This window comes from Artemia franciscana, chromosome 17, assembly GCF_032884065.1.
Source record: "Artemia franciscana chromosome 17, ASM3288406v1, whole genome shotgun sequence".
Lineage (NCBI taxonomy): Eukaryota > Metazoa > Arthropoda > Branchiopoda > Anostraca > Artemiidae > Artemia > Artemia franciscana.
The window spans coordinates 3,944,550-3,998,951 of NC_088879.1; the positions used below are offsets into that span (position 1 = coordinate 3,944,550).

Consider the following 54,402-nt stretch of genomic DNA (forward strand, 5'->3'; position numbering starts at 1 on the left):
TCTGTAGCTGGGAGTGTTACAAAACACTGATTCTTCATTTGAGTGCAAAAAACATTTGATTCTTCTTAAGTTTTTCCTCTAAATTTCTATAGGTAGGCTAATCATTATAGCTAGGTGTACTATGGCTAAACTTACAGAGTCACACCATTGACCCTTATCCCAACCAAAATAACAGCAACACCAGGCCTTAAACTCCTAAGCTTAAGTTTTCAAGCCTGGAGTAGCCTACAAGAAACTTTGCTAGGAGGGCTCAAATGTATCTATAAATTAACATTAAAAAGTTGTTACAGGCTACCAATAAACTGCAAAGTTTTTTGAAGCACTTCAATGAATTACAGGATTCAATCTAGCCAAGGCTAGCTTAAGTAATTATCATTGAATGTTTTAAATCAGCTTCCAGAGTAACACAGTGTTTCTTTCTGTCAAGTGGGATTGAACTAAGCTTTCTTTGAACTATATACATTTATTTCTGGACAATTAGACCTATTACTCACTCTAGGCTATGCCATCTCTACAAAACAATTTACCACTGACTTTGGATAGGCTAGCAACTGTCCAAGCATTACAGGAATTTAATTAGAAGCTTCCTAAAGCAAGACCTGAAGACTTCATCCCCAACAAACTATTCAACCAAGCTTCTCTAGATATGCCCAGCAGATCACATTAATGCTTGAACTTTACCAATAAATTTTTTATTAAAAATCATTTTAAGGTCAAAATAAGATTGTTTACCATCACTGGTTCTTTGAACAATTGCAGTTCCATTCTCTTCCCTGCATAGAGGCTCATAGTCTTCAAACTTTTGTGTTAGCCATCATAAAAATTTTATATTATTGTAGTGATGATAATGATGTTAAGTTACTTAACTAAAGATACTCGTTAACTATCTTTAGCAAAAGTTACTTAAAAAGTTACTTTGAAGTAACTTTTCTGTCGTTCCAGCTGCTAAATAGCCTCAGCTGGAACGGAAAAAGTTACTTTTAGTAACTTTTCCGTAACTTTTAGTTACTTTTTGTCTCAGCTGGAACACGCTCTCTATAAATTGTATTTATACTTTCTTTTACTTTGTTTTGTTTTTTATTATAAGCATCCACATTTTATTTAGTTTTTTCTGCTAGTGGGATCACCATGGGGTTTGCTCTAAACCAAGAATTCAATTCTCTAGGACATTTTGCAAACTTAACTTTATACCTGAAATGGAGTTTGGAAATGTGTTTGTGTTTCTTTGTGAATGCTCCAGCTTCCCCGTTTAATTCCCTTAATCTGTTTAAAATATATGAAATAAATGTGTAATAGCCTATATTTCAGCCTGAGTTAAGCTTAGTCAACACTGTGGTCTTTGTTCTCTAAATGATCATAGGCCTACCTCTGTTTAATGCAATAGATTTAGCTATGTGTATAGGCTGCATATTTAATTTTAAGGTGTTCCCATTCTTTAGCTAGGTAGAATATGAACCTACCATTCAATGCATCTTTTTATGGCTTTTCCAAATAATAGGCCTAGCCTACATTTAGGTTACAAGGCTATTTGCTTTCTTTTTATAATATTAACTTGGTTTACTCAGAAAAATGCATACATTACAGCAATGCCAAGAGGCTATAGCCTGTAAGTGATTAAATACTAGGCTATACAGTAGTCTATTAGTGAAAACAATTCAAGTAAGATGAGAAAAGAAAGAAGTTTGACTTAGGGTGAAAGACCTCTTTTTGGGAAAGGCCACTTTTCTTTGGCATTCAGGAAAAATAGCAATGGCTTTTTGGAGCACCCCTATTTTACTAGGCATACAGCATGATGCAATGTAAGGGCAGTAACAAGAACCCTGCCTTCTTGGTCAAATTTTCACCAACAATTTGTCAGCATAAATTAAAAATAGGCTATGGTATCTATTTTGACAAGCAATTGAAAAGAGAAATTTTATATTTAATGTTTGTTATTTAAAGAATAAATATCAAGGGTAAAATTCTAGTTAATTGACTTCTTGCTGTCTTGGAAAGGGTTTAGTTTAGGAAAATGAAACTTTCAGGGATGAATCTACAGACTAAAGTATGTCCTGGGAAGGTATTTTGAAACAACTACCTCCACTTCTTCTCCCTCTAGAGGGCCCTGACATTTGATGACCTTTAAAAATATGTGTGTTATAAAAGTGAAACCTTGCAAAATAGATCTTCTGCTTAATTGAAGTACAACAAAATTGTTTTCAGCTTCATAACTTAGCTCAATTCCATTTTATAAGGTTTTAAAGATATGCAAATACATTTCCTAAATTTTGAAAAAAAAATTGATATGGCTCAAAATTCTACTAAATAACAGGAATTGCATTTTCAGAACTAAAGGCAGAGAGAAAGCAACTAGTAACGGAGCAACTAGCAACTAGGCAAATTTCAGGGCCCTCTAGAGGGAGAAGGAGTGAAGGTGGGTACTTTAAAATACCTTCCTGGGACATACTTCAGCCTGTAGACCCATCCCTGAAAGTTTCATTTTCCTAACCTATACCCTTTCCGGGATAGCAAGAAGTAAATTAACTAGAACTTTACCATATCAAGTAATAAAAGTTAAATTTTTAGAATCTGAAGAAAGTCAGCTTTCTGTTAGCCTAATATTTGAATAAACTGAAACACTAAAAGTATATAGGCCTAAGCCTACACATCAAAATAGAATAATTGGTATTTCCAAAAAGATGTTTGGCCAATGTTCCTATTACCTAAACAATTGTTTAGGGTCATGAAACTATTGTTACTAGATGCATTTTGACTTTTTGAACATCTTTTCTCTCTTGCAAAATTACTACAAACTCACTGTTATGGAGTTATTATATATTTGCACATTAGGGGGGGGGGTAAAGCATAGCATATATTAAATACAGCAATGGTTAGTTTACATATTTAATATGTGCTATGCTTTACTCCCACCCCCCTGATGTGCAAATATATAGCCAAATTTGTTTCTAAACTATTACAGATTTGTGATTTCAAATATCCAATCAACAAAACTGGAAATGATTACAATTCTATATGTGTAAATACAGGATATCTGGGCCAGAATAACTCCATAACAGTGAGTTTGCAGTAGTTTTGCAAGAGAAAAAAGATGTTCCAAAAGTCAAAATGCATCTATTAACAATAGTTTCATGACCCTAAATGATTGTTCAGGTAATAGGAACATTGACCAGATTTTTTTTGTAGGTAAGTCAATAAACTAATAATTTCAGGGGTTTGATCTTAAATTTTTTTAATAATAACCATATTGATGTATTGCTTGGATTTTTAGCTTTTCTCTGGTATATATAATTTTTCCCAATTCCTCTTTGTTAACAATATGCGAGGGTTTTAGTTTTACATAAATTTGCTCAATTAGATACTGGTTTTTACCCTATACAGCCTCAGGAACACAAACTACATCAAAACTTCAATACAAACACACTGCCAGCTGAAAACAACACAACAAATCCATACATATCAAACCAATACATTTTCAACAATTTTGAGAATCCTGGTAAAGTCTTCCCACACAAGAGGCTCAATATGTCTAATGCTAAATCTTAATCCAGTTGTTATAACCATATAGTCCATGATTTCTAGTTGTATAGGCCTAATTATGTAGAGATGGTAAACAAAGCAGAGGCAATAATTTGTGATTATGATTAGCCTACACATAAATAAAACTATAGGATAAACAAATTCCTTCACAAAATAGCATATAAAGTTCATGACAGTGATGCCCTATTGGTGCTATTAGGCTGTCACTAGGGTAAGATACCCATTTTTTTGGCCAGCTAATCTACTCTTTAACATCTAAATATTGTAATATATTTATCTTACCACCTAGAAATTGGACTGTTTCACCATTGGATGTGTCAATAGAAATATATTGCTTTTGCTTCCTTGTTTTTATTGCTTTTGTTTGTTTGCTGGTTTCGCTTATGCTTATGTGCTTCATTTATAGGTAGTGGCTCTCTATTAAGTTATTATATTTAAACCTAAAGTCTGACAAGGGAATACATTACATGGTGTCAGAATAGACAGCACAACCTGCCCCACAATTGACCAGTCATCAAATAGTCTTAAAACCTATGGAATTGGTTTTGCCATCATGCTGAACTGATGTTTACAGGACCTTTATATAGAAAAAGTGAATGTTTTAAGTGCTTACACTTGTTGATTTGGGCTGGAGAAAAGGGGCACAGTATATTTAACACATTTCAAATTGCAGGAATGGAAATGAATAAAGTGAATGTATATCTGAAAAAAATTCAGTGAGCAAATTGAACCTATCTCCAACCCCATCTTCTCTCAATTTGATTTTCACAAAAATATCAAAAAGAAAGAGAGACAATTGACTCATATGTGACAGCCTCCAAAGCTATTGGCCCTAGATTGTGATTTTTGAAACAGTTCAGATGAAATGGTGAGAGATAGATCAGTATTTGGGGTGTAGAGCAACAGGATAAAAGAAAGATTGTTAAGTGAAGGTTGAACACTGATACTAATTAAAGCTATTGAAATAATAGTGGAGACCCTTGCACAAATGAAAAACAAACATTATTGCTACAAAACAAGAAGTGGAAGCCATACACAAACAAAAGGTGTTACAAAAGACAATGACATCAAGAGTTACTTCTGTGAAAAATGCATACTCCCATGATCACAAATGCCCTGCAAAAAAGAAAATCTATGCCAAATATCAGAAGCCTAGCCATTTTGCAAAAGCAGTTCAGTCAATGAAATTGAAGACTTTTCATTGCATCACAACTGCAGCCAAAAATAAACACAAAACATGTTGTTGAGAAAGCTAGAGAGAAAACTCAGCTAGACAACAGAGTGCTCACAACAAGAACACCAAGGAGCTGAAAGAATTGTGCCCAGGAGAAAAAAGTGTGAGTGAAATTTGATGAGAGCAGTAGATAGAGCAAAGGTGTAGTAGAAAAGAAGTTGAAGCAGCCAGAACCCTCATATATGGTACATACAGAAGATGGTAGCTTGTTATGTAGAAAAGGTGCCACCTACATCCCAGGTTGGAACCAGTGACAACTAAGTCAGTACTTACACCAACATGTCCAGCAAAGGCCAGCTAATTTAACCAGTACCCAGAACAAGACATACAGTCAAATGGAGCAGCAATAGAGGGCGATGGGGTAGTGCTTGTTCCAGGTTGTTCTAATGCTAGAATGCCTAGCAGTAGCAACAAGGCTGAAATACCAAACATTAGGGAATTCCCCCAAAGATGGAAATATGTTGATCCTTGAAATATGTCATAGGAATATTAAAAGTGACCCTGTTGAAGTCCTAACTCAATGTTCAGATTAATCTAAGAATCTAAATATGACAGTAAATCCCACTAAATTACAGATAATGATGATCAATTTCTTGAAATCTACTCCAGTTTTTTGCAACCCAATCCGACCCGAAATGCTAGTGAAACATGTTAAACTCCTTGGTGTCACAATTTCTAATGATCTTAAGTGGGAAACACATGTTTCCAACATTGTTAAACAAGCAAATGTTTCACTATCCATGTTTAAGCTGCTAAACAAATTTAACTGTCTTAAGATACATTCCCTCCGTGTTTACTTATCCTTTATCAGGCCATTATTGGAATATGCATGTCCAGTTTGGCATTCACAACTTTCAAATGAACTTAGTGACAAAATCAAGTCAGTCCAAAAGCGTTGCTCAGGATCATTTACAAAGAAGGCAAAATTTCATACTCCTTCCTCCTCAAAGCTGCATGCATTACCACCTTAAAAGAAAGGAGGAACAAAATTTGCCAAATCAGTCATTTCCAATCCCTGTACTGAGGACTTACTCCCTAATTTTCACAATCCCATTAGACTCTGACTCCCCTGGTCAGCCTCCTTAGGAATCCCAACTTACTCTCCAATCCATGCTGTTACAGAGAGGTTTTGTAAAAGTTTTATCCCCTTTATTCTGGAACACCTTAATAATAATTTGTGATTATGTACTTGCCAAATTCCCCTTTTCCTCTATTGCCATTTTTATTTTTGATTTATTGTAATGTTTTTGTAATTTAATTGTCAAGCTTACTGATTTGCCCTTTATCTTTGATGATTTTGCCTTTTTAATTTTAAATGTTTGACTTAATGTACTGATTTGAATTTTTTTTTTCTTAACTTTTACTGACATATAAAGCGAATTCAGCTCTATAGAGCTTGTGATAGTCTTTTGAAAATAATGTTATTTTATCTTATCTAAGAGAAAGAAAGGGAAGTATCAAGTCAAAGAGGTGAGCTTCCTCCTTGCACAGGAATACCCCCTGAAACTAGAACACAAGCACCATCACCCAAGGGAACAACCACTCACTCTGGTAGACTTTTCAAACCACCTGAAATATATATATATATATATATATATATATATATATATATATATATATATATATATATGCTATGAAAGCAGTAGTTAGCCCAAGATTCTTTTTTAAATATCAAATTTCCTTATTGTTAAATATAGATTATGACTAGAAGATAACCAAGAGGCCAGAGCAACAAACCTTACAAATAACTTCATCTTATTTGTTAAACATTAAGCTGAAATAGTTTTCAACTAAATAGAATCTAAGATTCTTTTTAAGTAATAGGATGGAAGTAAACCTATCACCAAGCTTCACAAACTAGCACATGCAGAATGAATTTAGATTTCTCACTATTTAACTTGTCAACTTAGATACAGTATGCTTTTTTGCAGAGTGATATAATTATGTAAATCCTGTGATTAGGAAAATAAATTTAAATTAAGGGAAAAAGGCAGTAATTTCTTGATTTCATATTTGAAACGAATTGCTCCAAAAGTAAATAGTTGAGAAACTGGAAGCATATCTAAAAATATATATAAAGATGCTTTAGAAGACTTATTTGGAAGTTCATATGGGGATGGAATAAAAAGTTTCAGGATTCTTAGTGCTTCATATTGTAAAATCTGAATTGGCTTCATATAGGCTTCAAATGTAGATAAATATACCAGAGAGTAATAGTTTATATTAGGATGAATCAGAGCAAAATAAATTCTTTGTATTGCAGAGTTTGGCAAGCAATGCTTCAACCTTTGTATTAAACCAACACACCTTGAAATGTTTAAATGTACATTTTGAATTTGTTTTTTGAAAGATAAGCTTTAGTCAATTTCAAGTCCAAGGTACTTCATTGTTTATACTTGAGATATTGATAATAGATATTTTGGAGAAATAACTCAGATAATGCATTTGCAATTATTTGACTTTCCACTGTAACTTTTAAAATTATTTCATGATAAATTTAAAGCAATTAAATCTGATGAATACCAAATATTAGAAAATGTATTTGCCATTGTATTTCACCAACATTTTATCACTGCTGTCTAACATTGACTGCAAAAATTCCCTCTTCATAGAAGAATCCTAGTTCTTTAAGAAAAAATTATCTGACCATTTAGCTGTTGCATGCCAATTGCCAATTAGTATTGATGTTGACAGGTTCCAACATCAGTCATGTTTGATCCAGTTGGAAGATAAACCTAAAGACCTTCATGGCCAATAAGTTGATAGTTATTGGACCAATCTCCTCACTTGTACAATGATGAGAGTTATCCTAATTTCCCAATGTCATGCATACTAGTTTCATTGTTTCACATAGAAGTGCAGATGTGGAATACGATTTCTCCAAATCAAATTTACACTTAATCAACATCAAATATTGATGTTGGAGAGAAGTTGCATTGTCAAACCGACCATCAAAGTTTCATGGAAGTTGTACAGGGTGAATTGTATCCCATCTCTGAGATTATATCCTATTTAAGGTGTGTTCAATTTATTTACTTCTTGTACTTGTGACAGGAATCAGGCGTTTCCAACTCGCCCAGCATCAATTTACAGTGTGTTCAATTTGCATATTGAAAAATATCTTGAAAGTGTTGCTACTGAGAAACCTCAAGAGATGAAGAAAAAAAGAGAAAGCAGCACAAAGAAATAGAGCATTATGCATTGAACAAAAGCCTTGAAAAAGAAAGAATCAATAATTGCATTGGAAAGTGATTTGGATAGAAAGAGAGAAGATGTGTCAGTAAAGGGAATGGTTTCAGATAATCTTATGGAAAAAGCAACCAACAGACTAGATAACACTCTTGAGTTAAAGAATTTGGTTTAGGTACAGGTAGTAAAGGCTAAGTTTGATGCTCTGAAAGCTCAACATGAAAAGGACAAACGATTTAAGACAGCTGTTCAGAAAGTTATGCCAACTGTAAAAAAAGAAAGTAGGAGTTGATCTGGTATGCTTTGAAAAAGTTCTAAAAAAGAAACAAACTTAATTCTTTGGTTTATCTACTGTTCCTATTTATGTGTCATTTTCTCTTTCTTATATTGTATTCAAAGCAGCTATGTTGAGAAAAATGTAAAAAGGAAGTGAACAGTGCTGGGCATCCTTTTTTTTTTTGCATAAAAAATGGGCCTTGCCCTGTCTGGTCCCTTTTTAAGACTTCCCTACTTAAGAATATAAGACTTAAAATTATCAACTTGAAAGAGCATTTAGAATAGAATGGTAAGTTGTATTTAGGCTAGTAGTAAGAGCTAAAAAAGAAAAAAAAGTGCAATTTTAAGGACTCAATGTGGAATTTGCAAAGGAAGCATTTAGTATATTTGGAAAGAGTATATAGACCCATTGAGTGGTGAGCTCGCCTTTTACCTAACCAAGTAATACACAAAACTGGAAGTTTATCCAACAAATTGACTAAAAAGGGAAAAAAGTGTCATTTTAAGGACTCAGTTTGGAAGTTATAAAGGAAGCAATTAGTATCTTTGGATATACAGACCCGTTGAATGGTGAGCTTGCCTTCAGCCTAACTAAGTAATACACAAAACTGGAAGTTTATCCAACAAATTAACTACAGAATTATATCAAGTTTAAGGATCCATTGAGCATAAATCAGGTGCTTAGCATGAATGTGTTTATTTGACAATGTCAAATGTTAGTGTATTAATTGGGATGCAGGAGGAGCGTGTGTAGCTGTGTTGGCCTCAGGTGGCATTGTTTTATGGTGGGTTGTTAGTAGTAGTAGTAATTGTTGTAAAAAGTAGTAATTGACTCTGATTGTATAGTGGAGATTTTGGTAGGAAGTAAGTTGCATAGTATGGAGGATTACCTCAGTAGGCTGACTTAAAGCAGGCCACCTATTGCATAACTGTTTTCAGATTAGTGCTTGAGAGGTATTTTTGAACACTTACCAACTATATGAGTATGATGTAAGCTAGGAATATTGGTGTTGTTTCGTCAAAATCCAGGGGGGGGGGGACAGGTGAATTTGTAGCCAAATTTTCCAAATCAAGTGAAAATGACAGTGAAAACCAAAAAATGATCCAAATATTACCATAAAGGTAAAAATAGTCTTGAGAAAACTGAACTGTTTATCTGGGTATTTGAATTATACAGGCTTATCTTAGTTTTTACAAGGTATTTTTGCACCCACCTAAATTTTAGCTGGGGGAGGGGGCAAACTGAGGTCTGTAGGGGGCAGTTGCCCTCCCTACCCCATAGCAAAATACGCCCCTTGTTAGGAAGGCTGCATATGGTGATGTTTTCTTTTTCAGATTTCCAATTCAAATACATTTCATTTAAAGTAATTTTTGTTTCCAGGCTCACTTCAGACAGTATACCTTGATTGATTGATTGGTCATGGCAGATAGGTATGTAAACATATACTCTCTAACGTAACAAAAATTTAAATCCTAATTTTGAAGGAAAATTTTGTCAAATATTGCTTAGGCCTAAAAATACACTTCTTTATTTTTGAATCCCTCCTTTCATCCAGAATCGAAAATATGAAAATTTATCTGTTACTAACATGCTATCTTTTTACTCGTTCTACCGTTATCAACATGCTACATACTGCAGGTTTCTTAGAGAAAAAGGCTAGGATTTCTGCAATTATGAAGGGTTTTGGTAGGTGTTTCACTGATGACATAAGTCAGGTATAGATGAGACCTGATGTGAAGGAAGAGGTACTGCCAAAGTTGCTATTTTGGGACCCAGAGCTGATCTGATCTCTTTGTGTACAGGAGGGGATGCATTACTATATTTGGGGCGTCCAACTGAATGGATTTTAGATTCCAACAAAATATGCTTTGAGGTGAGAATAAATGATATGCTATGGTTTTGTAGTCTTTGAAAACGATCCGAACTATGTAGAGGGAGCGGGTTCCTAAATTTTGTCATTAGAATATGTACAACAAGAGGCTGATCATTTATAATCAAACTTGATATTAATTAAATAAAAAAAACTAGTTTTTTAAACCGAAAGTAAGGAGCGATATTAAAACTTAAAACGAACAGAAAGTACTCCGTATATGAAATGGGTTGTCCCCTCTGCAATCCCTCGCTCTTTGCACTAAAGTTTTTAATTGTTCTAAAAAGTTGAATTGTGGCAAAGAATCAAACTTTAGCGTAAAGAGCAAGGGATTGCGGAGGGGACAACACATTTCATATACGGAGTACTTTCTGTTCGATTTAATTTCTGTTCGTTTTAATTTAATTTCTGAACGTTTTTGAATTAATGCATTTTTGATTTTGGCTCTCCGCACATTAATTATTAAAATGAAATTTGCATATCAATTTTTTTTTTTGGCTAAACGGCTTTCTCTTAGTTTTGATCAGACGATTTTGAGAAATAAGGGGTGGGGAAGGAGGCCTAGTTGCCCTCCAATTTTTCGGTTACTTAAAAAGGCAACTAGAACTTTTAATTTTTAACGAACGTTTTTATTAGTAAAAAATATACGTAACTTAAGAATTAACTTACGTAACAAACTTTTATACTCTTATATTTTTATTATGTATATGAGGGGGTTTGTCCCCTCGTTAATACCTCGCCTTTTACACTAAATCTTAAGTTTTGTCCCAATTCTTTAAGAATGACCCCTGAATCAGAAAGGCCGTGGAATAAATAGTTAAAATTACTAAAAATACTTTAGCATAAAGAGCAAGGTATTTATCTCCTCCTAAATACCTCGCTCTTTATGCTAAGTATTTTTAGAACCCCTCATATGCGTAATAATCTCTGTTCGTTTTAAGTTTTAATGCTACTCCTTACTTTCAGTTGAAAAACTTTTTCGTGTTTATTTTTTCATTGTTTTTTTTTTATAGTAATGCTAGAAAATCCTGCGCCCTTTTCATTGAATTTCTCTTCCCCCATGACATATTCCTCCAAGAGAATATCTTCCCACATAGCCCCCTCCCCAAACCAAAAAAATCCCCCTGAAAACGTTTGTACACTTCCCAATAACCATTACTGTATGTAAACACTGGACAAAGTTTGTAACTTGCAGCCCCTCCCCCAGGGACTGTGGGGGAGTGAGTCATTCCAAAGACATAGTTAATATGGTTTTAGACTATGTGGAACAAAATAGCTATTTCAAAATTTGGATCTGTTGACTTTGGGGAAAAACATGAGCGTGGGAGGGGGCCTAGGTGCCCTCCAATTTTTTTGGTCACTTAAAAGGGCACTAGAACTTTTCATTTCCGTTAGAATAAGCCCTCTTGCGAGATTCTAGGACCACTTGGTCGATACGATGACCCCTGGAAAAAAAAAAAAAAAAAAATAAACACGCACCTGTGATTCGTCTTCTGGCAAAAAAATACGAAATTCCACAATTTTGTAGATAGGAGTTTGAAATTTATGCTATAGGGTTCTCTGATACGCTGAATGCGATGGTGTAAAGATTCTTTACTTTTTGGGGGTGTTTCCCCCTATTTTCTAAAATAAGGCAAATTTTCTCAGGCTCGTGACTTTTCATGACAAAGATTAAATTTGATGAAACTTATATATTTAGAATCAGCATGAAAATTCGATTCTTTTGATGTATCTTAGCATCAAAATTCCGTTTTTTAGAGTTTCGTTTACTATTGAGCCGGGTCGCTCCTTACTACAGTTCGTTACCACGAACTGTTTGATCAGCAATTTTATCAGTCTATCTGTCTGGTGCCTAGGACAAATTTGGTGTTTCTGGGGGGGGGGGGGGCTAATTTTAATAAATTTTCTACCTCAAGCACGAGAAGTTCGATCTCAAACAGGCATGGCGAAAGGAACTGTTATTGTTCTAATTAGTCCTTTTCAAAGTCTAGGATCAAGGGAGAGGGTGGACAATTTTTCAGATTTCAACCAAACTTGTTAAGAGTAGGCTCATAGGTGTGACCCAGGGATGCAAAATGTTCCAAACCTGCCAGTAGCATAACTCGACAAAATTCTAAAAACCGCCGACACTTTATCAGCACAATTTGTGTTTTGGCAGCTTTTCTTTGAGCAAAAAGTATTTTTATGTGTAAAAATGGTCTTTTCAGATAACATCTGCCCACAAAGTTGAAAACTGCTAAGTAGCATTGCTACTGCACTTTTTGCACGCCTGGTTCGAACCTGTATGATTTGTTACTAATTCGAATTCTATGGAAGAAGGAGGAGAATGTGACAAAATCTGTTTTATGAGCCTAATTATTAGACATGCCAGCAGAGCTGATGCAAAATATCCTTTTTGGCAGCCAAGGCTGCGATATTGGTTGTCCATGCTTGACTGGAACTATGAGCAAAAACCTACATTCTTGGTAACTGAATATAGAAGAATGGTTTCATCTGGTGTCATCTGAAAGACGCTGTTGCTTGCATTGTTCTGCAATTGCAACTCACAGACCCCAGTTGCTGCAGTAGTTCACGGTGCCTTGGCATCAGACTTCTAATTTTAGTCTTTTTATACATATGTTGAATGATTTTATTGTTTTTACAGCTTGTAAAGGTTACCATCAATTTTAGTAACAAACTGGACTTTATAAAGAATTCTATTTACTTTGATAAAAAAGAAGACAATTTATTTGAGGTTGAATTTTATGGCAGCTATCAAAACATGAACAATGCGTAATTATAAGTAGCTATTTTATTGTTTAAGTTATGGAATTAAAGATGATGATTTTCTCTGTTCATTACTTGAAAATACATGGTTGTCACTGTGCTCAACGTCGGCTGTTGCAATGCGATTTTTGCTAAAAACAAAAACCAAATAAGAGCAATCAACGTTGAAACTTCAACTTTGAAGGCTGCTGCACTGCAATTTTCGCACTGAGCTGCACTGAAAATAAGGCCAAAATTATTGCAGCCAAAGTTGAAACTTCAATTTTGACTGCAATAAATGACAAAACTCTTGTGTTTTCCAAATAGATTCTACACTTAATACAAGATGAAGATCTAAATTTTGAATTGAAAGATTGAATAAAACAAACATGGAAGTTTAGAATTTTGATCCGATTTGGTGAAAATCATAGCGTTAGACTAGTATTAAAAAGATATGGTTGGAGAAAGTCGAAGCAGCATCAGCTAGACATGGGTTGCTGCAACGCAATTTTTGCACTGAACTGCACTGATAATAAGGCCAAATTTTTGGCAGTCAAATTTGAAATCTTGATAGCATTATGAGATATTCTACACTTAATACAAGATGAAGATCCAAATTTTGATTTGAAAGATTGAACAAAATAAAAATATAAGTTAGAATTTCCATCCTATTTTGGTGAAAACCCTAGCGTTAGATCAGTATTAAAAAGGAATAGTTGAGAAAATTAGAAGTAGCGACAGCTAGACATAGACTGCTGTACTGCATTTTTTGCACTGATCTGCACTGACAATAAAGCCAAATCACTGCAGTCAAAGTTGAATCTTTGACTTTGGTTGCAATGAGGCACAAAAGTCTTGTGTTTTCTGAAGAGCCCTAGCGTTAGGTTAGTATTAAAAAGAAATGGTTGAAAAAAGTGGAAGTAGCAACAGCTAGACATCGACTGCTGCAATGCATTTTTTGCACTGAACTGCACTGACAATAAAGCCAAATCACTGCAGTCAAAGTTGAATCTTAGACTTTGGTTGCAGTGAGGCACAAAACTCTTGTGTTTTCTGAAGATATTATACACTTAATACAAGATGAAGATCCAAGGTTGTATTGAAAAATCGAATAAAATAGAAATGGAAATTAGAATATCCATTCGATTTTGTGAAATTCCTAGCGTTAGGTTAGTATTAAAAAGAAATGGTTGAAAAAAGTCGAAGTAGCAACAGCTAGGCATAGACTGCTGATATGCAATTTTTGCACTGAGCTGCACTGAAAATAAGGCCAAATCATTGCAGTCGAAGTTGAAACTTCAATTTCGACTGCAATGAAGCACAAAACACTTATGTTTTCCAAAGAGATTCTACACTTAATGCAAGAAGAAAATCCAAATTTTGGATTGAAAGATTGAATAAAATAAAAATAGAAGTTAGAATTTCCATCCGATTTGGTGAAAACCCTAGTGTTAGACTAGTATTAAAAAGAAATTGTTGAAAAAAGTCGAAGTAGCAACAGCTTGATACATAGGCTGCGGCAATGCAATTTTTGTACTGAGCTGCACTGAAAATAAGGCCAAATCACTGCAGTCAAAGTTGAATCTTTGACTTTGGTTGCAATGAGGCACAAAACTTCTCAGTTTTCTAAAGAAATACTATACTGAACGCAAGATGAAAATTAAAATATTGAAAAAAAATCAAGATAGAAAGTTGCAATTTCAACCACGTTTGGTGACACCCCAGTATTAGTTTAGTTGAAAAATAGAAAGTTGAAAAATAAGCTTAAGCAGTGCTAGTTACTAAAATAACTTTCAACTTTCTAAAAATAGAAAGTTGAAAAATAAGCTTAAGGAGTGCTAATCAACCGAATTTTTCTTTGCAGGTTCATTCCACCCAATATTGTTACTTGTCCTCATCATCCATTGGCAGATTTGATTGAAGATTCTCACGCGGGTGATACTATTTGCGCAGAATGTGGGCTAGTTGTGGGCGATAGGTTTGTTATTTTGTCTATTATCAATAGAGCTGGGTATGCTTTAAACCCTGAATTGCTAGTATTCATGGCAGAACTACGAAGATCAGTTAATGAGTATAGGTAACTTGCAGTACTGGCAAAGTGTCAAAAGCAAAAAACCAAAGCCATCTTGTGTTTTGTATTTCTTGGCTTTTTTAAATTCAATATCTTGGCAATATTAGTTTAGTAACGGGCATTTTATCTCACTTTTTGAAAAAAAGTAATCGCATTAATGACACTTTTTGACAATTAGGGTCCCTGCGTTGGCCCAATAGTGTGCTGCTACAGTCGTGTTCGATCCCTGGGTCTTGTATTGGCAAGCTAAGGTCAAACCCACTGCACCACTACAAACCGCAGTGTTTGAAAAAAAACCCAACAAAACACGACGGTGGAGTTTAAAAAAAAAGTTCCAAGAAGCACCAAATGCTAGGTGGCGTTGTTTTTAGACACTAGTGTTTGATGATTGTGCCTCATAGTGTTTAAGCTCCTTTTTTTTTACTTCTCTGCTAAAACATGAAAATGACAGACAACACTCCTTCGCTTTGCTATTGGCTTCATAAGCATGAAATCTGTGAACGATGTCAATCGCTGTCAGTAAAAACTTGGTAAGATGTGCTACCCTGTGCTAATTAAGGCTTCTTTAGAATATCCTAATTTAAGATGGATTTTTTTTTCAGTTGTTCGACAACCCTAACAATAACTAACACGCAAATTAGTAGAAATATAGGGTTCAACTAGACTCTTAGACCTCCGAAACATAATATTTAAAGATATCAGGCACGGTTTGGAGGGGAACCTCCAATTTAAAGAGGTGTGAATTAACATCCTCTCACATATGAGCTCTTCAAAAGCTGTTGAAATAAATAAAACAGAAATCAGTCTTTCTTCTCCAAATCTTCTGTTCAAATTCGGGATAGTACATGATAGTACAAACTAAATTATTATTTCGTAAATACATAGTATTTTTGGATGCTGAAAATCTTTATTTAACCAAAGTATACCTCCTATGGGTGTCGTGGAATCCAGAAGGGTATCACTACTAGCTATTTATACGCAGTTATGTCTTGTTGAAAATTAGTGAAACTTTTCATGCCCAGAGCCTGATTCAGCAATGATAGTTATTATATTGGTTCAACGAAACATTAAAATTTTATTGCAGAAAAATTTTCATGTGGAACTTTTAAAAAGAGCCATTTGATTTATACATTTGAATATGTTCACTTCAATATTTTCTCTGCTGTTTTTTTTTTCTTTACTTTTATCTTTTGTCTTGTCTCCAAGATGCCTAATGACGTCTATAATTAAAAAAGTAATTTATTGATTTTATTTTTACTCCAAGAAATTGCCTATGGTTTTTTGCGTAGCCGATTGACTGAGTCTAACTCGACAGTAAGCTGTACGCAATATATAGTTCAATCCTGCTTGCTAGGGCTATAATAACAGAAAGGTTGAAATGAATAGGACACGTTCTGCGGATGAAAGATGACAGATTGCCAAAGATCATTCGTGTCGTCCAATCCTCTAGGACTAAACAAAAATCATGTTGCCTCCAATGGGGTAGGAGGATACGAAAGGAAAGGTTAAGGGAAAAAAGATCTTCTTAGGAGGGTGTAAAGAGGGTGGCTTTGAATAGACTGGGATGGAGAAGGAGTGTGCGGAGCCATGTTGGCCTCAACTGGCTTGGTGCGGTAATGGGTTTTTAGTAGTAGTAGTATTCTCATCAAGTGAATATAATCAGCCAGGGTGGACTTTTTTTTAATGTGGGGTAGACTCATGATATCAAGATGTACAGAAACACTTTCTGTAATTGAATAATCATTTATTCAAGAAATTCTGCTCACATTATATTCATACACGGACACGCTGGTAGAGGATTGGGAGGGGAGAATTTTCAATTGAAACTAGTCGTAAGCATCACTCTAACGAAAAGTCGTTCGTTTATGAATTTTAAATGTTTTTCCTCGTCTTTGTGTTCTCTAGAAGGAAACTTGTTAATGAAATAGCTTATACTTCATAAATTTCTAAAAAAATGTAGTCAACGAATTTTCTATGTGCTTCTACTTTCATTCACTGTATTTTCCCTTGTTTCTAAAATTGCATGCCTTTGTATATGACAAATCAATCTAAGCTTTCACCATCAGCTTTTTCTCTACATTTACGTTTTTTTGCTTTATTTTTATATTTACATTTTTTGATGTATCATCATCTGTATTTCAATTCATCATTTTTCGTACCTAAGTTGTTGTTGTTTGGGGTTTTACGCGTTCGACCAATGAGTCATATGCGTTCGTATCACTTGGTTTTTCTGCATCTTTTATAATCAGCAGCTTGCTTGGGTGTCACTTCAGTCAATATTCATCGAATTTGCGTATGTATCACTTATCTTGGTATTGGTTGGGGGCTATTCATTTGTAGCAATTGATTGGGTTGAAAAACGAGATTCAAAAGAATACAATTAAGCTTTATCTTACTTCAGTTGTAATATAAAACACAATTATAATAAATGATACAATTTTAACTTGTAACCTGTCACATAGTTCCAGATATGAAAATATAAACAAATAAAATGACTTTAGAATAAATATATACAGGGAATTAAAAAAGAAGAATCTTATAGGGAATAAATCAAACCAGTAGTCTTAAGAAATCTACTTAATAAGTTTGTGCCTAGTCTTCTAGCCCAAGGTGGGGGTGTGGTGTCCCAGAGCGTCAGTAGTCCATCACCTGTTGTGTAGGCTCTGTCCCAATCGGTATTTTAATATCCTTTAAAATCATGGACAATATTATCCTGTTTTAAAAACGTCTCTTGGAGCAGAAAAATATCACTTTTGTTCCTGATTAAACTATTTTTATGGCACTTGGTATTAACCAAGTGACATATAGCAGTCGCCAATTCTGTCGGTCTGTCTGTCGGTCCCGGTTTTGCTACTTTAGGCACTTCCAGGTAAGCTAGGACGATGAAATTTGGCAAGCGTATCAAAGACCGGATCAGATTAAATTAGAAATAGTTGTTTTCCCAATTTGACCATCTGGGGGGGAGTGGGGGTCCGGTTAATTCGCAAAAAATAGAAAAAATGAAGTATTTTTAACTTATGAGCGGGTGATTGGATCTTAATGAAATTTGATGTTTGGAATGATATTGTGTCTCAGAGCTCTTATTTTAAATCCCGACCGGATCTGGTGACATTGGGGGAAGTTTGGGGTGGGGAAACCTAAAATCATGGAAAACGCTTAGATTGGAGGGATTGGGATGAAACTTGGTTGGAAAAATAAGCAGAAGTCTTGCATACGTGATTTACATAATTGGAACGGATCCGCTCAATTGCGGGGGGGGGGTAATTCTGAAAAATAAGAAAAATGACGTATTTTTAACTTACGAAGGAGTGATCGGATCTTCATGAAACTTCATATTTAGAAGGACCTCGTAACTCCCGATCCCGACCAGATCTTATGACATTGTGGGGAATTGGAGGGGGAAATCTTGGAAACAAATGTCCTTGATACGTGATTGACAGAATTGTACTGGATTCGCTCTCTGTGGGGGAGTTGAGAGGAGGGGCTCAGTGATTTGGTGAGTTCGGTGCTTCTGGACGTGCTAGGGCGATGAAAATTGGTAGGCGTGTCAGGGAGCTGCACAATTTGACTTGATAAAGTCGTTTTCCCAGATTCGACCATCTGGGGGGCAAAAGGGAGAGGAAAAATTAGAAAAAATTAGGTATTTATAACTTACGAGTGGGTGATCGGATCTTAATGAATTTTGATATTTAGAAGGACTTTGTGACTCAGAGCTCTTATTTTAAATCTTAACCGGCATTAAGCCTCTTATTTTCCTTTTTAAATCAATCTATTGATTCATAGAATTTTGTTAGAGCTCATACCATATGATCTCTTGGCTCTTAGCTCTTCTCGCCTTGTCACAAGTGCCATATGAGCTCTTAGCTCTTGTTTAGTTATACAATTATAACTTCGATAGTCTTTACTGGGTTCCTTGTTTTTTATTATCATCCCATATACCGCAGCCAGTGCGACTTCCTATTTTGGATCCATCTTGAAAAAATTTCCTGTAGTCTCGGAAGTTTTCCAGTTCACTCAGTGCGAATTGCCGCAGGGACTGCTCAGACATTCCAGATTTTTGTCCTATTTCATTCTTGGACCATCTTTTCTTTTGGTTTAGTTAAATTCCCGAATGTTATACTGACACACTGAAAGAGAACTAGTCATTTGTCTGTGAAAGGGCTAACCTAGGTCCCTGTAGCTTAGTCATAGTACTTTCTGGGCTAGGTATAGACTTATTTCCCGTACGTTTCCTTTCCACTATAGACATAGACATTTTTTTATTTTCATCCAAAACATATAAATTAAACAAACAATTTACCATTAACGGCGACTCTTAAGACAAAAGAGTCTTGACTGTGGCCGCAATTCTAACCACCATGAACCTGCTAAATCATTTCTTCATTTCTTTCCCCCACCCAAAAAAAGAAAAAAAAAAGGAAAAAAAGAAGAAGAAAAAAAAAATCCTTGGGGGGGCCTATGCCATGGCTATTGGTATCTGCTGACATGATGCTGGTGGAAGAACTTGAAAATTCTTTGTTGAGGTTATCAGTTATGCTATTGAAGTTTGTGCCTATAGTCTTTTAGCCCAAGGTGGGGTAGTGGTGTCCCAGAGGGTCAATATCCATCACCTGTTGTTGTTTAGGCTCTGTCCCAATGGGCATTTTAATATCCTTTAAAATCATGGACAATATTATCCTGCTGTAAAAACGTCTCTTGGAGCAGAACAATATCAGGTTTGTGCCTGACTAAACTATTTTTTAGTTCTTTTCTTTTGGTTTAGTTAAATTCCTGAATGTTTAACTGACACACTGAAAGAGAACTAGTACATTTATCTGTGAAAGGGCTAACCTAGGTCCCTGTAGCTTAGTCATAGTACCTTCTGGGCTAGGTATAGACTTATTTCCCTTACGTTTCCTTTCCACGATGCCATGGCTATTGGTATCTGCTGACATGATACTGGTGAAAGAGCTTGAAAATTCTCTGTTGAGGTTATCAGTTATGCAATTGAAGCATAGAGCTGAATTATAGAGACTAAGTGACACTGATTGTGAAACCAGTTTGCAAAACGACGTTATAACGTGGGTTAGATCATAAATATGCCTTGCAACATCTTCAAACCTGGTCATGTATTTCATATGGAAGTTGATTAGGTGTCACTTGAGTGGAGGAGTCTGTATGTACCAGGGGACATGTTTTGTAGGAGTTAGATGTCCCTCCTTTGAGACCCCAGCAGCATACCTCATGGGGACATTATCGTTGAAAGAGGAAGCAACAATAGATTTTTGTGGGTATTGGACACCCCTTGGAGTTAGCAGCATGCTTTACATTGCAGTTTGAACATTAAGTACCAGTTCTTCCTTTACTGTCTTGGATTGGGGACATTCTTCGAGGGTGTGTTGTCCATTACATAGCAGGCATCTTCTGCCTCTGTGGCAATTTGAAGCCACGTGGCCAAACCCTTGGCAATTGAAGAACTATATTGCTCTGGGGATAAACTACTTTACTGTATACCTTGCACCCCAAACGGAGATTTTCAGTGAGAACTGAACATCCTGATTGCAGGTGCAAACCAAAGGTATAACCAAAGGGCTTGAATTTTTGAAGGCCATTGTTACTCATTTGTTTCTACTATCACCTTGGACCTCCCTAACAAAATCACCCAGATTAGTGACCTCCTCAGACGGTATGAATGCAATACCCTTTCTGTAAAGATTAAAGTGGGGTTGGAGCTAGGACCAAGCACAACCTTTATCTTACAACCGTTTTCTGCAATATCTGATATAGAAAGTATAGCAATAGCTACTGATTGATTCACAGCTGTTATGATAATAGAGGCATCTGGTCCAAGTCTCTCTAATATTGAACCATAATGACCCCTACACTCATGATTTTAGAGGTGTTCAAGCAGTTTTTTTTTTGCAATCACTGTTCTACTCCATAAAGCCAACAACTTATTGGTCTCATTTGGACCTTTATCTCCTAAGGACAAAATCCTTACACTATAATTATTTAGTTCAGGGGGAAATGATTACTAACTGTCCTGTCAGTCATCAGAAATAAATGAAGATACCAATGCGTTAAAAATAAACAGGTAAAACAACAAAGTAAAGTCCCAAAAAACATGAAATAAATAAAACAGATAGAAGGAGGAAGGGGGAGCCTTCAGTCAATAGTAAATTAAACAAGCGAAATAAATTAGAAAACGGGCACTGCAATAAGTGTCAAAATAGGGGTATAGTGGGTTGATAAGCAGTCTGAAGCAGGTTGGAATTTGATAATTGTAATAGGGAAGATTAGAGGAGACTTAGCAGCAAGCACTTTATCAGTCAAAGCAAGCCGAAAGCCAAATAATGCACCGCCAAATAAGTGTACAGGCGTCAAGGACCCCCAAGGAAAGAGCCCCTTGTGATTTAATTCACAAACCGGGTCACACAGCTATCCCAACTAGGGAAATAGCAACTTTAAAGATGTTTGGTTTATTTCAATTCCTCTGCTATTGATAGTGATTCAAAATGATTGAATTACCACCTACTAATTACATGTGGAAATAAAGACAGCGTTGTTATCGCAAGCGTTTCAAATACAAAGACACTCAATTTCAGAAACAGGAAATTTATATAATAAAAAAAGAAAAGTAAAAACGGTAAATGAAAGTGGAAGTGCATAGAAAATCTGTTGACTATAATTTTCTGTGCATATTATGAAGTAAGAATTGCCGCGGCGGTTCTGGCCTCTCTTGTGCTTGGGGCAAAATCTTGATTAGCCCCCTCCTCCCTGCCTCTCAGAAAATTTTCAGGGCAAATTTTAACGAAATTTTCATTTATTAACAAAATTATTTTCAATTTATTAATTAATAATAATTTATTTTTTAATTTATTATTTAAGTTATTTAATTATTTATATATTATTTCAATTTGTTATTTTAATTACTATTATTTAATGATTTTTTAATTCATTTTTATTTTACTAATGAATTTTATCATTTTTATTTTATTTAATTCATTAATGAATTATTAATTAATTAGTAATTCATTAGTTATTTTCATTTATTAACTGCGCCCTCTCGTTCATTTAAAAAAACAAAAAAATTACAAAATATTCATTAGATTAATTGTTTAAAATTTTGCAACCCTAAAATTTCTGCGCCCGGGGCAAGTCCCCCCTCTGTACTTTCCCTAAAACTACCTGTGAAGAATTGTTTTATGAATATGTTTCCTTCTGAAGAATGGAACCATTAAACTGATACCCTTATGTTTCAATGCTTCACATTATTTTCTTTTTTCAGGGTTATTGATGTTGGAACTGAATGGAGAACTTTCAGTAATGAGAAAAGCGGTGCAGATCCATCCCGTGTTGGTGGTCCAGAGAATCCTCTCTTTGGAGATGGCGATCTATCTACAATGATTGGACCCGCTGGTCCTAATTCAGTTGATGAGTCAGGATTCGCAAGATATAACAACAGGCGTCAGGTAACTGGTATGGATTGTTTTACTAGTTGGCCTTTAGTCTCCAATATTTGGAGACTAAAGGCCTAAACTAAAGGCCAATATTAGGAGACTAACGATATAACAACAGGCGTCGGGTAACTAGTATGGATTGTTTTACTAGTTTGCCTTTAGTCTCCAATATTTGGAGACTAAAGGCCAATATTAGGAGACTAAAGATATAACTACAGGCGTCAGGTAACTAGTATGGATTGTTTTACTAGTTGGCCTTTAGTCTCCAATATTCGGAGACTAAAGGCTAATATTAGGAGACTAAAGATATAACAACAGGCGTCAGGTAACTAGTATGGATTTTTTTTACTAGTTGGCCTTTAGTCTCCAATATTTATCATCCAGGCTATTCTTGGAGGAGGTCATATACCATTAGCCTCTCCCGCGTAGCTCAGGATAGACATTTTTGCTAGTGACTTGCAAATAGTTATTTAGAATATAAGAAATTGTTTCAGGATATATTGCTTTTACAAAGCTGTATAGTATAGGCCTATTTAAATGTCTATACGCTCGGCTTTGAACAAAAATAAACCATTGCCAAAAAGGGAGAAGTTTGTGAGTAAAAACTATGGAAAAAACGAAGCAAGAGAAGAAAAATAGTAGAAGGGGAAGTTGTCATATTTCGATTTTTCGCATGTTAGTTTTTCCTGACTAAATGGTCTAATGAATTTCAATTAATTTAGTACGGCTGACTGTCGGGGCCTCGGGAGGTAAAATGTCACGTTGAGCAGGGTTATACAGCAGTATTTTGCCAAACCTCAGGATAAGGTCACCCAAACGGAGTTCTGAACTTTGGAGTTCAAGGGTTGCCTGGGCATCGTGGTAGGAAATGTCTCTATTACTTAGGATGATTCTGGTTGCCCGTTTTTGGACTGACTCCAGTTCCTGCATTATATAGGCGGTTCTCAATGCTGACGAGCCAGAGACGAGACAGGCGTATTCAAGTATCAGGCGTACGTAGCACAGGTATGCCCGAAGAAGACCGCGGGTGTTGCACCCGAAGCGGCGTATTTTTGAAAGGGTTTGCAGAGATGTGTTCATTATGCTTCTATTATGGTCACATTATGGGTCACACAATTAATATGGGTAGTAAAGGTTTAATCATGTGAGAAAATGACACCTAGTATTTTCACCTCATTCACAACAGGGAAAGGAAATTCAGGGGGGGGTGAAGTCTCTCTTTTCGGGTTCAGTCTAGGTTTTATTTACTTTGCAGAGTTAATAGTCCATTTCGTATTGGAGCACTGTTAACTTAGTAGATCAAAAGTGGTTTGGGGGAATTGCTTGGTGGGGACATTGCCATGAAGAAGATAGGTGAGTAAGAGTGACAAATCGTCGATAACTTTGTATTTATTGTTATGTTCTACTAGCAAGTAGTTGATGACTGCAAGAAACTTTTTTCCTGCCAGTTTCGTCCCTTGCGGGGCACAGCAGGTTATTTTCTCCACTTTGAGTTACAGTCCTCTTCGTGTAAAGTAAATACTTTTTGCTGTCTTTCAGACAGAAAATCGAGTACAATAGCTAGTGTTTGGCGTTTAGCACCCATTCGTTTCAGTTATAGACAGGTCACTAGATGTGATAGGAGATCAAAGGCTTTGTGAAAGTCGATGGCTACTAGGTTGATAAAACAGCCTTGCTATTCAAGCCATTTCAGGATCTGATCGTACATTCTGACTAGGTATATAGACGTCCCACATTTTGGGAGTCCGCCATCTTGATATTTGTCGATAGTCTCTCTTACTTGCTCTAGTAGCCGCCGCAATATGAACGATTGGAGATTGGTCTTAAACCATCACACGACTTGGGCGGGTTCACTTTGAGAATTGCACGGATGGGGGCCTTTTTCACGATCTATTGAAGATCCCGGATGTAAAGAACTGGTTTTTAAGAACCGAGAGTGGCAGGGCTAGGGACAAAGCAAATTCACGTATGAGCTTTGCAGGGATTTTACCTGGGAAAGGAGATGCGTTTGTCTTCACTTTCCTGTGAATACACCTCATTTCACCTCAAATTCACTCAAGATCATTCACTCAAATTCATTTCATTTCAAATTCATTCAAATTCACTCAAATTCATTTCACCTCAAATTCACTGAGTGCCTATTTGCTTTCGTTGGGGCAATCATCAAGAAGCGATGCTGTCTCCTGGGGGCTAACGGCTAGAAAAGTCGTACAAATGGAGGTGAGAAATGCATTAACGTCACTTGACCCCAGTATTCGCCCATTATCTTGAAACTGGTTTTCGAAACATTGCCACTCATCGCTTTGACCAAGCGTTACCACTTTGCAGGCTCAGTGTTGAGCACGGGGTCAACTTCTTCACGACCATACTTGTGTTTCGCGTTTCTGATCATGTTAACTATTACGTTTCTTTTCGTCGCTCCTTGATATCCCTTGCCGCTCGATTAAAGGCGGCTGTGATCACGGATCAGGGCTTCAATAGTGGGAGTAATCCATGGCTTGTCGTATTCACTTTTAGCCATAGTCTTTGTTGGAAATATCACGAGGTACTTGGAGTACAATTTTTAACTGAAAGCGCACACTCTTTGCTCAAGAGAAACATCCACTGAAACCTCTGGGAAGTCATATTCAGCAATCCAGTGGGCATATTTACGGATTGCAGAGTCAGTTATTGGTCTAGTAATGATCCGTGAAATCTTGGTTTTTCTCACAGAAGTCTTGGCTTTGAAAAACAAGGCGTAGTGATCAGGCAAGCTGACTGGTCTAAGTGATGTCAGGGGGTGGTATATGTCCTCTGTGTTGATAAGGATCAGATCAAGGGTACTGCCAGACGAGTGAGTGGGAATGTTCACAATCTGATTAAGAGAAAGACTGGAGGCTAGCCAAGCTTTCTTTGTCTGGTTAAAATCACCAGCAATTATAAAAGCAGGACTGCTATATCGGCTTCTAAGTGTATCAACCGTTGTTTGGAGGTAGAAAACTAGGTCACGCCTGTTTTGTGCTTTCAGGGTAATATACAGATGCCGTTATCACGCATGAAAAACGACGAGACAAGCCCACGATTTTGCACATTACCCATATAACCTCATGATCTGGATTTGTGAGTTCAGGTAGGAGCTTACACGAAATGTCTTTCCACACATAGATTCTTACACCACCGCTGAGCCTGTTGTCACCTCGGCTATTTCGAGTACTTAAAAGTGCATTATATCCAGCAATCCGTCCTGTAGCCTCATCGGGGCTCCAAATTTCCGTCACAGTAGCAGCAGCTATGTTGCTGCTATGGAGAAGTACTTCGAAGTCTTCCATCTTGTTAAAAAGGGATCGATAGTCAGCCGAGACAGAAAGCATAGTGAGCCTATGGGACACTGTTGGCTCAAGAACGGGTGGGCTGTCATGGATGGGGCACATAGGGGTGTTGTCAAATTTCTTCAGACTCGGCATGTTAGGTGTTTTGGATATCTTGATTTTCACTAGGTTCCGCTCAAACACTTGATTTTGACGAAGGACAAATGTCACTTGTACCGAAATAGCGCACCCCGCGCGCCTTCTCCTTTCATTTTTCCCTGCCCGTTATCTAAGTCTCCTTTGTTTCAGTTTGTTTCCACTGGTGGAAGATGCGCCATCGGTGACTTCTCGCAGTAAGTGCAATGTACTTAGCGTAGTCCAAATAGATGTCGCCAAAAAGGTAGAAAGGAACCGCAACTTTATTAAATCAGGTTTTTGGCACAGCGACGGCTTCAACAGGAGTGATTCTGCTACTCAAAAATAGAGCGAAAAAAGCTGCGTAAGTCAATATGATTTTCACCATGAAGAACCGACTTTCGCGTACAAATATAAAGCTAAACTTTGGTAAAATGTTTTGCTAGCCGGATTGCGCAAGTGACATCCACCAATCCACAATTTGTTAATTAGATAAAGCAGTATTTCTTAGACCACTATTTTTCTCTCGGAGGTGCCGGTTTCTTTTTCGTATTTTGGCTTTAATCTTATTTATTTCGGCTTCAAAGAGATTCTGTGCTGAAACTTTGCTTTTCATCTTCTTGTTTCCAATCGCAGTTACTATTAGCCAAACTACACCTGGTTTTGCGGTCAAGGCAGCCATGTTGAATTATATTATTACTCCTTGCTAAGTTAATACCCTTTCGAAATAATCCTCTTGTTTTTTTCTGGCAGATTGGTATAAAGTAAATCAATGGCGAGAACGATCATCTTCGGTAAAAAAAAACCCAACCAGATCTTTATGAAACTAGTGCTGGTATCTAACTTTGATAATAGATGCTGGCATCTAGCTTTCTATAAGCAACAATAATAGATTGTGCATTGATTGACCTGAACTTGTAGCCTCTAACCAGAGACCAAAGATATTTAATTCACATGTCCAAGTGAAAATTTTTTGTTAATCAATAAATTTCCTTCCGAAAATGTTTTTGTGATTGTTGCCTATAAAAAGCAAGCTTATTCAGATGATCTTCGTACAATAAATCCAAAAGAATAAAATATAACATATGAAACAGTCATAAGTTTTCTTTTGATTACATGTTATTTCCAACCCATGATTATTTATTAAATATTGCTTAATAAAAATTAATCGATCGTTTAGTAAACATAGCAAAATTGTCTTCAATGTGCATCACCATCATCACAAACTGCTTTGAGGCATGATTATCTACCCTTCCTCTTGTTTAATAAAAAACGATATCATATCTTTATCTTAAGGGGTTGACTGTGTATTTTAAATTGTATCTGGGTTTTGTCTTTGATGTTAATCCTTGTCTTATGAAGCTCCCTTGTGGCGTGCAAACTTGTAATTGAAAGCTGTCTGAATTTTTTGGGCTCAGTGGATTTGCCCAAGAATAATTGAAAACTATGAAATTAAATTGCAACCTAGCCAGGTCGTGGCAATCCTCTGAAGTGCTTTCAAGAAAGACAGAGGTTGAAGACCGAGGGTAATTTCTAGCTAAATATTCAGTAAGGAGGGGAATATACCAGACGTCTTGGATTAATTTGGAACAAGATTATAATTTTTCGATCTTTCAATTCTTCGAAGACGAAGGCGTTTTCAGCGTAGAGAAAAAAAAAGAAAAAAAAGTGATAGATAAAGAAAAAATAACACAACTAGAACCTAAAACTGAAATAATAAAAAAAAATCTATAGAACTAAAACAGCCTAACTAATATATACACAATTAATACTCACATATACAGTTCACCAGGTAATTCCATGAAACCGCAAATTCTTTGTATTTTAGTAAACCACAATTTAGTTCTTTGTTTTGTCATGGCTGGCCAGTTAGGCTCTAGAATTTTCTCAAACCGAAATTCCTAAATTACAATGAAAAATTTGCCTTAAAACAAGAATATCAAGAAAACAAGAGAAGTGATAGAAGAATATCAAGAAATAAATAGAAATTTATTTTTTGGTCGTAGTCGTATAAATGCAGATGAAAATTGCATAAAAGCAAAGTGTAATCAAGTTTGGGTGTGGTGCTTCCTTTGAGGTTTTCTCAGAAAATACGAATATTGCACCCCAATAATAGTTTTATGGAATAACCTGTCAGGAGGAGAGCATGCCAGAAGTCCTTGATTTTGCTGGACCAGGATAATACTGTAGACATTTATTTTTCTCTACAGTTTTGTATAAGGTTAATGAAAATTGTCACAAAAGCACATGGTAGCCAAACTATGGTATGGTAGTCTCTTGACGTTTTCTCGGGAAATAAAAAGGTCGCACCCCAAGAGTAATTTTATCAATAATTCAAGTGAAAATTACATAAAAATACACGGCAGCATGATAGGTTGTCCTGTTTCTTTTGACGTTGTCTCAGGAAATAGAAAGACTGCACCCAAAAAATCATTTTACTAAATAATCTTTGACAAGGGGAGCTCGCCTGCCAAATTAACGTGGAACGAAACAACGAGAATTATCCTTATTTCTCGAAGACAACTAAAACTAAAGCTGTGGGTGGATTGGAGGTGGAGGTTTGGCAGTGTCTTAACTTGGATGGGTAAATGGCATAACATATTTGTTGTAGAAGTAGATACCAATTAAACACATCTAGAATAAGATGGGAAATTAAGAAAAAAATTTAAAGAAAGTGTAACTTTATGGGAGGAAGTAGAGTGAAACGTTGAACAGATTGGGGGAGGTGGAGTGCGCACATCTGTGCTGGTCTCATGGGGATTAGTGACGCAAAGAGTTGTTTGTAGTAGTAGCAGTTTGGAAGTAGAAACATTGGCTGTTGTACATTCGTCCATTTTTTGGCTTAGAACTACCATGGTACTTTTCACAGCAAGTGCCATGTACCATGTCATCTTGATCCTAGCATCCTCAGTAAGCATACGCTTAACTAGAAACTTGTAGGAATACAAGTTTAAGGTTATTGTTTATAATGAACCGGAGGCAGTTATAGGCGGGAGGGAGCACTTGCCCCAGGTGAAGGTATTTTAGGGGCGCAAAATTTCAAATATATAATCTAATGGTTATAATATTTTTGTAATTTTTGAAATTTTAATTTTATTAAAATGAAGTAGAGGGCGTCGTTGGCAGTAAATGTAAACGAAGAGAATATGATTTTTTTTTTATTTTTCCCATATCTTCATCACCATTCCTAAAGAGATGATTAATACGCGATAATTAATACTTTTGTAGAGGCCAAAGAAAGAAAAGTTAGATTTAAATGAATGGAAAGTATGTTAATATATGAAATTTAGCCTGCAAATTTTTAGGAAATGAGGGGGGGAAGTTAACCAATATTTTGCCCCTTCTCTTTTAAGGATCAGTAGAAATATATGGAGCAGTAGGAGGAGATGCGAATGCTCGGCATGGGCATTTAAAGTTTTTCTTATCATACGTTTGTGGTTTCTACAAGTAGCCATTATTATATTCAGTTGCGTGTCTATTTTAAAAGTCGTGACCAATAGCATTAGTTGCAGCAACAATCTTACACAAGTGATATTTGGTTGTCAATGGGTCTTGGTGTTCTACAGCGTTTTTTTTATTATTATTATTTAAACAGAAAGAAATTCAAAAATATCAAGTCATTTTTCATAATGTATCCCCAAAGACACCTGCTGATGCTGAAAAGGGGGCAAATGTAATTTCTGCCTCACTTTGAGCAAGATGAATTACATCGAAAGAAGATCCCCCGAGAAGTGAAATAGAAGCAAGAGAAGTGCGAGTACAAGAAAAATTTGATTATTCAAAGGGCAAACAAACAAGGGCAAGTGCAAACTACCTAAGGGAAAGATCTGCTTTAGGTGTAGTATCGAAAGTAGTTAGGTTTGATTCATCAGTAACTGCTTATGAGCGAAAAAGGAGGAACTGCAATCTGGACTCTTCTAGCTACATATAAGTTCTTTAAACACAAAATTTGTTAGCAACTTCAGTTGTTTTTTTGTCAAAATATTGCTAAAAATTTATCTGGTTGGAATGCAACACGAGGAAGGCGAGTTCTACTTTTTTGTGTATTGGCACATCATTGAGGAAGGAGTTCGTGACCAATGATAAAAAAAATTGTGAAAATAAGGTAGAGCAATAGGAAGAAAGGCTAAAAAAAACCATGCAGAATCTTCACTCTATCTTGAAAATATTTCTTATCAAAAGTCTGTAAAAAAAATATCTAAAAAAAACATGATCTGAAAAAAAGTAAGGAGTTCCAGTAAGGAAGGAGTTCGTGACCAATGACAAAAAAAATTGTGAAAATAAGGTAGAGCAATAGGAAGAAAGGCTAAATAAAACCATGTAGAATCTTCCCTCTATCTTGAAAATATTTCTTACCAAAAGTCTGTATAAAATATGCCTAAAAAAATAAAATCTGAAAAAAAGTCTCCAAAGTGTGTTTCTTATCAAAAGTCTGTAAAACTGGGTATGTCTACCTGCTTGATCTAGAACAACAAGAGCAAAATATTAATGAAAATAGAGATTGTAGATTCAAAACCGACCTTTAAACGTTAGGATTTGCCTGTAAGAGGTCATCAAGAGGACTTCTCATCCAAGAATAAGGACAATTTCTTGTAAATAAGTGAATTTTTTGTGAAATACAACAATAATTTTGGCACGCACTTTGAAAAAAATTGAATTATTGCAGTCCAGATACCCAAATGAGAACATCGATGTGATAGTATGCCTAACTAAAGAGAAAATTGTGAACTTCCCTGCAGAGTGCATCTTTCATTAAATCGCTTGATAACTTCCAAAGTTCTTCAACTTCACTAAAAAACTTATAAATTCTAAATCGGATTACTAAAAATTGAGATCATGCTGCGACTTTTCATCAGCTGGTCGGTTGCCCCGGCCTGCCCCCCTTAGCACGAATCTTTAGCTACGCCAATGTTGGGAAGTATACAGACTCTTTTCATGGGGAGAGGGGGGATTTTAGAGTACATTTTCAGCTTTAGTAGAATCAAGCTCAAAGTAAAGTATGAGAAGTTGTCAGAAGCTTGTATAATTAGTTCATTTATTTTTATGTTAATTAAAGATCTCTGGTGCTTTCAGAACGAAAATAGCCTTTCCTATTAAAAAGTACGATTGCCACAATAAGAGAGGGTCCATCATCCTCACCTGGTACGTATGCAGGGGGGGGGGCTTCGGGCCCGGGCCCCTCTGAAATTTTGTTAAATGTTTAATTTTCCCATGGTTTCTTGGGATTTCTGGCGAAAATAGGACATTTATTAAGAATCTAGATGCATGTGTGAAGCCTTTTTTGGAGAATTTTACAGCATACAATTATCCGGTCAAGTCACTGCCCAATTATTAATCCATTTTTTGTCTAACTTTTTACCCTCTTTGAAGTAATTAGCAATTGTACTGTTATTTTTTTTTTTTGGTAAAGAGAGTTTGCTTTCCACAGCAAAATAGTATTATCCTTGCTATCAGGGCGTTTATCCCCCCTTTTCAGGATAAAGTACAGCTTTTAATGGATGAATTTTGGAAACTATCATTTTTCAATAAAATCTACGTTTTTGCAATAGAAGAACTACCCCTCGCAGCACCCATATTGCACTGTTAACCCTAAAATTTCCCTTTCAGTGGGGTATAATAGATTAATCACTGGTTCTAAATCGCTATGAACATAACCTGAGCATAAAACGTACTTTTGAGATTTCGATCGTCTTTCCCCCACCCGCTACAATACTACAGATTAAAGTTAATCTGTATTTTCCGATATACGTGCTTTTTCCATTACTAAATAAAAAAAGTGCTACTTTATATCTGGTGTTTCGACGGTTTTGGCCCCCCCCGAAAAAAAATTCCTGCGTACGTGCCTGATCCTCACCCATATTGGATGCTTGAAAATCCTTGTGTGTTTCAGCTTCAAAATTAAGTGTAACACGTCACGGTCCATGCCAAACTTTGCCTTAAATCATACAGTTTAAAAATAATTGCATTTGTCGCTTTAAACAAGAGGTAACATACCTATCTTTTCGCTTCCGAGTAGGAGGTGGGAGGATTGGTGACTGTTGAAAAGGCCACTGGTCCCTCAGTCACGTAGATAAAAAATTATTGCATGAATTTAGTTCAAATTGGGCGTAACATCCTTGCCTTTCTGCTTAAGGGTTTGCTGTAGAATGGCCGGGCATTTGGGGGAAGGGGGTCGGTGGTGGGGACACAGCCCAACTTTAGACATATTGAAAATTTTGCGCAGTTCTGGATTAAAAAGATGTATCATACCTACTTTTTTGCCACAATGCTGAAATGGAAGTGGGGTTGTGATGAGTTGTTCCAGGGACTAGTTTTACCTCTAACTTGATTGTGCTATGAACTAGGGCTCAACGTGTTTTTGAGCACCATCACTAGCCAGTTTTTCTTGGTTTATACTACGGAGAAGAGTAGCTAACCCTTCGGGAATTTGTTTGGACGGTGTACCTCGTGAATAAATTTCCGGAAAAAAAAGCTGGTGACCATCATTTTGACTTTTCGCCTTGGTGTAATTTTCCAATTTCACAATCGATTTGTTGTCCATAGTGAGCCCAGAGGTTTCCTGTTTCTGGTCGACTAAACCTAAATAAAGACTACAAAAATGTAAAAAAGAAGATTTCAGTTGTATCATTCAGAGACTTAACTTCCTAACGACTAACACATATCACTTTGAGCCAAATACTGTCAGAATGTTTATCCGATACTATGGAAAGCTATGCGTGTGCTTAGGGTGCGGTATTGAGTACTGGAGGGGATACTTACCCTTCATTTATGTTCCCCCCTCCAAAACAGGGCTCTAGAAATTTTTCTTTTTTGGTTCAATGAGCCGTATCCTATGCTTTTTGCAATCATCCTTTCCGCACGAAGCGGTAAAAAAAAAAACTCATGTGAAAAAGAAGAGAATTTTGAATGTTTACATGCCATCTAAACATTCGAACCATCTTGTTGACGAATTGATTGAATTTACGGAAGCTGGAAGCTGGAACAAATGAAGATTTCTCTGAATTTTGTTTTTGAAATTTACCCATGTGAAACCTAATTAATTAGCTAAGAAAATTTCGTTGTAATCATCCAAATATCTTGTTCTATTTCCCTTCCTCCCTAAGCATACCTTTGTGTAAAATTTCTTTTGACTTTTTGGCTTTTGTTGCTTTAAGATCTCAGGAGAAGAATTTTCTATTAAAGTGAACAATTACTTTATTTTCAATTTCTCTAGATGAGTAGCTCCGATCGAACTTTAATGAACGCTGTGAGAGAGATTTCAACAATGGCTGATAGAATCAATTTACCGAGGACGATTGTGGATCGAGCTAATAGCCTTTTCAAAGAGGTAAATCAACTTGTTATTCAGAAAAAAATGTCGTATGTCCCTATATTTTCGGAAATTGGAACGCTCAGATGCTAACTTGATAGATAAAGTCCTTAGAACAAATTATAGAGAAATTTCGTAAAAGACAAATTGCTGTTGCTGTCTATTAGCAAATAAGTTATATCATAAACCCAAAGAATATTGAAAGATATGAAAATCTTTAAATTGACTGATATATGTATAAAGTATATAATATATTAAAATATAAATATATAAAAAACGTAAGAAAATTTTACTTGTTTCAGAAATAGGGTGGATCCTCTCCCGAAAAACAAGAGCAATCTTGGTGATAGTCAGGTTATGATAGTCAGCAGCCATGTGCGTAGCAGCCAGATCTAGGGTTGGATTTTCAATTGATATCAGTATGGATTTTTTTGCAATGAAAATAATTATGGTTGGTGATTATAGAATGAAAAATCAATATATTTATTACATTTAAAAAGTTAACAATAAACTTTCTTGCAATAAACTATAATCTGCAGCATCAGAAAAAATTATAAAAAAGTAAAGCACAAAAAAGCGGAGACAACTAAACAGGGTTAATCCAGCAATACAATTAAAATATGTTTTAATTTCAACATGGAAGGGCATGCGAAACCATAGGATGGGTGGCTCCCAACCCTCTATTGCACCTCCAGACTGATGGGCCCTGAAAAGGAGATCAGCACCACCAGTAGAGACTATGAACTTCACTACCGTACTATTTAACTTTCGTTTAATTGAAATAGCGAATGTTGAAAACCCCTAACTGCAGGTTTACCGTTCCCTTGAACGATTTGCAAAATCACATTTTTGCATGGACAGCATTAATGTATCCTTTTAATTTTCACCCTCCCCCCTCCAATTTACCTCAACGACCTTCTACTTACCGATGGATAAACTACTGTCTTATTTCCATCCGATGAACATAGAAAATATTGGTAAAATTCCAGTGCGTCTTTGGCAACCAGGCAACTATCATCTACGACGATTATTCCGGTAAAATGATCTCAATAAAGTTGACTTAGATGGAATTTGCGGAATGAGAGGGAAAATGGATGGCTTTTATTAACCCTTTATAGCAACAGAGACCTGAATTGCGTTGTCAAATGGCCTGTTTCAGACATAAGTTATGCCATTCTTATACCTATTCTGCATTGGCTACATTAGCCTATCACGCTGGATTAGTTAAGATCCTTACGGATTTAAACTAGATTCTGATTGGAGGATTATTTTTGTAGGCAATTCACAGACCATTTTTACATTGTTAAGTTATTATTGTAATTGTTTATATCTATGGACTCGCCAAGATAAGTCAAGGCTTAGGCCACAATGACCCATTGCCTCCATACATTCTTACGTTAAGTAGCGTACTTCATGGAATGTTCGACATTGAATGGATTTTTACCCTGGGTTAAAACGGAAGTAAAAATCTTACGGTTAAAACGGAAGTAAAAATCTTACGGTGCTAAACCGTAAGATTTTAGTTTTTGTGTGTATATTAATTTCTTGTTTTTTTTTTTTTTTTTTTTAGTTTGATTTGTTTTTGTTGTAGAGTTATGTCTAATGACGGCTCATATTATTTTTTTTTCAAAAAATATATACTTTTCTGAAATATATATATATATATATATATATATATATATATATATATATATATATATATATATATATATATATGTATATATATATATATATATATATATATATATATATATATATATATATATATATATATATATATATATATATATATATATATATATATATATATATATACAGTATACTTTGCTTTTATGGATATGTTACTGACTTTTCAGAGTACTCTTTTCGCTAACGTTAGCCATTTCTACGCAGCCTTTTTTCTGTATCTATTAACTGAATTTCTTAATATTGTTATTAAGATTTTTATTATCGGATCATGTGAGTGCCTGGGGGCAAAAGGGTGGTGTGCTGAATTCTGACCGTTTTTGTCACCTAAAATAGGAATAAAATCCCAGCATCTTGGGGTGAATGGGCTGTCCCTTAACATTCGACAACCGCTTGATTTATTCGATGGGGCCTGGTAATAAAAAGTAAAAACAATAAATGGGAAATAAATAGGTTTTTTACTAAGTCAACATTTTGCCTCCAATATGATATGCCACTACCTCTGCTACCACTGACAGGTCATCCCAGCACCAAGCCGCCTGATTCCACTGATATCACCATTTTTCACGATAAATTTAATCAGTTAGCTAATGTTTTTATTTAAAATACTCGCAACATCTGCATAATCCAAGTCTGATAAATGTCTAATTTCTCTTGCAATGAAGGATCCTTCCTATTGCCGTTGCTTCGTTCTTCAGGACAAACTCCGTGAAAATAATTCGGAAAAACAGGGATAAAATACAACCTTGCCAACCTTGTACCACCTGTGCCTCTCACTCAGACTATCAACTGTCTTCGCTTTTTCTTCAATTAGCCATGGATTGATACCAACTTGAATTTCATTCAAATTGAATTCTGATCCAACGCTGAACCAAGACCACCTAATCTTGCTTCCTACCCTAACCTTGAGAGTATTATTCGCTTACATAGCACTAATAACCTTAATACCTTGTGCGACATTTATACGATATATGGGATATTTTTCCATTATACAATATATCGGAATAAGGCTTTCCTATTTTTTTGGTTAAACAACTATTCATAGTATATTCTACTATTCTACTATTCATAATATTCAACTATTCATACTATTCATAGTATATGAAAATGACTACTAAAGGGTTCAAACGACTCAGACAATTCCGAATCATCAATCTAAGAGCGATCTCGCGATCATCTGCGAATCCTCTTCCTTTTTTATAGCCACACTGTTTTTCGCTTAAAATTTATCTTCAGTGACTCGTAATCTAATCAATTTCATCATACTAAGTAAAATATCTCCTACAGAAATCAAGCCATCTCTTTAATTACTACTTTGATTCTGATCCATATTTCTGGAGAAATTCAATGAACATCCATGATGAATATATACTAGGTACTTCTCTCTTATCAAATTAACTACCACTACTACTAGCGACTCACTGCTGCACAAAGCCACCTGAGGCCAACACAGTTACGCACACTCCACCTTTATCACAATACTTCTCCTCCATAACTATTCAAGTTGGCAGTTTAAATCGCTACATTAAGGAAAAATTCATTTACCATACTATTAGTACCTGCAGCCTTATTCTTTATCAGTTCTTTAAATACCGTATCTAACTCTTCCCGAATAAAAAAAAATCCTTCTTTTTCGCTTGTGATTTTTTCATTTTTGGTTACTATGGGCTAGGGTTTTAATGTTCTTTGTCATTAAGTATGTGTCACTAGAATCCTGCTATTAACACCAACCACACTACTCTAATTTCAATCTAAGCGTAGCCTCAGTCACTGGTTTGACTGCCTTATATCGTCCAGTAGGCTCTACTACAAATATGTTCCAATTCCGATTCGCGGCTACAATGAAAGACAAATTTTTTCTATAATTTGGCTATAATTTAGCATTACGCACTAGTTTGACTACCGTACCAATATGCTCTACTACAAATATATTCTAATTCCATTTTTTGGCTATAATGAAAGCCAAATTTAGAAGTATAATTTAGATATAATATGTAATAATAATAAATAATAATAATTTATTTATAACCCACAAAGTACATTATACTGTGGAGTAAACACACAAAAAAAGAAAAAACAAGACAAAAAACATAACAACATAAATAACATAGCAGCATAACAACATACAACATAAGTAAATTACCTCAATTCAAAAAATGGCCAAAGAGGCCATTCAAAAAATGGCAAAAGAAAATGCCTTCCCAGTGTGCAAATCTATAGCCCAAATTATATTATTATATAAACTAAAGGTTATATGATGGCTATATTTCATTAAGATTAATACTATTTCACTTCTTGGGTGTGTTTTGTTTAATTAACAAGTATCCCCTTCCAGTTCAACATGAAGAACTCTTTGCATTCGCCGACGACACCACCCTGGGGGCTGCAGCACCTGATGAATCATCTCTTATCCTCAAGCTACAATTGATGGCAGAAAATATATATCGTTGGTTTGATGCAAATTTGTTAGCTTTGAATGTAAAAAAAATCGTTTCTTCTTATATTCTCCCGCATAAGCAAAAGCTGCCCTACAGTGACAGAGCTTAAAACATCTAAGGGATCCATATCCCGCCCAGCTGACCGGTTTATTCGATTCCTTGGGATACTTCTGGATGAAAATCTATCTTTCAAACGGCATACTGAGTCAATGAGATTAAAGGTTTCTCGAGGCCTTGGAATTATTCGGAAGCTGAAGCGAGTCTTTCCTTTCTTTATCCTTCGTCTATTATATTTCTCTCTTATTTACCCTTATTTTTGCTACTGCTCGTCAGTGTGGATGTCAACATTTCCATCTGTACTTACACCTTTACATAATCTCCAACTGAAAGCAGCAAAAGTTCTTCAGTCTACCACCCAAATTTCTGTTGAACTTCTGAAGATTAAAGATATTCATACATTACACCTCTCTTTCATTGCATTTCAGTATTTCCGTGGAGACCTTCCATCAAGTTTTTCCGGGCTTTTTGAAATTGTTCGAAATGTCAGTCCTTATGAAACTAGAAACAAGGATGATGTGCTGGTGCCATCCACCCCTGCAGTGCGCTCGGACTTTGGTCTGATAGTTGCTGTCGGACGTGCCTGGAATTCCATTCCTGTTGGGATTCAACGGTCCTGTACCATAGGATCCTTCAAGAAACGGTTGAAGAATTTTTTAATAAAAAAAAAAAATAAATTATACTATTGATCAGTTATTTATATTGTTTAGTTATTAAGATTTAATTTATTTAATTAATTATTTAGATTGAATTTAATTATTTAGATTTGGGTGGTGTGAGTGTTGGATCCTCGATGAATATATATATATTTTTATTTTTATTTATTTTTTGTAAGTAGGTGGTGCGGAGACCGGTTGTACTCGGGTGAGGATTGGTGAGTAGACTCTAAATATATTTTAAGTGTGAATGTATTTAATAGTTATTTAGGTTTTGAATTTGGGTCACCGTACATGAATAATTAAACGAAATTTGCATATTAATTTACTTTTTTTAAAACTAATAATAAAATTATTATAGCCTTCTTTTTTTTCAGTTGTTTAAGAATTACTCCCGAATCACAAAGGCTATTTAATAAGAATAATAACCTTTTTTAAAGGTTAAAAAAGAAACTTTAGCTTAAGAGCGAGCTACTGAGGAGAGGCAACCCATCTCATATACGTAATATTTTTTGTTCGTTTTAAATTTTAATGTTGCTTCTTACTTTCAGTTGAAAAAAACTTTTTTTATGGCACTTGGTATTAACCAAGTGATTCGGAAAAAATAGAAAAAATGAAGTATTTTTAACTTACAAACAGGGGATGGGATCTTAGGGAAATTTGATGTTTGGAAGGATATCATGTCTCAGAGCTCTTATTTTAAATCCGGACCAGATCCGGTGACATTGGGGGGAGTTGGGGGGAACCTAAAATCTTGGAAAACGCTTAGAATGGAGGGATCAGGATGAAACTTGGTGGGGAAAATATGCAGAAGTTCTAGATACGTGATTGACATAACCGGAATGGATCCACTCTGTTTGGGGGAGTTGGCAGGGGGGGGGAGGGTAATTCTGAAAATTAGAAAAAATGAGGTATTTTTAACTTACGAATGAGTGATCGGATTTTAATGAAATTTGAAGTTTGGAATAATATCTTGTCTCAGAGTTCTTATTTTAAATCCCGCCTGGATCCGGTGACATTGGGGGGAATTGAAGGGGGGAACCTAAAATCTCGGAAAACGCTTAGAGTGGAGGGATCGGGATGAAACTTGTTGGGAAAAATAAGCACAAGTCCAAGATACGGGATTAAAATAACCGGAACGGATCTGCTCTCTTTGGGGGATAGGAGGGGGAGGGTTAATTCTAAAACTTTTTAGAAAAAGTGAGGTAATTTTGACTTACGAAAGAGTGATAAATCTTAATGAAATTTAATATCTAGAAGGACCTCGAAACTCGGATCTCTTATTTTTAATCCCGACCGTATTCAGTGTCATTAAGGGGGGGGGGACTGGAAATCTTGGAAAACGCTTAAAGCGGATATATCAGGATGAAACTTGGTGGAAATAATAAGCACAAGTCCAAGATAGGTGACTGACATAACCGGACCATATCCACTATCTTTGGTGGAGGAGAGGGGGGGGGGTAATTTGGAAAAACTAGAAAAAATAAGGTATTTGTAACTTACGAGCGGGTAATCGGATTTTAATGAAATTTGATTTTTACAAGGATCTTTTGCTTTATAGCTCTTATTTTAAATTCAGACTAGATTCCCTAAAATTGGGGGGGGGGGGTTGGAGGGGGAAACCAGAATTCTTGGAAATAGTGAAAAGCGAGGAATCGTACGAATGGGTGATTGGATCTTAATGAAACTTGATATATAGAAGAATCTTATGTCTCAGGTGCTTCATTTTCAATTCGAATCGGATCTGGGGACATAGAGGGTTGAAGGAGGAAACAGAAATCTTGGAAACCGGAAATCTGGGAAAAACTTTAGAGTGAAGGACCGGATGACCGGATCTTAATGAAACTTGATTTTTAGAAGGAACTCATGTCTCAGAGCTCTTATTTCAAATCCCGACCAGATCTCTTGACATTGGGGGGAGTTGGAGGGGAAAAACAGAAATCTTGATAAACACTTATAAATTTTGTAGATACATGATTGACGTAACCGGACTGGAGGATTTGTTAGGACGATGAAAATTGGTAGATGTGTCAGGGAGCTGCACAAATTGACTTGATAAAGTCGTTTTCTCCGATTCGACCATCCAAGGGCTGAAGGGAGGGGGAAAATTCGAAAAATTGAGGTATTTTTAACTTACGAGTGGGTGAATGGATCTTAATGAATTTTGATATTTAGAAGGGCCTCGTGACTCAGAGCTCTTATTTTGAATTCCGACCGGCATTAAGCCTCTGATTCTCCTTTTAAAGCAATCTACTGATTCTTAGTATTTTGCTAGAGCTCATACCATATGAGCTCTTGGCTTATGGCTCTTCCGACCTCGTCACAAATGCATTATGAGCTCTTAGCTCTTGTTTTATTGCTGATTATTTTTTAAATAATGTCGACAAATCCAGCTCCCCCTCCAAGGGAAATTCCCTTCCCCCTTGAGATATTTCTCTTTGGAAAGATTCTCCCACGTAACTTAAATTAGCGATATTGCGGAACTAATTTTGTAAGGCATAGTAACAAAACGGCCAAAGAGGTCGAAACTATTTTTATGAAACGAGTCACAAGCTGAGCAATTCTCAAATGACTGAAAAAAAATGAAAGAAAAGATCTTTAAAAGATGTACGTAATAATTCATGTTCGTTTTAAGTTTTAATGTTATTCCTTACTTTCAGTTGGAAAAAAACTTGTTTTATTTTTATTATTTAATAACAATCATAAGCCGAAGTCATACAATATCTTTGGTTTACCATCACATTAAAATCATAGTTATGAAGTTGCTTGAGGTAAAATTAAATAATAAGATTGGCCGGAAGATAACACAAACAAATTGTTGCTTATATCGGCTATTATTTTACAAAATTTGAACTTTAGCGTAAAGAGCGAAGTATTGACGAAGGGGCGAGCTTCCTCATATACGTAATATAAGGTGGTTCCCCCTCGTCGATGCCTCGCTCCTTACGCTAAAGTTCGAATTTTGTTCCAATTCTTTAAGAATGATCCCTGATTCACAAAGGCCGTTTAATTAGAATAAATAGCTCTTTTGAAACTACTAAAAATACTTTACGTATTTTTAGAGGGGACGAACCCCCGTCGTATACGTAATAATTTCTGTTCGTTTTAAGTTTCAATGTTCCTCTATATTTTCTGTTGAAAAAACTGTTTTTTTTTATTTAATTTCTGATCGTTTTAGAATAAAGCTGGGATATTCAGCGCCCCCTTTATATAAATTATCTTCCTTTCATGAAAAATTCTTCCATGGAAAGATCCTCCCTGGTAACCCAATCACCCCTGAAAACATCTGTATACTTATCAATTACCAATGCTGTATTCTCTGCAGGCCAAAGAGCCTTATGGAGAATAGTAAAATGTAATATTGTATGTGTATTTCATGATAAATAAATCTTATCTTATCTTAAACAATGGGCAAAGTTCATAACTTGCAGCCCTTCCTCCGGGGACTGCGGGGGATTAAGTCATCCTCAAAGACTAGTTATTCGATATTTTGATTATGCTGCACAAAAAGGCTATCTCAAAATTTTGAGTCGGTGACTTCACGAAAAATGAGCGTGGGAGGGAGCCTAGTTGCCATCCAGTTTTCGGTCACTTTAAAAGGGCACTAGAACTTTGAATTTCCGTTCGAATGAGCCCTCCTGCAAAATATTAGGACGACTGGGTCGATACGATCACCCCCGGAAAAAAAAACAACAAACAAATAAACACGCATCTGTGATCTTTCTTCTGGAAAACAATACAAAATTCCACGTTTGTGCAGATAAGAGCTTAAAATCTATATAGTAGGGTTCTCTGATACGCTGAATCTGATGGTGTAATTTTCATTAAGATTCTACAACTTAGGACGTATTTTCCACTTTTTTCGAAAATAAAGGCAAATATTCTCAGGCCCGTAACTTTTTATGGGTAGGACTAAACTTGATTTAAAATCAGCATAAAAATTCGATTCTTTTGATGTGTCTATTGTTATCAAAATTCCGTTTTTATGTTGCTTGGTATTAACCAAGTGACATATAGCAATCATAAATTCTGTCGGTCTGTCGGTCCTGTTTTTACTAATTTAGGCACTTCCAGGTAAGCTAGGACGATGAAATTTGGCAGGCGTATCAGGGAGCGGACCAGATTAAATTATAAATAGTCGTTTTCCCGATTTGACCATCTGGGGGAGAGTGGGGGACCCGTTAATTCGGAAAAATGGAAGTATTTTTAACTTACGAACGGTAGAGCAGATCTTAATGAAATTTGATGTTTAGAAGGATATCGTGTCTCATAGCTGTTATTTTAAGTTTCGACCGGATCTGGTGACATTGGGGGTGGGGGAGTTGGGAAGGGGTAACCTAAGATCTTGGGAAACACTTAGAGTATAGGGATCGAGATGAAACTTGGTGGAAAAAATGAGCACAAGTCCTAGATACATGATTGACATAACCGGAACGGATCCGCTCTCTTTGGAGTAGTTGGGGGGGGGGGGGGGTAATTCTGAAAAATTGAAAAAATGAGGTAGTTTTAACTTACGAACAGGCGATCGGATCTCAATGAAATTTGGAAGGATATCGTGTCTCAAAGCTCTTGTTTTAAGTCACGACCTGAGCTGGTGACATTGGAGGGAGTTTGGGGTGGGGGAACCTAAAATGATGGAAAACGCTTAGATTGGAGGGATCTGGACGAAACTTGGTGGGAAAAATAAGCAGAAGTCTTAGATACGTGATTTAAATAATTGGAACGAATCCGCTCTATGGGGGGGGGGGGTAATTCTGAAAAATTAGAAAAATGAGGTATTTTTAACTTACGAACGGGTCATCGGATCTCAGTGAAATTTGATATTTAGAAGGATATCATGTCTCAGAGCTCTTATTTTAAATCTCGACCGGATCTGGTGACATTGGGGGGAGTTGGGAGGGGCAAACCTACAACTGGGAAAACACTTAGAATAGAGAGATTGGGATGAAACTTGGTGGGAAAAATAAGCACAAGTCCTAGTTACATGATTGACATAACCGGAATGGATCCGATCTCTTTGGGGTAGTTGGGGGGGGGGGGGGGTTAATTCTAAAAAATTAGGAAAAATGAGGTATTTTTAACTTACGAACGGGTGATGGGATATTTAGAAGGATATTGTTTCTCAAAGCTTTTATTTTAAATCTCAACCGGATCCAGCGTAATCGGGGGGGGGGGAGTTGGGGGGTACTGGAAATCTTTGAAAATCCTTAAAGCGGTGAGATCAGGATGAAACTGGATGGGAAGAATAAAACCCTGTCTAAGATACGTGACTGACATAACCGGACCGAATATGCTCTCTTTGGTGGAGTTTGGGGGGGGGGGGGGGTAATTTTGAAAATTGAGGTATTTGTAACTTACGAAAGGGTGACCAGATCTTAATGAAATTTTATATTTAGATGTATCTTGTACTTTAAAGCTCTAAGTTTAAATTCTGACCAGATCCTGTGACATTGGGGGGATTGGAGGGGGAAACCGGAATTCTTGGAAAACGTGAAAATTGGGGTATTTTTATCTTACGAATAGGTGATTGGATCTTAATGAAATTTGATATTTAGAAGGAATTCATGTCTCAGTGCTCTTGTTTCAAATCCCGACCAGATCTTTTGACGTTGGGGGGAGTTTGAGGGGGAAATCTTGGAAAACACTTTGAGTGGAGGAATCGGGATGAAGCTTGGTGGATAGAATACGCAAATGTCCTTGATACGTGATTGACGGAACCGTACTGGATTCGTTCTCTTTTTGGGGGAGTTGGGGGGGAGGGGTTCAGTGATTTGGCGGGTTTGGTGCTTCTGGACGTGCTAGGACGATGAAAATTGGTAGGCGTGTCAGGGAGCTGCACAAATTGACTTGATAAAGTCGTTTTCCCAGATTCGACCATCTGGGGGGCCAAAGGAATCTGGGTTATTTCTCTGGCTTAAGGCTCATATCTCTGTCTCTCGTTGGTATGTCCGTAGAAAACGACCCGTACTTCCATTGTGAGCAATCTAAAAAAAAGAAGCTTATAATCCTTCATTATTTCAAAATAGTATTTTCTTTGTGTGATAGCCCTTGCTTGGAAATATGTTTTATGTTAGTGCTTGAAGGGGGATTCTAGTTTGATTTTACTCTAGGTTCATGATGGAAAATCGCTTAAAGGAAGGTCCAACGAATCTATTGCTTCAGCTTGTCTCTACATCGCCTGTCGACAAGAAGGAGTCCCACGGACTTTTAAAGTACGATTTTTATTAATATTATTTGTTCCTCTTTTGGAAAGCGGTAGCGTTGGAATGCCAACAAGGGGCATTCCGACGCTACCTTGGTGTTCTGACGCTACCTTGCACTCAATTATTTGAAGAGCAGCTTTCTAAGATGCTAAAATGATTTAATAGTATATAGCAAAGATTCTGTTTAATAAAATGTGCAAGTGTAATGCGCATAGAGATACAGTAATAAATATTAATAGAGACATGAATTTATGCGTTTCAATTTTGTAGTTTCTTAGACCAGAGAATTTTGGTGGTTGATGCTAAACTAGTTTTACTGATTGCCAAAATTGTATATTGTCAAAGAAGACAAAGTCTGGTCTCGAAGCCCGCTAATCATGAAAAAACAAATTGGGTAGTGAATGTGTGTATTCTCTTATGATAAAAAGCGGTAGCGTCGGAATGCATTCTCTGAAGTTTCTACGACCATGAGGGAAGATTGGGATGAAAAGGGGCCAGCCCTATCCTATATGGAATAAATTCTATTAATTTTGGGGTTTAACGCTACTCTTTGCTTTTATAATAACAACATATACCATAAATATTCTCAGGAATCAAAAGTGATTAAATATAAATTCCTACCTTCCTTGGAACTAATTATGTATTTACCTGAAGGCTCAGTGAGACTTAGGATGCTTTGGCATTAAAAAGAACTGTTTGAGGTATCTCCACCCCTCCTAAATTTATAAGACCACCCTTCCTATAAAAACCTTATATCTTAACTATGGGCAACTTGCATAGCTTACAGTGCTTGCCCCGGGGGCCGAAGGGGGGCTACCAAACCCGTAAACATGGTTATTTGACCTTTGGACTATTTGAAAAAAAAAGTTATCTTAAAATTTTGATTGGATGCTTTTGGGGAACATAGGGGAGGGGGGGGGGGGTAATTATCCGGGTGCAATACGTCTAAACCCCAGTATAATAGATTCTTGCATTGGGTTGTAAACCAAAGATGTATACTATATTCGTCTCTCTATGGGAGAATTTGTTCTATTTACAGTAGCACTATTTAGAACTAGTGCTTACGTTAGACTACTTAGTGCTTACCTAGAACTAGAACTAAGTTTAAAAAATGCTGATATTTTCTTTTTTGATTTTGATTGTTTTTATATAAATAAGGAGTACCAATATAATAAGATTTAACAAGGCAGTTTTGAGAATTTCTTGCACTTTTTCCTAAGATCAGTGAGCTGTAAGATTTGGCACTTTGATGAAGCAAAAAATAAGGCCAACGTACACTACTCTGATATATGTCCTCTTCTAATAGTCCCAGATAAATAGCTGACTGGGGGAGCTTCGATGTCTACTCTCAAATTTTTGATTATCTCGAACATGCGTAGGTTCCCCTATATTGGGATTGCTTTCAGATTTAATGTCTTTACAATTTACCTAACATGTTTTACTTGGTCACCATTGAACATCTGCCACATTTTACTTACCCAACCTCATCCAATCAAATACTTCAAAAGTTGGAACCTCTTCCATAGGTTTCAAAGTAATGCCTACTTTTCTAGTCTAAATTTAACCTCCAAATTCAGAGAGATGTTTTTGCCTTAACTGCTGTCAATAACATATACTCGCTGGTCCATAACTAATCATGAGGACTAATCTTTCATAGAAAGTCGAATGAATACTCAAGGGTTCAGATTTCTCTAGTTGTGCTGCGAACAACCATCAACACCAACTTTATTTGTGGTAACTGTTGAGCTGGGTAACTTAAATACGTTTCATTTCTCGAGGTAAACCTCACTTTCATTTCTACGGAGCCGTTGGTGGCGCATAGAACGTCGAGCAAGCTTCTCCACTCGCCCCGATGCGGTGCCGCAGCAATTACGTCTTCCCATTCAGGCTCTAATGAGGTCTCAGCTATCTTCAGATCTCTATCAGAAGTTCGCCGCAAGGTGTTCTTTGGATGACCTCGCCTTCTTTTGCCGTCTGGTTTCCAATTTCAGCCAAGGAAGGCTGCCTTCTTGGATACGGAGTACATGTCCTAATTGTGCTCATTTCTTCTTCCTTAGAGCAGCAGTAATAAGAGGCTGACTGGTTCTAATGTGGATCGACGTAAAACTTTGGTAATAAATATTTAGTTCTATTTGTTAAAAAAGACCGCATTCAAACCCTTCAAGTGTATATTGAAAATGATTGACTGAATTAAACTTTCAATTTCGGCTATTGTCAGTTGTTGTCAGTTGATTTGTCAGTAGTAAAAAGTAAAGTCAGTTGTGTCAGTTGAGTAGTGTCATTTGAGTTGTCCGGTGTAAAAAGTATATAGTAAAAAGAATTGACTGAATTAAACTTTCAATTTTGGTTATTGTCAGTTGTTGTAAGTTGAATTGTCAGTAGTAAAAAGTTGAGTCATTTGTTTCAGTTGAGTCAGTTGGGTTGTCAGTAGTAAAAAGTGTATAGTAAAAAGGATTGACTGAATTAACTTTCAATTTTGGTTACTGTCAGTTGTTGTCAGTGTAGTTATCAGTCGAGCACAAATAACACTTCACCGCCCTTTTCTGTCTGAGTTATATTGCTGTCTCTATCTCTGTAAATGTAACAGTTGCAAACTGGAACTTGTTTTGTATGGGTTTGTGAACTGGAGAAGAACCTGTCTCAAGTTTGTGAAAAATTTGTTCTATCTCTGAAAGTTAACTTCTTAAGCATCATGTAAAGTTGGACTTCTATGAAACATGGAATTTATCTCTTGGAGACCTAAAATTGAAAATTCTACATCAAAATTCAAAGAATTAGGTCTGGAAAAGTCAGTCTATAATTCAAATTTCCATTATTTTTAGTAAAATCTTAGATTTGGGAAAATTTTAGGAAATTTCATGTTTTTGTAAGTATTGTGCTCAGAAACAGACTAACCAAGTCTATCTGGCATTTCAACTTTATAGGTAGGAGTGGGAATGGAAGAAGTTGCCAGAACTTGACTTTATGGGGGGGGGGGAAGTATAGTCATCATGAGGTGATAGATCGAGGCTATACGATGGAATACTTTGGAAGGTGATGGACAATAAAAAACAAGTTGTACTTTACTAACCGATTAACAAAGTTCCAGAAATTGGAGAAGATTAGGATTTCGGTGGTGGCAGGTGGCACTATTGGACCATCTCAATTAGATTTAGTTGAGGATAGCATATAGAACCTTTGTTGTGTCTATATCAAATTCGGGTCTCATTTGGTACATACAGTAGTTTGTCTCGCTCCACAGACGTGACCCACGGCCACAGCTGCTGCAACGCTGAACGGATCTTTGTATCTGATTGGAGGTCTAGTTCCGTGGTAAATCCAACAGCATCTCCGAATAGTGAAATAGATTATTCCTACATGGAGACAAAAAGGAAAAAAAAAAAAAATGCTTGAACACATCCCTATAATGAAAAGCAAGTGGGAAAAATATAAGACTAATTGTGAAGATTAGCAAAGAAATCTAAATGATTGTTAAAGGTATAAAGAATACATTGAGTGGGGTGAGAACTAGCATAATAAAATCTCGGTCAAGGTCTTATTTTAATGAGCCGAATAAAAACAAAACATCGATGGTAAATAAAAACAGAGCTTTAACTACTGGCACTTAAATATATTTTTTTTCAAAAAAAAATACACGGGTAAATTTTTCTGATGAGTGAGGAGATTAAAATTTGAAAAGTTTTTTTCTAGAAACTATAATTATTCTAGTAGATAACCTCAACTTTGCTGACACTTTTAACTTCAGTTTTTATTTTAATTTTGACCACTGTTTATATATGTCCATTACCAACAGAATCATTTGAAGTCTTTCCATGAACCTACTCCAACTGTTCACCTCGCCTGGCTTATTGCCAAGAAAAGAACAAAAATAGTAAGTTATCAAAACTGACTCGATGAGGTCTCATTGCTGGGATTCCCCATCTGCAAAATGCTATAGGCAGCTGCTTGATGAAACATATTGGGTCCCTTTGCCTCATGTTAGAGAAATGACCATTTCCCCTCGGAGAGTAGCCATATTTAGATTGGATTCTGTTTTATCTTTTCTTTACCTTTGCGGGAAAGGGTTATATTTTTCTCCACTTTCCTTTCGTCAAAAGTCAGGAATTCCCATACAATGGTCTTTGGATAGGGTATATATCCAGTACTCTTTTTCCCTGGGCCTGGGTATACTTTGCATACCTTAGCTATTATGTAGCAAGGGTTTGATCAGGATTTCTGGGGGGGGGGGTAAAAAACATGTCAAAACGCTTCAAACGGAATTTGTTTATATGCAATTTTGTTGCGTCGTTACGAGTCAGACGGAATTTTTTTCGTGGGGAGGGGGCTTCAAACCCTGGACCCCTCTTGATATGGCCTTGTTATGTAGCTCCTAAGATTTTTTTTTCCAATAATGATATGTAGCAACTATAAGTTTAGTTAGTTCTGCGTAATTAGTTTTGTTATATTATTTTTTTTAGAGTTTATTGTTTTGTTGTTATTGACAAAAAAGCTAATTATTCTGCCTGTTATGTGTTTTTTTCCTAAATGTATCTTATCTTGTGTAGCGCCTAAGCTTAATGACAACCTTGTTTAGAATGAATAACTTCTTCAACCTCCGAGTAAGATTCAGTATTTAAGAAGGGGTGTGATGTTCCTGGTTTGCATATGCCAAGGAGAAGGGCTAGCTTCTTATAAATACAACAACAACAACAAAAAGAAGAAAATGAAGTAATATTTGATTTGTGAAATCGTTCGTCAATGAAGTTGTGTGTCTTAAACAGCATTATTTGTCAGGAATGGGTACCTATGGTACCTATCGAACTTATTTATAGTTTATCGTAGACGTATTGTTTATCGATTAATTTTCATGAATCATGAAGATAGGTGATGTTGACTAAAAATGTATTTTTATCTGCGATTAGCTCCAAAGCTCGTGGGTTTGCTTTAGTGTGATAGATCCATTACAGGTAAATTTAAAGATTTTACAGTAACTTTGAAAAGTTAGGTCAGGTTAGTCTACCACAGAGACAAAACTGTCTCGGCGCTACTTTATTTAGACTTGCGAAGTTTTTCTGGTTAATTTAGGCTAGTCTTGGCTGGGTTAGCTTGTCAAGGGGACACAATGTTTGAGTTTTGTCAAATAAAATAATGATAATAAGCATATGGGTCCAAAACAAGCTAGGTAGATTAGAAAATTTCTCACTGTGACTGAACCGGTTTTCTTCTTGTCAACACAACCTCCTTTGCTTTCCTCTTCCTGCCTTTTTTTTTTTCGTTTGAAAAATTATACAAATGAAAATATAGAAAAACTGGCATAATATTTTATAAACAAAACGGATAAAAACAAAATAAAAAATTCTGAATATTCGGCTTCAAGTCTGGAAGCCTTAAAAAATAAACTAAATTAAACAAAAATAGAAGAAATGGAGAAAAAAGAACTTACTTTATCATTTTTGCTTTGTTTTTCCTTTTTTTTGATTTTTTGTTTTGTTTGGTTTAGTTTTTTTCGTTGATAAAGGCTTCTGGACATGAAGCCGAAATATTCAGATTTTTTATTTATTTATAGTCTGCTTTACTGTTATTTTTTCCCACTATGTTGTCTCTGAAGTCAAAATCTGAAGCCAGCATCAGATGTACCTAATTCTACGAACTATTGGATATCTACCTTCTTGATCACCTTTGCACCATCCTCCTATTTTTATATGTTTTCGACAACTCCATTTCGAGGATGCAGAATATGAATTAAATGGTTAATAATTCCCTCCAAATTTTTGGACCACCAATAGGGGGAGAGGGGTAGATGATCTGTTAAGTTAATGATATGCCTGCTTTTTATCGTAGAATCTAACCCTCATTAGTCAATAGTGCACCTAAGGCATTTTTCATACTAAAAATACATAAAGTAAACGCCAAAATATCATAATTCTGTCAATTGTCAAAAAAAAAAAGCCAAAGCTATATTTTAGGTGGGGGGGGGGGTGTAGATAGTCCGGTAAGTTAGTGACATTTCTGGTTCTTATTTTATAATCTAACCAGGAAAATATCACTTACTGCATCTGCATCATTTTTCATTTTTCAAAACACAGATTAAACGCCAAAAAAATCGTCATTTTGTCAATTCTCAATAAAAAAAAACAACAAAAAAAACAGCAACTTACTTTCTTCTTGTATTCTCTCCGTTGTTTTACAGAATTAATCTATTTGGCTATCGAACAGCTCATGTAAAAATAATATGTAAAAAAAAAGAAACGAAAATAAATTTTGATTCAACACATAATTCAATTATCTAAATATTCATGAATAAACAGTTAATCGAGCGTGAAGCAGCATGAGCTCAAACTTAAGAAATGTTCCTTTTTCCCTTCCCAAATGTTCCCTTCATCCTAACACCAGAACCTGGCAAAAGGAATTTCTTTCCCATTGACTGCCCCGACAGATTGTCACTTGTCGACAACAAACTTGTCGGAAAAAAGCTCACGGGAACAAGTACAACCTATTCCCAGGAAAAGATAAGGAAAAAATAAAAATCTTCTCCAAAGAGGGCAATTCTCACAGGAGAAATAATCATTCCTCTAAGGTGAGGAAGGGGCAACCAAAAGGTTACATCAATCAGCATCATATCGTCTTTCACCCATGGGGAGCTCTAGTAATGAGGTACCATTGTTGACGTGTATGTAAATTGCCCGAACATTAAATCTTGCTTTATGAACTCATTATGGAGAAAAAAAAGAGGGTTAAAAATGTTTTTTTTTGCTTATAAAAATTCGTTAATAGAACATAATCCAATCCAAGCCATCGGAGGGCTCAGTTTGTAATACAAAGATCTTCAAACCAAATAAAAATTCAAACGAAAAAATAATTTGGTAAACCACATTGCATTTCTATTTACAAAACTAAACAAATGGAAATATAGAAAAAACAAGGTGTAATATTTTAAAAACAAGGTATTGGAAAAAACAAAACAGCAGACTATAAATAAAAAAAAAATCTGAATATTTCGGCTTCATGTCTAGAAGCCTTTATCAACGAAAAAAAAAACTAAACGAGATTAAACAAAACATCAAAGAAAACAAGGAAAAAAGATAAAGTGAGTTCATTTAATTTTTTATTTGCTTCGATGTTTTGTTTAATTTAGTTTAGTTTTTTTTTATAGAGGCTTTCAGACTTGAAGCTAAATAATTCAGGATTTTTTTTAATTTTGTTTTTTGTCCGTTTTGTTTATAAAATATTACACCAGTTTTCTATAATTTCATTTGTATAATTTTTCAAACGAAAAAGACGAAAGGCAGAAGGAGAAAAGCGAAGGAGGTTGAGTTGACTCCTGTTGTGTTGACAAGGCGAAAACCGGTTCAGTCTGAGTGAAAAATTTTCTAATCTATTTTGCTTATTTTGGAACCATAGGCTTATTACTATTATTATTTTATTCGACAAAGCTCAATCATTGTGTTCCATTGACAAGCTAACCTAGCCAAGACTAGCCTAACTTAACCAGAAAAGCTTCGCTAGCCTAAATAAAGTAGTGCTGAGACACTTTGTTTCTGTGGCAGGCTAACCTAACTTTTCTAAGTTACTGCAAAATCTTTAGATTTTCCTGTGATGGATCTATGGCGCTAAAGCAAGCCCACAAACTTAGAAGCTAATCGAGGATAAAAAATACATTTTTAGTCCGCATCACCTATCTTCTTGATTCATGAAAATGTAGAGGGGGCAAGGATTGTAGGTGGAGGGGCAAAACGATCAGTTAGCCATTGTAAAATAGAAGATTGCTACGAAACAGAAATAAGAAGGTATTTTTTCCAAGTCTGAGGTGACAATTGCCCCCCCCCCCTAATTGGCGTCCCTTTGTCCAAGATAAACTGTAAATAAAATCACCATCTTGGATAATTGACAACAACAAATCGTAGGTAATGATCAGAATTTGCATGCCCATGCTCCGGTAAATCATGGTTGCCCCCTTAAGTTTATCCTAGTAAAGAACGAACTGTAGCCCTTAGTAACAAAAAATTAAAAACACATTAAAAAAAATGTCAATTGAAGAAAAATCGTCATTTGAAGCTGATTAAATAAAAATAAAAAAAATTTAATTGCAAGTAAGGATTGACATTAAAACTTAAACCGAACAGAAATTATTCTGTATATGAAAGGGGTTGTCCCCTTCTCAACGCCTCGCTCTTTACGCTAAAGTTTTACTCTTTTTCACAACTCGATACGGTCGATACGATCACCCCTGGAAATAAAAACAACAAACAAACTACAAATAAACACGCATTTTTGTAGATAAGAGCTTGAAATTTCTACAGTAGGGTTCTCTGACACGCTGAATTTTCATAGCTTGATTTTCGTTAAGATTCTATGACTTTTTACTGGGTGTTTCCCCCTGTTTTCTAAATAATGCAAATTATCTCGGGCTCGTAACTTTTGATGAGTAAGACTAAACTTGATAAAACTTATATATTTAAAATCAGCATTAAAATGCAATTCTTTTGATGTAACTATTGGTATCAAAATTCCGTTTTTAGAGTTTCGGTTGCTATTGAGCCGGGTCGCTCCTTACTACAGTTCGTTACCACGAACTGTTTGATTCATTAACTGTAACTGTTATTTCGACTAAAGTTTGTTGCGAAAATAAAGGTACGAAAATTTTGAAAAATAGTCTAAGACTCCACAATAATAATGTTGGATCGGAATGAAAACTGAACCATTGACATCACGATAGCCAAAAACCCCATTTAGGATAATTAGAGCCCTCCATCTCGACTAATAATGAAAATTACCTCTTTGGATAAGGAAGCATTGGTCTATTTTCTGTTTTCTCAATGTTTTTTTCTGTCGCCAATACTGGGCGCTGAAACATCATAGGGAGATACTTAAGGGCTCATTGATCTTGGTAAAAAGTTCAGTGTTAACCATTCAAAACCAATGACGTAAATCTGGAAACAACGGGTCTATGGCCAGTAGAAATAATTTTTTTTTTTTCAAATGAATGGAAGAGCAACATTTAACACGCACAGAAATTGCTGTGTACATGGGGGAGCTTCTCATTCATCTACTCCCCACTCTTTATGCAAAGTTTTACAGTGCTCTGCCGGAAGCGTATATGAGAGCACTTGTGCTTGTGCAGACCTTCTGATAAGGTTGGGGACAAAAAGCAGAAAACTTCTTTTAAAAATTTTGGTTACTGTTAGCACGAGTCGGTGCTTACTGAATAAATCTTCTGGCAGAAATTACGCAATTCCACATTTTTTTAGATAGGACCTTGAAACTTCTACAGTAGTGTTGTCGGATACGCTGAATCTGATGGTGTAATTATTGACTTTTTTGTCGATAATCGACAAATGTCGAGAATCTGATGGTGTAATTATCGACTTTTAGGGGGTGTTTTCCCTATTGTCTAAAATAAGGCAAATTTTCTCAGGCTCATAAGTTTTGACGGGTGAGACAAAACTTGATGAAACTTATATATTTAACGTCAGCATTAAAATTCGATTCTTTTGATGTAACTATTTGTATCGAAATTTCGTTTTTTAAAGCTTCGATTACTATTGAGCCGGGTCGCTCCTTACTACAGTTCGTTACCACTAACTGTTTGCTAAACACAAATAAGCAAATGAACATGAACATAAATACTATAACATAAACATAAATAAATATAATCCCCTCATAAAAAACCCCCTCCTTAAAAATCACGGAGGTAGAACATAAACAATCAGTGAACTACTTTTCTCAGCAACGCAGAAGCAACTGAAAAAAAAATAAATCTGTTGATAAATAATTCTTTAATTGACATCCTATGCTGCTTTTCATTTGGGTTTTATACTTAATTTAACGACTTAGTGATTTTGCATCATTGAGTTACAATTTTTGAAACTGGGTTCATTTTTACAAATAAAATCATAAATCGAATAATATATGTATGTATATATTATATATATATATATATAATATATATATTATATATATATATATATATATATATATATATATATATATATATACATATATATATACTAGCTGTTGGGGTGGCGCTTCGCGCCACCCCAACACCTAGTGGGGTGGGGGCGCTTTGCGCCCCCCAAGCCCCCCCGCGCGCGTAAATCGTTACGCGCCATATTAGTTACGCGCCATTGTAGTTCTGTCCCTGTGTCCCACCTGTGAATATAGATAGATATATATATATATATATATATATATACTAGCTGTTGGGGTGGCGCTTCGCGCCACCCCAACACCTAGTTGGTGGGGCGCTTCGCGCTCCCCCAAGCCCCCCCCGCGCGCGTAAGTCGTTACGCG

At 35.9% G+C, this 54,402-nt stretch overlaps 1 protein-coding gene across 4 annotated transcripts; it reads left to right on the top strand.

The window, feature by feature from the left end:
• Positions 1-1,016: 1,016 nt before the first annotated feature.
• LOC136037692 (transcription initiation factor IIB-like) lies at positions 1,017-44,284 on the top strand. 4 transcript variants are annotated; one of them, XM_065720447.1, is made up of 7 exons: positions 1,017-1,044; positions 9,618-9,667; positions 14,717-14,830; positions 22,191-22,374; positions 32,998-33,111; positions 38,113-38,148; positions 44,041-44,141. In XM_065720447.1, the coding sequence occupies exons 2-6, from the start codon at positions 9,657-9,659 to the stop codon at positions 38,140-38,142; spliced, it is 453 nt and encodes a 150-aa protein (XP_065576519.1). In that variant the 5' UTR covers positions 1,017-1,044; positions 9,618-9,656; the 3' UTR covers positions 38,143-38,148; positions 44,041-44,141. The 4 variants fall into 4 exon arrangements, with proteins under 4 accessions (XP_065576519.1, XP_065576520.1, XP_065576517.1 ...); XM_065720448.1 differs by having other exon boundaries at positions 38,110-38,148; positions 44,041-44,131; XM_065720445.1 differs by lacking the exon at positions 38,113-38,148 and having other exon boundaries at positions 44,041-44,284.
• Positions 44,285-54,402: the final 10,118 nt, after the last annotated feature.

Coding starts and splice junctions, on each gene's coding strand:
- LOC136037692 (XM_065720445.1), top strand. Junction 14,831..22,190: donor GGGCTAGTTGTGGGCGATAG/GTTTGTTATTTT, acceptor TTCTTTTTTCAG/GGTTATTGATGTTGGAACTG. Junction 22,375..32,997: donor GATATAACAACAGGCGTCAG/GTAACTGGTATG, acceptor CAATTTCTCTAG/ATGAGTAGCTCCGATCGAAC.